General features: G+C 36.6%; 6 protein-coding genes across 7 annotated transcripts; 2 read left to right on the top strand and 4 right to left on the bottom strand.

Moving 5' to 3' along the window:
* Window positions 1–3,658: 3,658 nt before the first annotated feature.
* On the bottom strand, window positions 3,659–5,459 carry kctd12.1 (potassium channel tetramerisation domain containing 12.1). Its single transcript, XM_079882398.1, has 2 exons — window positions 4,377–5,459; window positions 3,659–4,085 (listed from the first exon to the last, which is right to left on the bottom strand). Exon 1 carries the CDS (start codon window positions 5,264–5,266, stop codon window positions 4,400–4,402), a length of 867 nt encoding a protein of 288 aa, XP_079738524.1. The 5' UTR covers window positions 5,267–5,459; the 3' UTR covers window positions 3,659–4,085; window positions 4,377–4,399.
* Window positions 5,460–15,914: 10,455 nt separating this feature from the next.
* acod1 (aconitate decarboxylase 1) lies at window positions 15,915–18,883 on the top strand. The gene is made up of 5 exons (XM_079881531.1): window positions 15,915–15,944; window positions 16,087–16,248; window positions 16,342–16,431; window positions 16,592–16,791; window positions 17,375–18,883. Exons 1-5 carry the CDS (start codon window positions 15,933–15,935, stop codon window positions 18,342–18,344), a joined length of 1,434 nt encoding a protein of 477 aa, XP_079737657.1. The 5' UTR covers window positions 15,915–15,932; the 3' UTR covers window positions 18,345–18,883.
* A 155-nt stretch (window positions 18,884–19,038) lies between these two features.
* On the bottom strand, window positions 19,039–27,215 carry LOC307164558 (glutamine amidotransferase-like class 1 domain-containing protein 3, mitochondrial). Its single transcript, XM_079881532.1, has 4 exons — window positions 26,919–27,215; window positions 20,774–20,945; window positions 20,477–20,675; window positions 19,039–19,557 (listed from the first exon to the last, which is right to left on the bottom strand). The coding sequence occupies exons 1-4, from the start codon at window positions 27,024–27,026 to the stop codon at window positions 19,362–19,364; spliced, it is 675 nt and encodes a 224-aa protein (XP_079737658.1). The 5' UTR covers window positions 27,027–27,215; the 3' UTR covers window positions 19,039–19,361.
* A 725-nt stretch (window positions 27,216–27,940) lies between these two features.
* mrpl30 (mitochondrial ribosomal protein L30) lies at window positions 27,941–29,725 on the top strand. Its single transcript, XM_079880834.1, has 5 exons — window positions 27,941–28,261; window positions 28,381–28,440; window positions 28,751–28,897; window positions 28,991–29,064; window positions 29,161–29,725. Exons 1-5 carry the CDS (start codon window positions 28,211–28,213, stop codon window positions 29,291–29,293), a joined length of 465 nt encoding a protein of 154 aa, XP_079736960.1. The 5' UTR covers window positions 27,941–28,210; the 3' UTR covers window positions 29,294–29,725.
* Window positions 29,726–32,735: 3,010 nt separating this feature from the next.
* txndc9 (thioredoxin domain containing 9) lies at window positions 32,736–36,521 on the bottom strand. Of its 2 annotated transcripts, XM_079880832.1 has the most exons (6): window positions 36,443–36,508; window positions 36,123–36,160; window positions 35,586–35,774; window positions 35,282–35,400; window positions 34,924–35,178; window positions 32,736–33,541 (listed from the first exon to the last, which is right to left on the bottom strand). In XM_079880832.1, exons 2-6 carry the CDS (start codon window positions 36,141–36,143, stop codon window positions 33,421–33,423), a joined length of 705 nt encoding a protein of 234 aa, XP_079736958.1. In that variant the 5' UTR covers window positions 36,144–36,160; window positions 36,443–36,508; the 3' UTR covers window positions 32,736–33,420. The 2 variants fall into 2 exon arrangements, with proteins under 2 accessions (XP_079736958.1, XP_079736959.1); XM_079880833.1 differs by lacking the exon at window positions 36,123–36,160 and having other exon boundaries at window positions 36,443–36,521.
* Window positions 36,522–37,208: 687 nt separating this feature from the next.
* rev1 (REV1 DNA directed polymerase) lies at window positions 37,209–58,025 on the bottom strand. Its single transcript, XM_079881742.1, has 22 exons — window positions 57,738–58,025; window positions 55,833–55,899; window positions 54,527–54,659; window positions 51,994–52,162; window positions 51,652–51,915; window positions 50,363–51,060; window positions 50,141–50,245; window positions 49,921–50,037; window positions 49,678–49,804; window positions 48,733–48,861; window positions 48,475–48,629; window positions 47,755–47,874; window positions 44,606–44,826; window positions 44,321–44,493; window positions 43,304–43,545; window positions 42,855–43,051; window positions 42,221–42,451; window positions 42,012–42,111; window positions 41,492–41,685; window positions 41,176–41,326; window positions 40,985–41,087; window positions 37,209–38,838 (listed from the first exon to the last, which is right to left on the bottom strand). The coding sequence occupies exons 2-22, from the start codon at window positions 55,887–55,889 to the stop codon at window positions 38,727–38,729; spliced, it is 3,798 nt and encodes a 1,265-aa protein (XP_079737868.1). The 5' UTR covers window positions 55,890–55,899; window positions 57,738–58,025; the 3' UTR covers window positions 37,209–38,726.
* Window positions 58,026–58,283: the final 258 nt, after the last annotated feature.

Consider the following 58,283-nt stretch of genomic DNA (forward strand, 5'->3'; position numbering starts at 1 on the left):
TTTTGAAAATAAATAATATAACATCAGGCCTTCACCAATAAAATATTTGGTCTATAATAAGCATATGTTTTCCCATCCCAGCCACATCATCTCTTATTTATCCATACACCAGGATTATACCTGTCAATCACTTATTTTAATGATTTTCCTCTCATGTGCCAAAACAATAAGCTTTCCAATTTTTAAGAACATTTTAAGCCTGCATAATTTCTGTTTATTGAAAAGATTTTGTCATTCTGTCAAGACTACAATAAATCCTAGAATTGAAATCCATAATGTTGGATCTTTTAAAAAGTTGGATATTCCACAGCTCATTGTAGTGACATTGCTGAAAAGAAATTGTGTGAAATATCAATAACGTCATGCACTCTGTATGCAATTTCTACATTACACATCGTTCAAAACATGAATCCCTCTCAATCCTAATCTCAGTCAAAGCTGAATAATGCAGAAGTATATTATCATTTAAACACTGGATCACTAATTAAGATCACTAACTATGTTGTGTTCTATTCATGTGGATTTTAGGATATTTTCAACAGTATATTGTGTTACACTAAATATATGATCAATAAGTTATGACAAGATACATTACTTTAACTCATCAAAATAAGTTAAGCAATTTTCAACTTTTTTTATTTATTTATACAAGATTCAACTAATTTTTTTTAAGTCAGTTTGATGAATTCAAGTTGTAATGAATTAAACATCCAAGTTGATTGAACTTCAAAAAATTAAGGACACAACAAAAAAAAAATTACAGTGTAGAATATTTTTAACAATAAATAAAATTAGGTTACTGCTCAACAACTGAATTTACTGAGAAAGCACTAAAATCTACTAAAATAACTATATCATAAACCGGTTTTCATGCGTCATGAGGTTGCTGAGTGATCAAGGCTACGAACTGCTAAACCGTTAATGTCTGTTCCCATGGGACTGCATTCCATAGTTGTTATGTAATGGAGTTGTCAGAGGTTTATTTCAAAATGCTTTCTAAGATGTCAAAAATCCACTGTCTTCCCTCCCAGACTAATGAGTCTACATAATACATCACCCTGCATTTAGCTGTCACTAAATTTCTCTGGTTGCAGATTATACATCGAACCGTTAATGATGGGATAATCCATTCCAAAAAGAAGAAAAAAATGCATGGCACATCATGCAAGTACTGCTCAACCATGCCTGCAAATAGTGATGCTGATAAAAAATGCAGTTTTTGTAGATTTAGAACGCCTATCTTAATTTGTTCAGTTATTTTAAAGAACAATATGAGTCTAGGTTTTTAAATGTATAGAATTTCAGCTGTAAGAAATTATGCCACAGCATTTCCACAGGTAAAATATAAATGCCTCGTTGGGAGACTGTTAGCACCAGCTCAGGGAATGTTGAACATACTCTCAAATGAAATTATTTTGAGTCAATGAGTGGCAAGTAATGATAACCTCATTAGCCCTTTTATGTACACACATCGATTGGAAAACAGTTTATGAATGCAACTAAGATTGAGTGTGTGCACGCAATGGTTGATAAGGATGTTGCACGTAAATTCTACCTTGATTAATATGGAATCTTATCAAAGTATAGGCTACCATTTTTTGGAGATTGAAACTTCAAAATGTATGAAATTTGCACTTCACTTAATACTCTCCTTGAGAAAGAACTGAGTTGTGCAATTAGTGCATAGACCATTAATAAATTTCTCAGCTGAGAGTATTGGTTATTTTTAGCTAAGAATTGAACTGGAATGATCACTTTAAAAAAAAAAAAAAAAGTCAGTCTTGTGGAATGTTTTGTTACGCAATGCTTTTGATCTGATTTTCTCAGAAAATAAAGGTTTTCTAGGAGAACAGAGAGTATGCTGGAAGCTGAAACAGAGAGATTTTCAAATATTCAGAAATTGTCATCTGTCTGATGCAATGATTTGATCTGATTCTGAGTTGATATTAACTGAATAAAAAATAATAATAATTCTAGCTATTCCACTTATCATCATCCAAAGCTTCTCAGATCTTTAAGGTTTTATGCAACTTCATGTACCTCTCTGCTACCTTTTAGATGGTGAACCACCATATTCTCCCCTGACCTGAGCTTCACAACAACTGCAATTTGCTAGTTTGAGTCTTACCTCACAGGCAAGGCAACATTAACTTTCCCCATAGAAACGGGTGTCCAAATCACATCAAATAACCAATGGTGTGCCTCATGGTCCGGTTCTTGGTCCCCTTCTTTTTATATACATGACTTAATTTGCCTTAAGTATGATGGCACTTCAATGAGCTTTTACAGTCACTGCAATTCAGACAATATGCTGCTTGATATTGCAAACTGGTATTTGTTATATTACATTTTTTCATAAACATAAACACTCTGGTCTGTAGCACATAGTTTAACACGCACTTTCTTATTCTTATTTGCAGGGCTAATGAATCATAAGTCTTGCACATTCACAGCCTAATTCTGCATTGACATATAAGGTGAATACTTATATCCAGAAGTGTAATGATTATAATGTGTCCACCCCACACTTTTCAGATCATTCTTACTCCCACTTATATGTAATGAACTGAAAACGTTTAGTATATTTTGTAGAATGCAAATAGAACTGAGGACTTTCATTGCATGCTAACAGAGAGACCCGTCCTGTAACCCTAACCTTGCAGCTGGATCCTTTCATTATTTACACTCGAAATGATAATGCCACCTATATTTGTGCACAGCTGCGCCATCTGCATTTCAAGAACATTTGTGTCACAAAAAAACGGAAAGGGAACTATTGTACATTGGTACAATTAATGTATTCATTAGAACTGGCAATGATCCATGATTAGGCCACTGAAATATTCTGGCTGACCCCCAAACCTCTTGGGAGCACAGTTAATAATACTCCATCCAAAAAGCAAACTAAAGGACTGATTTCTTAATCCCAGTTATTCCCAAGTAATTCGTTTTCTCCCTGAATCTCTATCACTGCTTGAAGAGTTTATAAAGTTCTGCAAAAATGAATGATTAATGTTGTGTGTTATTGCGAAAAGAATTTTAACATTCCATTTCAAATATGATTTTTTCCCCAGTGATTCCACTTCTATATCCATGCCACAAAAAGGTATTTTAAAAATAGAATGCACTTAAAGCATGGGATGCATTTGCACCAAACAGAAGAGTGGGTTGTTCAGCAGCTGGTTAGACATGTTCTCGTTTAGCCCTCCAGCCTTTAGAGCTGCACAAGACACAATGGAAACAGACAAAAATCTGACTAAGGCTGAAAGATTATGACAGATTATAATTTATTGAATGATTGACTCTTTGAACAGACTACAGATAGAGGGTGTTTACAATGTTGGAATAAAAGGAAACACTCTGTCGTAATATGACATAGAAACCTTAAACTTTAGACACACACAAACCCCCGAACTATTCCCACTCTTCGCCCAAACAAAAAAGTTGTACAAAATTTAATACAATCCAGTTGTATGCTATACAATTTTAAGCCTCACTTTTAAGAAAATGTTGTAATTTATTTGTTTCATTGAATTTATTACAAATTTCATTTTCTTCTTTTTATTTTAAGAGGTTCCACTCTATTTCCTTAATACTTAATGAAATTCAAACTGGTCAAAAAAAGTGCAAAATATCACTGCAGGCAACTTTGGCACCACTTTAATTTTACTAAAATAAAAAAAAATTAAAAATAAGGCAGCAATTCAACTTACACTTTCCGTTTTAGTGGATTATTTATTTACAGTGAAAAGATAAAGCTAAACTTATTAAGGGAAAGTGTCACTGAGATCTACCTCATCTGATGAACACAAAGTAATCTGTCTGAGTTGTTCCAGATTGTTGCCTAATGATTGAGTAGCCTAATCGACTTTTCCTGAAAGTGGAACTGTCCGTTAAATCATTGATCCATGGAAGTATAATAGGCCTACCATTATGAACATTCATCAAAATCTTATAACTTACAAATGTGGTCTCTGACTGTGCCATGTTGAATGAAGCAATATTTTACGTGTTTATTTAAAATACATGCATAAAGAATAGCAAGTAGCCTACTATACACATCTGGGACTTTTTACAAATAGGCCCTCAAATCTGGATGAAAGAAAAAACGACTTTATCTGCAAACCAAATTAAACTACAAAGGGAAGTGTAATGATAGCTAGGCCTAGTTATTCTGCGTTCGTTAGTTCTTATTTACATATGTAATATGCTTTAAAATACTCAAAGTAAACAGCCGATATACAATGATGATGCAAAAAACGAGACAATTGCCTGGTGTGAATGAGGCAAACTCCTATAGGCTACTAGTTTGCACCTCTAAAAAAGACGGATGAAACTTTACTCTTGTAGTGGAATGCCTATACACACACACACACAATTAAATGCAACACATTTTGGCTCATTCGCGACAGAAAACATACTCTGTGTAGCTTGTCCAGATTTTGTCCTCGTTTGGGTCACTGCTGGAATAAGCGCACGTGCCAGTGGAGCTGCACGCGACCATGTGGAAGCCAAACTCTGACAGTTTGTCAAACGCCTGCTCGAGAAAATTATATTTCAGATAATAGCGTGATGTGTACCTCTCCAGAGGTCGATCCGGGTCTCTGCTTTCGTTCAAAGTGTCTCCGAACACCTCCTTAGCCAGAGAAGTTTTGCCGCACACCGTGATCCTCGCGACCCGCCTGAATTTGGCGTCTGTTTGTATGTCTCTTCCGATTGTATAGGAGCCCCGGTAACCGACTGTGATGTAGCCCGACTTTTTGGACTCCATGGAAGGAGAATGAGCGGTGCTGGCGACGGACAGCGTGCGAGAGGTGTCGGGTCCGATCAACGGAGTCGCGCTTGCGCTCGGCTCCTCCGAGTCACTCTGGCAGATCTCATCGGTGATGGAGTTGTCTTTACTCATTTTGGGACACAAGAGCTTGGACAGGTCCCGCAGCTGAAAAAACTCAGCTTCTCGCTGTAATCTGCTCTTTTCTGGAAAATAGTCAGGCATAACCAGATGTAGATCCCGTAGATAGTCTAAAATGTAGCGGAAAAGAAAGCCGTCCCTGTCCAGAAAAAAACGACCTTTGCTGTCCCGTGCCAGTTCTGTCGGTGTCTTCTTACTAAACATGTTCCACAGGAGAGAATCCTGTACGGCTATTAAAGTCGTATGCCGTGTCACATACACTTGTCCTCCAACATTTAGTTCAATAATGTCAGAAAACGGGGACCTGGAATCCGCGCCGTTTGATATTCCACACTCGGGATCTGCCAAAGCCATAACGTCTCTTCTACTGAAGATGACAGTTATTCGCGATTGTGTGCTACGGGTTTCCCAAAGACTCAAGATAAGGGCAGATGCTTGTTTAAATAGGTTGTGGGAGGGGAGAGAACACGGCTGATGTTAACGCTTCATTGGCAAAATGTCGTGCCTCCTGCTGTCAGTGAGATGCTACACTGACTCTAAGTTGATGTCTCTTATCAAAAGGAAACAAAATGTTTAAGTCAAATAACTTACACTTAAATGTAAATAATAAAATTAGGAAAAGCAAAGGAATATGGCGAAACGAATCTTCTCACACACATAACGGTCTTATAATGAATTAAATTGCATTTTCGTCCATGCCCTTCAAGACAAAGGAGTGGTAGTGGCATCTAGTGGTAGAAAGTCTCAATTATGGTACTCACTCTTCTCCACAAGCACTCAGTTGACACTAAACTAGAAGAAAATTGGCAGATAAAATGTGAAGTCAGTCATTATGTTTCCACTGGTTTGTCAAAACTATTCAATCTGTCTGATCCATCACAGTGTCACATGGAGCCCGGAGTATCACACTGCACAACCTACAGTAAATATTCTAGACTATATACTGTATTTAGAGTAATGTAGAGTTTATAGAGTAATTTTATATTTTGTAGAGTAAGTTTTATTTTGTACAGTAAGTTTATAGTTTGTATGTTTTGGTGATTGTCAGTGCGTTGATATGAGGTTCCATAGCATTTTTAGCGCTTTACATGGATGTCAGGTTATTTTGGGTGTTTTATTTCCTGTGCATTGACATGCATTTGCCAAGGTTTTCTGTGTGGTTGTTAACCTTTTTTATGTGGTCACTGGACTCTTCTGAGTGGGTTTTCATGTTTTGCTCACATGGTTGTTATGATGTTTTGAGGTCTTGGTTGATATTGCTTTTGACCAGTTAGGAGGTTAGGGTAGGTTAGGGTCCCTCACACAGTTTGCAGCTTGACGTGCTGTGAGGGCTTGTGTGCATCGATGATGCTGAGAGCTGCCCCACTGGTACTGAGATGCCATACGAAGACAAACCACCTAATGGATGCAATTAGGTGAAAATAGATGAAGATGAAAATATGAGGAAGTCACTGATGGATTGATCAACCGTTCAAACAGAACAAAAGTAACACAGAATGGTTTAATATTATAAGGTGTACAACAAGGCTGCTTTCTTTCTTCCGCCTGTAATAACGTTCAACCAATCAAATTTTATATTATATTATATTATATTATATTATATTATATTATATTATATTTAGTGCTGTCAATCGATTAAAAACTTTAACTAGATTAATCACACATTTTTTCTGTGATTAATCGCAATTAATCGCAATAAAAAAGAAATGTTTTTGTACATTTTTAATATATTTTATAATGTAATAATTTCACAGTTAATCAAATTAATGTAGAAACAACATAAAGACAGTGTATTTTAAATAATTGTTTAATGGCATCTTTTTATGAATGAAGGCCAGTATTACTGATATTAATACAGCTACTGATTTTTTTTTTTTTTTTTTTTACATTTATTAGGCTTCAAAAATATAACAGTTTTTAATTTAAGTGAACTTAAAACAATGCTAACATAAACCCATAATAAATGTCATATTTATTCGTGCCCTTCCTGTCTTAACAGTTAGGAAATATACAGAAATTTAATAAAGTTATCAAAGTTATATGCAGTCTGCACTGCATAAACTATAAATTAAATAGTTAATCCTTATTAAAGCTACAAAAGTTATTTAGTCAACAGCAGTGAGTCATTTTCTCTGTTCCCTTTGTTCTTTAACTTTACTGACAGGAAGCTTTATTGGCTGCTGTCCCTTTAAGAGCAGACACACACACACACACACACGCGCGCGGATCTCACCGTTTATATACTGTCTGGATCTCACACGCGCCTCATTCTCTCGCAACTCTTTGTTCATTTTAGACTTTATATAAATCATTTAAGACTGCTCTTATGAGGATAATCGACAAAACGGACATTTTGGGATTGTTATTGTTATTGTTAGTTCAAGCGCGAAAGAGAACTGGATTCTGGCGCCCTGTCTATGTGTGTGTGTGTGTGTGTGTGTGTCACATAAGGACATTAACAGACAGCGCATTCTCTTTTGTCTTGCCGCGCTTGAAATGTTTAAAAGCATTTAAATGAATAAGAGCGTGATCATATAATGTAAAGCTAGCCAACGGATGGCAGAAAAGACGGATGCTGCGTTAATTGCGTTAAATATTTTAACACGTTAAACCAGACAAAAATTAATCGCATCCCAGATAGCAGACCAACATTGAATCTACATTGAATCAATGTTAATGCATTAACCAAAAGATCATTGAATCAATGTTGAAATTTAACATTGATTTTTCATCAGGTTTGCACCCTGAAATAATGTTATATCAACGATGAAAAATCAATCAGTATGGTCATAAAATCAATATTATTTCAACCATAATTAAATCACTTATTTAACATTGAATCAACATAAAATCAATCTTACTTCATGTACAGCAAGATTCTATGCTAGTTTATCATGCTTGTACTGTGCATTTTTAAATGACTCCTTTCAGACAGAAACCATGTAGGTGTTATGGAGTAACAGTTGGGTTGCAATTAAATATGTTTTTTAATCAAAATGTCATTCAAAGTAAACTACATCCTTCAGTTTACAAGCAAATGTATTTATTTATGCCCCCAAAACTGAACATGAAATTTCACATTCAGAAAAAAAATGCATTTTGTGGTGACAAAGACAGTGCAGTAAGTTATACGGTAAGAAAGAATGAAACATTACTCTGATAAATATTTCAAGTTCAATTTTATTTATGTATCACATTTAGAACAGACCAAAGTACTTTACAGAAGAACAACATTAAACAATATAGCATGCATTCTATATAAAAAAAAGATATAACATGCATTATAAAATAAAACAAAAATAAGAGCAACATAGCTGAGTAACCATAAAAAAGAACTAGAACAGAAATCAGAACTCAGATATAAATTAATAACACCAACCAAAGAAAATAATCAATATACTAAATAAAATAGGTAGGTTTTAAAACAATTAAAACGTAGGCAGAGAAGGGGCTGCTCTAATAGGCAAATGCACACTTACCTCTAACGTTACTTGGGTAAAATACCATACTGTAATTCTAATGAACTCAGGGGTTTCCACCACGAGCAACACCCCCAAGCTGTTCAGGGGCGTAACGGAGCCATCTTTGTACCGAAACAGACAAAAATAAACTCTGAGGCTCTGAGGCCTCCTTTTTCCTCTGCCGCCTGCTGTTGTAAGGCATCTAAACAAAACAAAACACAATTAGAAAATATTTGGAAATATGACTAATTATAAATGACAAATGTAACGTTACTACAAAATTAAGTGAAACTTGAAATTTTGAAAAATACCCTGAATTCAAAATCATTTGAATTTATTTTACTATTTACTTAATTTTAGTATAGACCCTATTACAGCTGTTATTTCTATATTTTTTACCCATTTTTGGAAGTTCTGGAAACGCTATATCATCATGGATAAAAATAAATAAATAGCTAGCTATTATTGGAATACAAAAATTATATTAGCTGTCGTGCCCGTCATCTCCCATTTGCGTGCCCAACTAACGTTATGAACTCACGCTTCTTTGCGCCTTTTTTGACTTAAGGGTTAGTTCACACAAGAATGAAAATTAACAATTTACCCACTGTTAGTTTTACCCACGATGACGTTTGGTAAAAGACAAATTGAAATTCAATATGGGAAAATCCCGGCAGTTGGTTTGTTCATGTTATTAATAAATTTAACATAGCAGTTCATTCCGACTCACCCAGGAAAAGCAAATAAGTTGTAAGAAATATAGATACATAAAAATGAGAAATGAAAGATTAGAGATTTAAGATTAACTTACCTCTAAAAATCACTCTGTCGTTGCCCGAATGCTTCGTCTGTCTGTTTCGCGCTTGAAATCTGTTAGCCGCGTTTGAATTCTGTTGACTGTTATCCACGCTTCGATCTGATTGGCGGTTGGCAACCAATGTTAGGATTGTCTAGGCAACCAGTGGAGAAATTTAAGCTGACCAAAAATCAACATTGATTCAATGTTTGTCTTTTCAACACTGAAAAACATTGAATTATCAACATTGATTCAATGTTTGTCTTTTCAACACCGAAAAACATTGAATTATCAACATTGATTCAATATTATTTTAACATTGAATTTTCAACATTGTTCCAATATTATTTTAGCATTGATTTTTCAACATTGATCCAATATTATTTAGCATTGTATTTTCAACCTCAACCAAAATGATGATTCTGATGGAATTTCAACATTTAATCAATGTCACCTTGCTATCTGGGATGCGTTAACGCGTTAACGTTGACAGCACTAATTATATTATATTATATTATATTATATTATATTATATTATATTATATTATATTATATTATATTATAACCATTTTTAGTGTTTGGTAAACATGAAAAAATATATTCTAAAATTGCAAGGCACATGATCACATAAATAGTCAATTAAAACATTGAAAATTATTTAAATACAGTAGTCAACATTTGAAGTGGATCAAAAAAGTTAATCAACAAGAACAGCTATTGTTCAAAATTCATGTATAACTTTGATGAAAGGTTTTGATCCACTTCAAATGTTGACTGTACAACAATTTCAATTTAAACAGTAAAATACTATCACAATAATCTGGACTTCATAAACCGGAGCTTATTTACAGATGCTCTGTAATGTGCTTATTTGTGCATCAGTTATCAAAACTTGCATAATAAACAAAAATGAGTGCTGTCAATCTATTTACCGTAAATCCTCAAATATAGGCCCGGGCCTTTATTTTACTCAAGCGCATCGCGGCCCAGGCCTTTATTGGAAGGAGGCCATAATTAGAGACAGGCCTTTATTTGTATTTGAGCAAAACGGACTACCAGTAGAATGAATAAAAACGAGATTTTGTGTCTATTTTAACCTATAAAATACTAGGTTAATTTATTGAAAACGTACAGTTAGTTACCATATAACATTATGGTATGCATACAGAACATTAACAACAAATAAATATAATATAAATAATATTTTTTGTGAAAAGCAATGATTCATTTTGAAACAGTATTTGTTCCAGCAGTAGTAACGTTAGCTCCACAACAGCACGCATCTGTGCATTCATTGATTTCATTCATTCATTCACACACTAGAAACGCGTGTCTTTTTGCGTGTAACTTACAGACACTATTGCGATTAGAACAAAGCAAATAGAACTGACCTATTTCTCAGCTGGATCCGTTGGTCCTCGAAATAATACTTCCAAGCACTTCTGAGGTAAATTTTCCAGGATTATTATTACTTAGATAGATGTGTGTTATCCAGCTGATTGTGGGTGTTCAGGTTTGCGTGGATCGCCTCAGATTATTTGCGTTTGAATAACGCGCGCTCTCCGTAATTAAGAGATCAAAGTCAACAGAGTATTTTGAAACTCTTTTGCACTTAAGAAAAAAAGCGAGCCTATCGCGCCAGTGCGATTGTCGATCCCAGGGGGTTAAAAAATAGATTTTCGCCAAAAATCCTCTTTGGCTCCGCAGCTGCCATGGTAAACAACATTAGCCTACCGGTGACTGAATTCTCACGTGCGAGTCAAGAGCGAAGTGATTGACATGACCAGGCTACCATAGCTATGGCTTGGATTCATTAGCAAACATTGCCCCCCTGTGGTATTTGCATGTTACTATCACAAGCATAATGTTGTGGCCTGCCCAGAAAAACGTTGGTTCTAATAATAGCCCCGGCCACTATTAGAGACCGGCCTTTATTTACCTCCGCCAACAGCGAGACCGGCCAATGTTAGAGACCCGGCCACTAATGGAATACAGGCCACTATTAGAGGATTTACGGTAAAATATTTAATCATGAAAAATCACAGATTTTGAAAGTTCTGAAATCCGACCATTTCTTTTCCATTCAGTTCCTTCTTAATGGATGAACACAGAATATGTAACAATGTTTTATTAACATTTTTCAAACAAAGCTTTTCTAAAATTAAAATTGAAACAAACTGTACTGAAAATCTAAAATTATAAAACACTAAACAAAACACATCTACAAAACATCAGAAGCTTTGTGTTGTGGGTTACCACAGCGTTGGTTTGTGGTTGCATTAGGTGAGAAAATAATAAAAATATACACTAAGTTGTCCTTTTTTTCTGAGTTGTATATTTCTAATGTCTGATTGTGTTTTAATATGGGCCTATCTTTATGCATTAAGACAAAAGGCAAGACATTGTTCTGTTTGCCCTTAAAGGGATCGTTCACCCAGCACAAAAAAAAAAAGAAGACATTTTGAAAGAAAAAAAAAATCTGTTTATATTAAGTCAGTGAGGTCTAATCTTGTTTTGGACCCCATTGACTATCATTGCATGTTCTACAGTTAAAACATTCTTTAAAATATCTTCTTTTGTGTTCAGCATAATAAATAAATTTATATAGGTTTGGAATGACATGAGGGGGAGTACATTTCTGAGTTAACAATCCATTTAATGCCTTTGATCTTGATTTCCAGAAGGCCAGTTTAAGACTGGATTCAGCACTCAGTTTTGAACGATATCGACCTGCAACCCATTTTCAGGGTCGGGACCTACCAGAGTGTTAAATGAGTAGGGTGTCAAAGAATTTAGAAGAGCAAACCCGTTTTTGTGTGCAGACTCTTTTATGCAAAGCAACTTACAATACAGGAATATAAGCAATTCATTACAACAATATTCACTATAAGGCCAGGTTTAGAAAGCAAGATTAGGAAACAGGCTAGATGTGAAATCATCCACAGTTGTAATCGAAATTATTCAACCCCCATTGCAAATCAGGTTTATTGGCAAAATTTACAATGAACACACTAAACAAAAGTAATTGAAATAGCTCAACACAACAGATGTTTCAAGTGGTTTCCCCAAATTCAACTGAAAATGCAACTTTTAATGACTTCTGCAGTCTCAGAATTATTTAACCCCCTGAATAAGAATCCCTCACAACAGCACAAATCTGCAAAACAGGAGTTGAAAACCCTTGAGTGACTCCAAAAGACCTGCAGCAAGACTTGGTGGCAAAAGGCACTGAGGTTTCAGTTCGCATTGTAAACGCATGCGGTTTCCATGCCAGAACTCCAAGACGTGCACCACTACTGACCCAAAAGCACAAGAAAAGTGGAAATCCTATAGGAGATAACATCATGCCGTCAATGAGGAAGCTGAAGCTTGGGCGTCATTGGACCTTCCGACAGGACAATGATCCCAAACATACCACAAATTCCAGAGAAAGGAAAAGTCCTGGAAGGCCTGGAAGATACAGTGGCCATCAGTCACCTGACTTGAACCCCATAGAAAATCTCTGGTGTGGTTTGAAGAAGGCGGTTGCAGCACGCAAACCCAAGAATATTACTGAAATGGAGACCATTGCTCATGAAGTATGGGCTAAGATTCCTCAGAAACACTGCCAGAAGCTGGTGTCATACATAACAAAATACATCTTGTTTGCAGCAGGTCAACAGCAACTACTAAGGACTTAAAGGAGAAGTTCACTTTTAAAATGAAAATTCTGTCATCATATACTCACCCTCATGTTGTTTCAAACCTGTAAGAATTTCTTTCTTCTGCTGAACAGAAAAGAAGATATTTAGAAGATTATCAGTAACCAGACATTTTTTGGGTCCCATTGACTTCCATAGTATATTTTTTTCCTACTATGGAAGTCAATGGGACCCAAAAACTGTCTGGTTACTGATAATCTTCTAAATATCTTCTTTTCTGTTCAGCAGAAGAAAGAAATTCTTACAGGTTTGAAACAACATGAGGGTGAGTATATGATGACAGAATTTTCATTTTAAAAGTGAACTTCTCCTTTAAGATACTTGCCTTGAATAATTTCGAGACTGCATACGTCATTAAAAGTTGCATTTTCAGTTGAATTTGGGGAAACCACTTGAAACTAGGGATGAGCATTTCAAGCAAAAAAATGTATATTCGAAGATCGCTGGGTATTATTCAATTATTATTCATAATTCGCACCCCTCCCCCACATGCACGCAAATGCATGTATACACCAGAGCAGGTGAGCAGAGCAGGTGAGCAAAGCAGAGCGGTGTGACGCTTAGATATAACTTTAAAAAAAACTAAACATACATTACATATTTATGTTTAAAATAATGTTGTTATTTTTTTTTATTTCATCAATGTTGATTATATGAATGTTGTACATGGTGTTAAATGCGGATGATATCTGATATAGTGTACAGCACCTTGGTCAACAATTGTTGTTTTTAGTGGTGCTATAGCCTAAATAAAGTTGAGTTGAGTTTAAGACTGTAGGGACGGTGCCGACCACTGCGTGTCTTCATCATGGGCTCCGCCACAGAACGGTAGATGTCCTGGTAGGCCTGTACGCTGTAGTCGTGGATGGAGACGGGCTCTTCCTGCTGACGCACTTCCACTGAAGAGACTGAGGATGCTGGACGGATGTCGGGAAGGACAGCAGCGTTCTTCAGGTAGCGCTCTTCCAAACCTGTGGGTCTTTGAGCTCTGGCAGAGATAAAGCTGTAACTGATCTAACCTGACTAACACTATAGCTGCCAGCTGTGAAAGCTCACAGGGGTCTGGAAGAGACGCCCTCCACCAAGAATTCCCTTAGGTGTGTGGGAAGAGCCCTGGTTCTTCTCAGGCGATGCTGCTCCATGATTATGAATCAGGAATAACTTTCCAAATTGGACACATTGATGAAACTTAGCAAAATGGTAGAATTGTGAAGATCAGGCTTCAATGCTTCAGAAACAGTAGTGTTGATTTCAAATATCAACTCAAGCTGCTGGAATATATATTTTCTTTAAAAATATAACAAATATATTTATATATTTTCTAGCAGATTATGTAAGGAAATGCAGACATATATATTGATTTGCAAGTTAACAAACATAAAACAGTCAACATGCTTTAAAATAAATACAAATTAAGTTCTTCCAAACTGGCATAGGAGAATGTACCAAAATGTCTGACTTCCACAACAATCTATAGGACTTATATTATTCATTTCTGCCATCACCCTCACTGTTTCTATCCTCCTTGATCTTCAACTTATTCACTTCTTACTACGTTTTTGTATTCTAGTGCACTGCCGTCAGTCATCAATACTTTCTGGAAAAGGTAGGCTACAGCTTTTCTTCTCTGTCTTATATAAACGTACTAACATCAACCTAAAACACAGGCAAAAAGGCTATTATACTGCCAGTACTGAACAATAGTGCAGCTACACAGAAAATATGAATCCCCTAAAAGGTCTTTGTCATTTAACACACAGATTTGTTTGCTCTTTGAGTTATTTATTTTACAAAATGTGCATTAAAAATGACCCAAAACTTAAGAATAAACATTTGGATGTACAATTATATTATTTAAAAATTGAATTTATATGTATTTCCCAATCTAAAATGAACTCTCAATGGAGCTTTGACAGCATGTGACCTAACATGTGCTAATGTCTCCTTCACTTCCTTGTTGCCAAAAATGTCAAGCACATGGCACATGCTTTTTATTTTAAAGCATGTTTACTGTATTTCCTTAGATAATCTGCTAGAAAAATAAATAAATTTGTTATATTTTTATAGAAAATATATATTTCAATTCTTGCTCCAAATATTGAAGGCTTTTAAAGCCAAAATAAAGAGCGTATTTACAGGTTTCAGTGATTCTCCAACCCAGAGCACCAACTGCACATTTTGCACAGGTCCTTTATTTGACACCCAGTTCAGCTCACAGTACTTTAGTAATGAGCTAATAAGCTCAATTCATGCATAACAATGGGAAATAAGCATTTACTGAACCCAAATGATGTTAAAGCAACAAGACTGGCTTTAAACTGTCCTATAAAACATTCGAAAGACATTTAAAGAATAAATCCAAAACTTAAATCTTTTCATTGAAAACTGTCCTGTTAATATTGATGACATTAACCGCTGGAAAGCCTAATAATTTAATACTGTCTATGAAAATACATTAGCCAATATGATAAGCTATATTTCTTTCACTTTACAGTGGTCGCACTCATGTGACACTTTGAGGAACCAGTGACAGACAGAACACTGTCTCTGACACTATACACAATTGCATATAGAAATTCCGGATTTCACACATGCTGGAGATACACACTTACTGTGGATGCAAAAGATGATGAAATAGTGTCATATCATGTGATTTCATGATTGTCTTTTGTCAATTTCATTCCATGAAAGCACTCTGATTTGATGAAACGATTTTAATTTCAACCTGTAAAAAGACAGTATTTTTCTAATGTGTGGGCACATCTAATCACTGTTAATATGTAGACAATTTCTTTTAACCTCCACACAGTATTATGTATAATTTGATCATTTTTTTATTAATAAAATATGATTGAAAATGATACAGTATAGTAATGTTTTTGTACAAAGTTTGAACTGATTTAATACCAAGGTAGTCACAAATTGTGAAACAATGCACTTCTCATGTGGTTAAGTAACCTTGGAAAGTTGGTGGTTGGTGAACCAGATTTGCATATAGGAACATTGGTATATAAGGCAAACGTTACCACGCTGAACTCACAGTAGGATTCATTCCTCGCACAATGATCAGAAAGGTACTGACTTTTAATCATTTATGTTAGATAATTCATCCAGCGTTATTATTTTTCACTTCTTTTGCTACAGTTAAAATTCAAATGCATCAAAATGTATTCATGCTGTTGATGGGCTAATAGGTTTTATCTTTTCTTTTTCCAGGGTGTTACTGAGAGTTTTGGGGCAGCAGTCTCCTGTCTGAACACATCTCATCTGACAGATGAAGTGATTAGAAGGAGTAAGCGAATGATACTGGACACGCTGGGAGTGGGACTGCTTGGAACCAGCACTCCAGTCTTTAACATAGTCCTTCAGAGCAGCCAAGTAAGGATGCTGTTTCAATAGAGGGATATTGTTAAGTTAACATCCTGTTATGTCTGCCTCTTATGCTCATTTCTTTGATCATTTATAAATTAGAGGCAGCAAGGACTGGAAAACAGCAAGGTCTGGGGAAGACCAGGAGTATCTCTTCCACCTCAGTATGCTGCCTTTGTTAATGGTGTTGCGGTAGGTCATTTTAAATACTCCCCTTCAGATACTCTGGTATGAACTTGTGATAAAATCAATCATTACTGCATAATCAAGATGGTCCTGCTAGAGCATGTATGTATTCTCTCAGATGGGTCAGATGGGTGCTTGATAATGGGATGTGTTCCTGTGCTATTAGGTGCACTCTATGGACTTTGATGACACCTGGCATCCAGCCACTCACCCCTCTGGCGCTGTGTTACCGGCTCTCCTGGCACTGGCTGAAACACTGCCTACTAAACCCTCTGGCCTGGAGCTGTTGCTGGCTTTCAATGTAGGCATGGAGGTTCAGGGGAGACTCATGAGGTTTTCTAAAGAGGCTCATAACATTCCCAAAAGGTAAAATATTTTGTACAATTATGTACTTTTTAAATGAAATCTCAAATTAGATCAAATAAATTCTGGCCCCCATTTTATAACTTCTTTTTTTTTCTTCTCTCAAATAGACTAATCATTTTAAATTTGACTAAATGGCTGAAACTTTGATATTTATGGAATATCAAAGTAATTAGAAGTACTGAATGTAGCATGCAAGTGGCAATCTATATAACCTATACAAAAAACAACAAAATTGCAAATGATCAAAAAAATGTTCTTATTATCAATGTTGAAAACAGTTGTGCTTAATATTTTTGTGGAAACTGATAGATTTTTCCCCCCAGAATCTTTCAAAAAGTACTTAATTACATCATTTGAAATAAAAATGATGACTTTTGACTAATATAATGCATCCTCGCTCATAATTTCCAATTATTTGAATGTGCGTCAACTAATTATCAATTAGGTATATTTAATGAAAAAAGAAAATACTTAAATTGGATTTATTCATAAAATGCAAGCAGAACTATATGACTGTCCACACCTTTTATTTTTTAAAAATGTGTTTATTAGATATTTATTCTGATTCATGTGTCCCTCTCAGATTTCACCCACCTGCAGTTGTTGGGGTTATGGGCAGCGCGGCTGCTTCGGCTAAACTTCTGGGTCTCCCAGCAGCCCAGAGCGTAGCAGCTCTAGCGATAGCCTGCTCATCTGCTGGAGCTCCCATGGCAAACGCTGCTACTCAAACCAAACCTCTGCACATGGGCAATGCTGCCCGCGGGGGTCTGGAGGCCTCGCAGCTCGCTCTCCTCGGCCTTGAGGGTAATACACAGATTCTGGATCTGGCATCAGGCTTCGGGGCCTTCTATCCAGATTATGTCCCTCGCCCACTGGCTGAGGTCACCCCTACTTCTCAGTACAGGTGGGTGTTAGAAGACCAGAACATTGCACAGAAGCGCTTTCCCGCACACCTCGGCATGCACTGGGTGGCGGATGCAGCAATAGAAGCAAGGGCGACATTTTTGAATAAATACCCAAATGCAGATCTCAGTCAAATTAAGAAGATCACACTCAGAGTGCCCTCGTCCAGATATGTAGACTGCCCTTTTCCAGTTAGCGAACACCAGGCCAGACACTCCTTCCAGTTCAACTGCTGTACCGCACTGCTTGATGGTCAGGTCACAGTTGAATCTTTTAGCAAAAGCCAGATGAACAGGAGTGCCCTTAAGGAGATGCTTCTGAAAGTAGAGTTGGAAAATCCACAAGACAATCATTCAAGCTTTGAAAAGATGTATTGCGAAATCGCCGTGGAGACAACACAAGGGGAAATGTTCAACGCACGCTGCAACACTTTTTACGGTCACTGGAGGAAACCACTGAGTCATGAGGATCTGGTGAAGAAGTTCAGGGCTAATGCTTCAACTGTGCTGACCCCTGATGTCGTGGATGGTATTATTTACACCGTAGACCGTCTGGACACAAACCAAGACTGCTCAATGCTTTGGTCATACATGCACTTTAATAAGCACATGATGCACAGGCATGAGCGTCGCTACTCAGCTTTGGCTTGAATTATTGTGTAATGTCACTTGCATTATTCAGGCTAAAAGTATCTTGTTAAACCACTTGTCTTATTGAAACCTGTTGACTGTCATGACTCTAGCAAACATTTGATGGTAAATATGATAAATCTGTCAATTCTGATGAGGTAAAAGTTAAAAGCATGAGAACCACTGTACTATTGTGATTGAAATTTTGCATTTTGTATTCCAACCAAATTGTTACAAGTTATTTACTCACCAAAATAAATTTTTACTTTAATGTAGAGTACAGCAAGTGTTCATTTTGAACCTTGTCTATAACTTTCATATGCATTTTGAGGGTATTGTGGCTAGCCTATTTCTGCAATGTCAGATTTTTTATTGTAAATACACAGAATTAAGTAACAGTGCTCTTTTGTCAGATGTAGTTTTTCCCAGAATGCAGAAAGTCAAAATGAAAGTAACAAGAGAGAACAGAACAGCTCCTTTCATTTTTACACTTTGTGAATGAAAGGTTTCACATCAATTTCTTCTTTGGATTTAATGTCACCGTGTTTTCTGTTCTGCATGTGTATTTTTTATTTTCTGTTTTAATATACAATTTTACAATCATTTATCAAGCTGAATTTTCAGCATAATTTCTCCAGTCTTCAGTCACATGATCCTTCAGAAATCATTCTAATATGCTGATTTGCTGCTCAATAAACATTTATTATTATCCGTGTTGACAATGGTAGTGCTTCTTGATATTTTTGTGGAAACCGTGATACATTTTTCAGGATTCTTTCATGAATAAAAAGTTAAGTAAAATAAAGGCATTTATTTAAAATAGGGTTTTTTTTGTAACAATGTAAAAGTTTTGTTTCTCACTTTTCAATTTAATGCATTGTTGCTGCATAAAATTATGAATATCTTTCCCTCCAAAATGACTGATCCCAAACTTTTGCCAGTATGACTTTTATATGCTTATGTTTATTCAGACACTTGTACATGGAATCGCTATATAACATTAAAAAGACGATGTCAATCCACTCATTTTGCAAGAATTCAGGCAAGTTTCAGCACCTCTTGTACCATCACTCCAATTCCATCAAATATTTCATGTAGTGGAGCTTTGCACATGAAAGCAGAAGTGGTGACGATCTTATTTTTCTCATCAACATGAGCCTCATTCACATGCTTACAGATGTGCTTGCAGCCAAGCTGAGAAATAGCTTCCGCAGTGTCTGGAACATCTGGATACCTGAAAGCCAAATAATCAGACAGTATGCCTCAAATCTTTTTTTATACCAATATCAACATTTTTGTGAACACTATGGCAACAGTAAAAGATAATTGTGTATAAAAAAATACATGGTTTTGTATAACCAGAGCTCAGCCTTTTCTGTGGTTTGTTCCATCACATTTGCATCCTATTTTGCTAAATGAGGACAAATTATTTCAATGCTAATTAATGATACAATACCATTCAAAAGTATGGAGTCGGTAAGATTTTTAAAATGTTTTTGAAAGCAGTCTCTTATACTGCATTCTTACACTGCCTCAAAAATAATTTCTTTATAATAATCTTTCTTATTATTATGAATGTTGAAAACAGTTGTGCTGCTTTTTATTTGTGCTGAAACCATGTTACATTTATTAGGATCATTTGATGAATAGAAAGTTCAGAACAAGGTTTTTATAGTTAACTAAATCTGAAAACCATTAAAAAAAAACATTTTTATTACTTGAAATAATATAAATGTTAACTGAAATAAAATCAAATGTAAAACAGCTTAGCTTTTTAACTTGATGTACTTAACTAAAACTGAAATAAAAATGTATAAACTATATAGACAATAAAAAAAACAAATAAAAATGATCATTTAAATTTACTTTAATTAAAATGAAAAATATAAAACTAATCCAAAATATTAAAACTATAATATTATCTCAATGATAGTAATGCACTGGTTCAAAAGAACAGCATGGAATCACAAATGGAAATATTTATCTTTTAAAACATTATAAATGTCTTTAGCATCCTTGCTGAATAAAAATATTTATTTCTTTAAAAAAAGAATCTTTCTGACCCCAAATTTTAGAACAGTAATGTACATGCAAACTGAAGCCTTTCATTTTTCTTAAAAATATTGTAAGTCACATGATTTCAACTTGTTTACCTATCATCTTTGTCATGGCCAACAGTAACTTCACAGCCAGGGAAAACCTTCGCTGCCAGCACAGGTGAGATGCAGCACAAGCCAATGGGCTTCTTCTCGGCATGGAAGGCCAGCAGCACTGTTTTGACCTGCTCATCGACCAAGCAGTCTTTGCCCTGGACAGCCCAGCTACACAGGTTCTTGGCCGCTCCAAAGCCACCTGCAAAATCAGTTCAAAATAATAGCAAATGAAGTGTTGAGCTGAAGAGTGCATGGGAATTCTTCCAAAAGTGGCCTCAATAAAGGCAGTGTGCTAACCAGGGAAGATGATGGCATCCAGATCCTTTACACTGAGCTCCGAGAGGTCTTGGATATCACCCCGGGCAAGTCTGGCACTCTCCACGAGCACATTTCTCTTTTCCTCTGTTGGAGAGCCTTTCAAGTGATCGACAACATGCATCTGATCAGTGTTGGGTGCGAATATCTTGACCTGTGGGAAGGTTAATCCTGTTACCAAAGTCCAAGACAACATGAACGATCAATGCATTACATGATATTATTTAAAATGTAGGCTGAGAATTATTTGAAACCAGTAACACGGATGTTATAAATAAACTTATATTTAATAGTTTAGATGGACTACTTCATTGTCGACAGTAAAGACATTGCAGTGTTGCAACTTGCCACTAGGCATGTGCCGATAAACAGGATTACAATACACAACACTATTTAAATGTTTCAAACAGCCCTTCAGCAGCACCAAATAATACTTAGTAGGTTAAGCTATTTATTTTTCAACTTAAACTTTTTTAACTTTAACTTAAACAGTTTTACGTTTTAATCTGGACTCAAACATGCACTAGATATTGATTGAAAATGTTCTAATTCTTTATAATTTTTCAGTAACACTTCACAATAAGGCTCCATTAGTCAATTCATTATTTAGCATAAAATGAAAATGAAAAATACTTCTACAGCATTTATTAATTTACTACATTACTAAAATTAAAAGTTGTACATTTTATGTAGGCTACCTAAGCTAACATGATCAAACAATGATCAGTTGTATTTTGTAACTAATGTTAACAACGAATAACTAATGTAACAAATGTAGCTATTGCTCATTATGAATATAAGTTAAACTAATGTTAACTAATGAGACTTTATTGAGTGTTACCTATTGTTCTTTATAATTCTTTAGCACTTATCTGTTTGAAACATTTGTTTACTCTATATATTTTTTTTTATTTGGACTGTTATGTTTTTATTGTATTAAATGTTCTTTTTTATTTAAGAAAAAAAGTTACTAAACATGTTATAGGATGACATCACTTTGCAAATTATTTCAATATCTTGATAATACTGTATACCATGATCAAAACTTCAGCAATGGACTATTTGCACAACTATTTTCTATTTTTGGGGAGTTTAGAGCTCTCAGCGCACCTACATACACGAGAATGCAGAGTATCACTACGTTTAATGGATGCCAATTGATTAAAACAATGAATAATGATCTCTGTATTAATTATCTTGAGCCTGCTGAAATGTTCCTATAAATAGATTTTCTTTCTAAGTGTGCATTCTGAATAATAAATAGGCTAAATCATTTATCCACAAACCTGCAGCATATGCTCGTCTTCTCAGTGTTTTTCTCTTACTTATATTTTATACCTGTTGAGTTTAAATAGTTTAACGAATTTGACTAATAAAAATGATTGCTATTTTAATAAAAAATAGTTGAATGAAACTATGCTCGCGAGGTGACTAATGATGTTAAATAGGCTAAAAGATATTGAATTAATCTTAAACAGTAACGCACACACCGTAGAGGAGAATGACAGTCAAATACTTTGAATATTAAGCATTTGGGCATAAACATGTAAATAGTAAAACGATTAACACTGAAAAATGACACAGAATGATTAAACTATTTAATCCAAATAAATAAATGTTCGTACTGATGTTATTCATCTGTTCTCATACACTTCAGCGTCGCGGTCACTAGTTTAGACGAACACTGACACCCTGTGGTGAAATAATGGCGTTTTTTTTAACAGCCGCTGCTTTCTCAGAGCGGCTTGGTTTGGATTAAAACGTCATGTTCCGATGAGTTTGGAAAATTCTGCACACAGTAAACATCAGAATCCCTTCTCCTGTCAATAAAATTTCCAAATTTTTAAATCTTATTGCGGAGACTCATTTTAGGTGGCGTTTGTTCAACTCATTGCGCACAGTAGCAGGGTTCTCAAGTCTCACGCATTGGCCGTGAGACACACGCAATTCAACCAGTTCACACGCTCACACGCCACACACCGTGTATTTCTCACGCTGAAAAGGCAATGCCAACCAAGCATGTCATGTCATGCAAGCTTTATATATAACGTTGTATACGAGGCGCGGGCACACAAAGTGAAGTTTCCTGCCGCCAGCGCGTATCTTGGCCAGATTGCGTTCGTTAATAGGCAACACAGATGCGCGAACACACGGAAGTTGACGGAACATTCTCGGCCACCGTACGTTCGTTACTAGGTAACCAACAACATCGCGCGAACACACGTCGTGATGATGAAGGTAAGTTGGAAGAAAGCTCGTCTAACATTTTTAGGCTAGAACATTTAATATATAGCCCATCATATACATTATTATTGATGCAGTCAAAAACTCTACAACTACTTTGCAACCAGGCCAGAAGCTTTGGCTCAGTTTGGCTAGCTTACGTTATCTGAAACTAAGGGAAATGTTAGTGGGTATATGGGAAGGAATGAAGATGTATCTCTTCATTTTATTTTAAATAAATTTAAATTTATTTATTTTATTTTAAATTATATATTATACTGTATTAATAGTATTTCTAGTTACATTAAGGCTACATACGTATTAAAGCAGAGTGCTCTGGGTAATATATATCCTGTCAAAACATACATTAATCATTGCCATTGCATTTGTATTTTTCAAACACTTACAACACAAAACACATTTCATAAGGTGGAGTGTGTACTCTTGTGTACACACACACACACACACACACACACACACACACACCTTAATAATACTCTAATTATGTCATTTGTTCACAATGTCCCACCACACAATAAATCATTATACCGTTTCGACTAGACATATTCAAAATGCAAAAATATTTGTTTTTCCAAACTGTTTGGAGCAATTCATTATATTTTTGTAATTTTTGTATAACTTATTTGTAATTTTGAAATATAACATTAAAGAGTATATTTGATGTGATGAATTGCTCTGTCATTTATTAGATTTACCAATTGTTATAATTTCAATTTGTGCGGGTTAAAGGAGAACTCCGGTCAATTTTAACATTGAGCTAATTTTTTTGTACATTTGGAGTGCTGTCAATACAGAGAACAACGACAAAAATCGGTGTTGCCTACACCGAGTTATTCTATTTTTAAAATTTGCACCCTGTTGACTTCAATAGGGCAAGTAGTAAGCCTGCTTTTTAGCCTCTTAACATCCTTTAAGTGTCATTACAAGTGCACAGAAAATGTGAGTGATTCCTTCCGAGTGAACACGGGTGGATCTGACTGCAGTAGATGTTAGAGATATTAATAAAAACGAAGTTAATTCAGCCAGCGCTCATACCTTTGTTTACATCCTGTTTTCGGTGGAAGGCCATAGTAATCGATTGTCGAGTTCACGCGCATAGGTTTAGTTACCAATGATCACGCGCGTGAACTCGACAATCGATTACTATGGCCTTCCACCGAAAACAGGATGTAAACAAAGGTATGAGCGCTGGCTGAATTAACTTCGTTTTTATTAATATCTCTAACATCTACTGCAGTCAGATCCACCCGTGTTCACTCGGAAGGAATCACTCACATTTTCTGTGCACTTGTAATGACACTTAAAGGATGTTAAGAGGCTAAAAAGCAGGCTTACTACTTGCCCTATTGAAGTCAACAGGGTGCAAATTTTAAAAATAGAATAACTCGGTGTAGGCAACACCGATTTTTGTCGTTGTTCTCTGTATTGACAGCACTCCAAATGTACAAAAAAATGAGCTCAATGTTAAAATTGACCGGAGTTCTCCTTTAACAATGGTTAAAATTGGGGGGCGGGGACAGGTGGGGGCGGGGCTCCATTAGGCTCCTCCCCCAACCACATGTGATCTCACTCCAAGCTTTTGATCAAACTTGAGAACCCTGCAGTAGCCTACATTGAAAGTAAACATAACCGGAAATAAATGAGCTGTACTATTTCCAAACGAAAGTGCATCACAAAGTTCAGTGCAAGTGGTCCATTATCGTGATATGAAATTGTGTTACTGTCTCATGCCTAATTACCACCAATAACAATGTAAGAAAAAGATAACTCGTCTATTCACATCCATTCATATGGTTGTGTGATTTTGCGTGTTAAAGTAACGTTAAAGGTACAATATGTAAGAATTTTGTAATAAAATATCCAAAAATCACTTGCACAGTGTGATATATTTCCTGTAGTTGTGTTCTTACAATATCCCAAAAGTTCCCAAAGATTTTTAATTTCAGAGAAATTCCAATTTTAAATAATGGCTCGTCCATGTTCACTTGTCGCCTGTCAATGACATAATATCCGCGTTATCCCTGGTTTCTGCTTGTACTGCCATAGTAACCATGGCAACAGACGTGGACAACTGCTTACGTCTAGTGACACGCTCACATTGTTGTTGTTTCGTTCAAACATTATGGACCATGGCAAGCAGACTTTGGGACAAAAGGAGAAAAAACGAGGATCAATATAAGCGATGCCATCATTTTCGAGATGCCGAGATCTCCACGTCCGTGACAAACTTCGACTTGACAGAGACACCTCTCTTGCATGTACTTTATTAGACAGGTGAGCAAATGTACATAAAACTAATCAATGTTATATAGCTCAACATGATGAAATGTTAGAATATGATCTGTATGTTATTCTAATGTTGATCTAGCTTACTGCTATTCTCATACAGCCAACAAACTAACACATAGAATAGCATTATATCTTTCAACACACTCAGATGCAGTTTAGTGTGATAGTGTAGACAAAGTGAAACAGCGCTGCGTTACCTCATAAGTTTCATTCAAACTGACCTGTGTGAGTAGTAATTCAGTACGGGCAAGTTAGTTAGGTAGAATTAAATGTCCTCATTCCTTTAAGTTATATCCGCGGGAGTCGCGTGTGGCGCTGATATCTGTCTCTCATTAGCAATCGCGACCTGCTTCATACCACAGTCATGTTAAAAACATCAATGTATTCACTCATCCATAAACACTATTAGATCCTTCGGCATGATGACAAGTTCCATAATTCTGCTAAGCGTCATCAACCTACGCAACTGTTATTGTAAGAGGTTAGCGACCCCTAGCGGCGAAAACTTACATATTACCAGAGCCCGTCTATGGAGAGCCTGCCCACTCCCTATTAAGTCCTATTGTACAGAATTTTGGTTGTAGTTCCACCAGAGTCCCACTGGGGGCGATCGCCCATGAGTGCAAAATGAATGGGAGTCTATGGGGCTAGACGGCTAAATTTGTCTCTTTCACCCGATTGCCGTTGAGAAATCTCAGATTTGATTGTAGGTTTTGCAAGTTCAACATGGGTTATTGGTCGAAAGTTGAATGAACGAGTACTTATGTCCTTTCGATTTCTTGCATGTTGAGTTGTTGTTGCCCATAACACGCTAGCATTCTGCTAATGAACGCTGATTGGTGAAGGACTGATTACGACCAGAGATACCGCTTGATGGCATCCGAAGCGGGACCAGAAACAAACGAAACAAAAACTCTTCTAGCACGTGTATTTACCTGTGTCAGCTGTGTTGTCGATGCCTCGAGAGAAAAAAAAGTGCAGAGCGTGAAAGCACCAAAGTGACTGAAGGATTGCCGTAAAGCAGTATCTCTGGTCGTATGATGTGAATGACGTCATTGACACTTTAAAAGACTTTTTAAAGCAAATAAGTGACTCTAAAAAAAATCTAACACCCAGCAATGTGTAATTTATTCGCATATCCTTTTGAATACAATATTCAAATTGCTAGACAAAAAATTATATCCTGAGAAAAGTGGATTTTGATGGGTGTATAGCGCCATAGACCTCATTCTGCACTCGCCTGCGAGCGGAACTGCAACCATTTCAGAAGCCGGAAGTGTACTGAGAGTGAAAGTTGAACTTCTCGCCTTATTAGACATTCTCTGATATTAGAGATACAATACAGAGAGAAAACTGCAAAGTTCTCGAAGTAGTGTGTGACTGCATGGCACGCAGCAAGCAGCAAGGCACGCAGTAATGACGGCGCTGCTTTACGTCCGTGTTTCGCCGGAAGTGATCTGATAAAATTAGCACCAACTTGACAAGCCATTTATTGATTTAGACAAACTATTTATTGCATTTAATGTCTGCGTTATTGGCATTATATGCAGTGGAGAACATTAGAATTGATAGTTGAAGGTTCACATAAACTTACAGTAGCTTGCTGACGGCTCAAATGAACCAAAACCGCAGACGCCTCGTGGATTTCACTACCATCGAACACACCGCACCCTGCCAACACTACAGCAACACGCTTTCCCATGTTTATAAACGAAACAAAGTGGCTAATTCAGTGAAGATAGCAATTAACTTGAAAGGTTACGAATGCCCGTGGTTCGTGAATGAAGAGTGTATGTTACAGCGTCTCTGCCCACTGCCGATCCTTAAACGAAACGAAAAGTTCTTCTTCTTCTTCTTCTTCTTCTTCTTCTTCTTGTAGAATTCCGGCAGTGTAGACGCTGCTGGGCGTATTACTGCCCTCCACAGGTCAAAGTTTGAACTAAATTCTTACATACAGTCCTGTATCATGCAAGAACTGAAGAACTGCCTTGGAGATCAGTTTATGCTCATCACTGTGACCAAACAAAGATAAAAGAGAAAAAGCCTTAACTCCAAGTCCTGCCAGTTTAATAAATAATATATTTCTTTCTGCCCTATACTTTCTGCATTCTAGGAAAACAGACTCAAGACTCCCACATACACACAATCCATAAACATGCTTTCCTACAATGCACAAAGAAGAATTTAACATTTTAACTGAGTCCCTGCGGGGCAAAATGATACATGAACATCTTTTCCTAACTTTAGGTTGTATGGAAAAGTAGTGTCTACCCCTAATTTCCTTTTCCCATCCTCTCTGCCATTCATTTATTAAGCCCTCTTTAATATGTTCCCTCAGTAAAACGAAAAGTTCTGTTGAGGCGAATATTTTCAATGAATCTATTGAACAGTAGGGAGTCCATTCGTTCTGAGTAAACAACTCACTGAGTTACCGTTTTTGTGCTTATGTGTTTAAGGAAAAGCTTTGGAAAGCTTAAGAGAACGTGATAGGTAACAGAATCGCTGAGTGCATTTTAACAGGCTCTTTATAACGAACTGTTATAGAGAACCGATTAGTGAGTCAGACCACTCATCACTACAAAAGAAAGGACCTTGGGGAACTTTTATTTTGAAATTACTCTAAAACGAGTCGTTTCCGTTTCTGGTCAACTCAGTTGACATACATGCATGAAATCCAGCATAGTTAGTTGTGGTAGGTTTATCCATTAACATATCTAGATATCGTGGGTGTTTGAGTAAATAACATTACATTCCTTGATGCGATTACGTTCATTATAGTCCACTTACTGAGTACTGTACTGGGCACGATTAATTAATGCTAGCTAGCTTGCTAGCTAATAACCTTTCTAGGTAGCGCCCACCTCAACACAAGCCAGTCGTCTGATAATGGCAGGATTGTATCGAGCTCTTCTAACATCTGCCTCCACTGTCACAAAGGTGAGATTATTTCACATCAGCCTCGTTGAATAAGCCGTGATCATTTTGATAATTGCAACAAAAAAACAACAACAAAAAAAAAAACGTATAATATAAACGTTTTACAAATTTAATTGCAGAATCTGACACAAGCCACATCATGTCGCACTAAATTCACTAAGAGTCGCATCCCTCCACAGGTACGTGACAGTTCAAAATGTACATGCATCGTTTTATTTCTTAACCCACATTAAAACATATCTTTTTGCTACTTGTTTCCCTGACTCTATGATCTGATTTTTATGTGTATGTACCTCTATCTATTATGTTATCCATCTCAGTTTATTTGTATTGTTTCTATGTTGTGTTTATTTGTACTTTATTGTAAAGCGACCTTGAGTTTTCTGAAAGGCGCTATATAAAATAAACGTATTATTATTATTATTATTATTATTAATCTGATTCAGTTTATTTAATGTAGTGACACCACACCATCTTCTCGTCCTTAAGGTATTTGAGGAACGAGCAAAAGAACATGACAAGTACGGTGGTGATCCAGAACATCCACATAAATTACACATAGTGACACGGGTTAAAAGCACAATGAGGCGTCCATATTGGGAAAAGAAAGTGATAAAGAGCTTGGGGCTAATGAAGGTGGGATGTGGTCTCAAATTTTTTTTAAATAACTTTATGAAATAGTATCACACTCAACTACAATGTTATAGTTAAATACATCTTTTTCTCCAGGCGCATGAACCCCGTGTCCACAAGAACACCCCTTCAGTGAACAATCTACTGAAAACCATTAAGCATCTGGTTAGGTATGTTGGAATTTTGCATTTCATAACATTTTCAAATCAGTTGATGATTGCTGACCACTACAATAAACGTACCTATTCAAATATTCTTATCTGCAGGATTGAGCCGCTCAAGCTTCCGTATGGACTACCTGCTGAGGAGGACATGGCCAACACATATCTGAACAGCAAAGGGGAGCTAGTAGTGAAACGTCTCCTGCAACCACTTGAGCAGAAGGCCATTGAGTCATAGAATTTTTCTTGCCTACCATGTGTTGTGTATTTGCCATTTGTTAAATAAAGGTTTGAATAAATTGATCTTCTCTTAATTACAAAAGCATGCATTTCAAACCTCAAATCACTCTGGTGATGTAACCTTAAAATCACTGGTATGTTCAGGGAGACAGTTTTTTCCATTGACGAACAGAACAGGCATATCTTTTTTTTTTTCTTTTTTTTTTAAATGACAGGGTTCCTAAACATTTTCCATTTCAAAATTCCATACTTTTCCAGACTCAAATTTCCAAACCTCTCTGTAGATTTTCAGACCATATTTAAAGTGCCCCATTATGCTTTTTTCGAATTTTCCTTTTCATGCAATGTGTAATGCAGCTTTCTGCAAAGTTCTGAAGACGAAACAGCACGCGATAAATAAAGTTGTTGTTTCTCAAAAGAATCGACTCTGAACCGCCTGAACGAGTCGTCAGGAATTCGAATCTTACTTCTGTGACGGCTACACGTCACTGGGTAACACAATGCCTAATGCCCACCTATGTTTTATGTTGTCCGCCACAACTTGACCCACCCTCAAACGTTATAGCTGGTTCGTGTTGTCTAGAAGACGCAGTTTTCTGCTCAGCAAAAGCAAATTCTCTTTGTAAACCCTTTCAAAGGATGAGGATGTGAAGAGTCTGGTTAAAATTACCACAGCGATACAACAGTACAACCTTTTGACGAATGCTTCTAAAATCTCTGTGAGGTCTAAATGAGGTTTACAAAACGCTTATCCATTAAAGACGGACAGTATCCACTTTATAAGCAAGTATGATTACATTTTGATGTATACATTTGGCTAACCGGCAAACTCACGTTAATGTTACATCAGTCATTCGGCTAACGTACGCACTATTATTAATACAGTTAATGATACAGTTCCCACATGTGCACCACAATAAATTAGAAATATAATGGGTTTGTTGATGGACATGCACTTGTTAATGCTGATGGTGAGGAATTACAGCAGCAACATCTCATAATGTACCTCAAACTGAGTAGTGGATCACTGAGAAACACTGAGTCGTGCTCGAGTCATCCTTGCGAAGGAGGTTTGGGTTGAATAACTAGTTCTTCCAATGTTTCATCATTGGACTCGCGCTCGGACTGATATGGTAAAAATCAACGTCATATGGTACGTTCAAGTCCTCCTGGGAAGTTCGTACTTATGAGGTGGGAAGTCGTTTACGACGGCAGGTGCGTTCAAGTCACTTTTTTCGGAGTCAGATGGCGGTGTACTTTCTCTTAATCAATTACACAAAAATACAGCAAGGTTAGCATTTTTCAAATATTAACAGTGGGTGGAGTCAGGCTCTGACCAGGGGTTTAGTTACCCTTTAAACTCTAGTTCTAGAAAATGAAGAACTAAGATTTGTAAATGGTGTGCTTTGCTTTTTTATGTTTTTAGTTAATTTATGAAGCCACTGCAAACTTTATCGTTACATATTACATTGCTATTTTATAATGCTATCATATTCTGAGCAGGCAATTAGCTTACTGCGCTGTAAATAGAAAAGCCTGACAATATCACAATATCAAAACCTTTATGTATTGTGGTATTCCGCCATGTTTCTCACTGACACGCCCCCAACTCGTAAAGATCGGGGCTTAAAGAAAATCCCGAGCTCCCCACTCGTGTTTACGACATTGTGGTGGCGTTCATGTGCGTTCAACTCGTAAATACGATCTATACAAATGACTTGAACGCACCAATAGTAACTGTCTTTACAGTGTGTAATCGCTGAGCTTTAGGACGCCTCCGGAGCTGAAGTTCAGTTATGGTAATGTGTGTTTAGCTTCCGACAGGCGCTGTAAGCGGTCGACCAATCACAACAGTTTAGGCCATCTGGCCAATCAGAGCAGAGCACGCAGCAGAAAGGAGAGATTTAAAGAGACTGAATCATCAGACGATTCGTTTGAGAATCATTGAAAAAGGTGGTGATGTACAATGTATATTATGAGAAAATTAAAGTGTTTGTTGTAGGAGATCTCCAAAGCAAACTTAGTATTTTCACCCCCCAAAAATGTTTTTAAGACAGTTATTTATATCCTTTGCTGTAGTGTCAGTAGGAAATATCAGTTTACATTTCCAAACTTTTATTTTGCCATTGTAATAATCCAGTGAGATTTTTATATGCATAAGCAGTCTGACAATAGCCGGTGCTCCACACAGAGATCTGATTTCACCTTCATCGAGTCCATCTGGGATTACATGAAGAAACAGAAAAAACTACTAAATCCAGAAGTGCAAGTGTACCTGGACAACAGCTGTTTTAAACGCAAAGGGTGGTCACACCAAATATTGATTTGATTCAGTTAATAGACGCTAATTGATAAAATCTATTTATGACATTATTTTGGAAAGCGTCCTCACTTTACAGCATTTTTACAAGTGCCTAAAACGTCTCACAGTACTGTAGCTTTGCAGGAATGTTTCTTCAAGCATCTTGGAGACATTGCTGCAGTTCTTCTGGATTTAGTCTGTCTCAGTTTTTTCTGTTTCTTCATGTAATCACAGACAGAATCAATGATGGTGAGATCTGATCATACCGGCTCTTGTCACTCCTTGTGCATACAAAAATCTCACTGGATTATTACAATTAATGGCAAAATGAATGTTTGGAAATGTAAGCTGACACACTACAGCAAAATACAGTATATAAATAACTGGCTTAAAACTATTTTTTGGGGGGTGAAAATACTAAAGTCATGCTTTTTCTTCAGAATACTACATTTTTGTGCCCTCAAGAAACTATTCACATGCGCACAGTAATTTTTTGCATGCTTACAATTTACAATTTCTAGTTTTATATACTATAACCCATGTCCTTTGTGCCCTGCCAGCTTACTATGAAGAAAAAGAGCAAATATGCACATGAATTAATAAAAATCTAGGCCCATTTGCTCAAAATTTGGCTTTCCTTTGGACAGTACCTCTAAAATCAAGGCCTAATGTCCAATTTAATGTATCCTCTGTGGCGGCGGAGAAACCATGACACGAAATGGGCTGATGGCACAAATTGGTCTGTGTGCATTGTCCTATTTGCCAAGTACAAGGGTCTATAAAAAAATAAAGTGGTCAAAATTTGGCTTTCATTAGGCCAGTACATTGTATTTCAAGGCCTTAGGTCTGCTTTAACACACTCTATGGGGGGCCAAGAAACCACACCGTGACATGGGCTTATGGTGCAATAGGTGGCTCAGTGTGCATTGTCTATGCTAAGTTTAATGGTTTCTCATGCGCACACGAAAGTCTGCATATTTTTCATTTTTGCAAAGATCCTTTTAGTGGCTCTGTAATGCGGTGCTAAGAATATCACGAGAAGAAACCCAAAACGCTTATAACCTGCATTTTTGCATAATGAAAAAGTGCACCTTGAATTCAGTCGTGTTTGACAATCACTAAACAGCTGCCATGAAAACACACTTCTATGATAAATTTATGTTCATTCAATTTTTTTATTTTCTACTAAAGAAAACTAAATAGGGGCAATAGTCTGGAAATGCAAATATTTTTCCATACTCTGCTTTCTTTTTTTCATACTTTTCCAGACCTGGAAATTTCCAGACCTCAAATCAAATTCCATACTTTTCCAAACTGCGCAGGAACCCTGTAATGAGTCATGTACTGCTACAAAAGAAAAAAGCCCGCACTTCTTTCACATCAATGGGAGAAAGAGGTGACAATTCTTAGTGGAACACAGAAGCTTGCTTCCTTGGCACTTTATTGATGCTCACTGAACTGTGCTTCAGTCCATTAGAGGCAGAAATATTAATTTTGTTTTTTTGCACCATTGTTTAAACGTAAGCTCACGGTTGTTCCGTCTTGCAGAAACTCAATCTTCCTTAATTAATAAGAGCTAAAGAGAGTGAATCTTCACTAGTATGATGCTCCATACAAATGTTTCACTTCTAAAACATATGTAAAGGAATATGAATTAAATAGGTGGTATTTGGTTACCATAAAATGATCAAACATAAGACAAAGGTGAGAGACAAATTAAATAGACACGGCAAGAAAAACAAGTGATCACAAAGAGGTGTTACAAGACTTAGGACTATTATGTTGGAAGCCCTGAGAAAGACGGAGCTTGATGTTTTGGTCCTCTAATCCTCATCAGATTCAGAATCCGAGTCATACCCTTTGCCTCTGATGGTCTTTTTCTCCACCTTGGTGAACTTTGCCCCTGACTTCTGCCCAATTGTTGGTGGCTCCAAAATATTTCCACTAGATTGAGAAAAGATACAAATATAAAAGCAGTTTGTAAAAATGATAGTGTATAAATATACCATTTAAAGCAGTGGATCTCTCAACCTTTTTGTCTTCAAGGTCCCCTCATTGTCCACATTATTTGACCCCCCTCACAATTTCAACCTGATAAAATATTTTTACTAGAAAGTAAAAGTTTTACTTTAACTAGAAAGATGTATATTTTCTATAAAAATAACCAAAAAGAAGATCTTGATTTTTATGTTGTTTTAGCTTATTTTGTCTTTTAAACATTTTTAAGTCATCTTGAGGCCCCCTGGTTGAGAACCACTGATTCAGAGGTTTTGGGTTAGAACATTTTTTTTGTTAAAAGATAGTAATACTTTAATTAATCAAGGGTGCATTAAATTGATCAGAAGTGAAGACATTTACATTATTAAAAAAAGTTTAATAGTTTAAAGTTCTTATCAACTTTGTATTTAATAAAGAATCTTTGAAAAAATGATCAGTTTCAACACTGATAATAATAAATGTTTGATCAGCATTTTTGCAATCAGCATAATGATTTCTGATGTCACTAAAGACTAAAGTAATGATGCTAAAAAGTCAGCTTTGCCATCACAGTGATAAATTACATTTTAAAATATATTTAAATAGAAAAGAGTTTCCTATTTTAAAAATAAGAGATAAAATATGAGTCCTAGAAAATGTATATATTAGGACTGTCAACGTTAACACATCCAATTAATTCAAAATTAAAGTCCTTAACACATTAAAATTATTTAACACAAATGTGAAATTGTGTTATTTACTAAAAATGATATAGTCGGGAGTTTATCACACTGACCATCTACAATGGGACAAGCACCTGTAACCCCGGTAAGGCGGAAATTTCTATTCAAACTATTTAACCCGATTTCGCTTCTCTGTTTGCAATTAGATCATTTTAGGCTGCTAAACTCCAGGAACGTTTTCAGTCCAATTTTCTAGGAAGTGAATTCATTCAAACAATCAGTCCAAAACAGAGCTAATGTAAAGTTTGTTTGTTTATAATTTTAACATTATGCCAGCAACCCTGGCTATATTCAAGGCGAGAAAGAGATTAAAAAAAGAACAAGCGCCTAATGTAAAGAAAACCAGGCTGATTACATCAGTTTTTGGAGATTCATCCTTCAATCTGTTTATTTAGCTGGATATAGCAAATGATGACAAAATAAGCACATTAAACAAGATAAATCATGTATGCTTATTTCATGATAAGTATGCGTTTTAATCGCACCATACATATATCAGGGTTCCCACACCTTGGTTAAATTCAAATTCAAGGACTTTCCAGGTCCAATACCCTCAAATTCAAGTGGGTACTTAATGTGGGGACACACATACATACATACACACACCTGTAGTTGATGATACTTGAGCACCCCAGTCTCCACTCCAGCATTTCGGTTGGAAACTCATCTGTGTTGCCCAGATCGGTGAAGCCCACAATGTAATCCTTTGTCTTCCCATCCTTCACCAGAGCCAGTGTTGGAATGACTTTAATCTTCAGCCTCTCCGTTAGGAATGGAGCCTTCTCAACATTCAGCTTGATGAACTTTGTTTCCAGATGTTTCTTAGCCAAGACCGCTAGGTGCTTGTCCAAAATTTTGCATCTTTGAAAAAAACAAACAAACACTAAAAATAGCTGTATACACAATTGATTCATAACACAAGGATGAAGGGAAAACAAAAGAAAACAAATATATCCTCAAATACCTGAAGGTAGAGTCTCTGTAGAAATGGCAGACGACACTTTTGCTTTCCTTCACCTCAGCAAAAAAATCTCTCTCACTTGGGATCTCTCTGTATTCACCATGTCCTTTAGATATCCACTCCTGAGGACACACACATACCACAGTTTACAAAGTTTAAACGCATCAATAGGGGGAATCTGATCTGCTTCAATGCACTAATAAACACCTCATGTAGATAATTTATTTTGAAAAAGCATTTTAATAATAAACTTAAAACAAGCTCAGAATTTAGAGCTAGGTTCTTTAAAAATGTTTAGAACACCCACCTGCTTCTGTTTCTGAGCTTTCTTGAGGGCCTCGAGCCTTCTCTCCTTGAGCCGCTCCAGGTCATCTTCATCCATGGTCTGCAACTTCTCTAGTTCTGCATCCAGCTGCTCTTCCACCATCCGTGCCGACTGCAGCATCTGCTGCTCCACAGCTTTCGCAACAACCTCCATTGACTGACTGGCCATTTTCTGTTAGACATACAGCACAAACTGGATGCAATTACTTAAAAATAATCCACTTAAAAAATTGAATAGTGAATCTTGATCAAACAATGATTCAAGTAAAATTAAAACAAGCTACTTTTTGAACTAATTATTTTTTTACACTGCAAAATAACTATTGACCACTAAAGTGCATACAGCATGCAATTTATTTAGCAGAACAACAGTTGCAACATGTGTGAGAAGGTGTGGCACACGTTAATCAATAGTCGTCGGGGTTTTGATGGGCATTCTGTTGTTCGCACACAACAATGGAGGTGCTGGTGAGTTAGTCGGCCAGCGCTTGACTACAACAAGCATGCCAACTTGGCTTACCTTCTCCAGTTCCCATGTCATTGCCTCACCTACAATTGCTGATTTAAAAAGACAATAAGCTCTTGTAAATAATGACTGCTGATTTTAAAACGGATATGTGGGGCTATTTGCATCAAATCGTGCTAATGCTAGCGTATTGCTGTACGTTAGCTTTCAAACACCGTGGTAACGGCAGCTTTGATCGCCAACAAAGACTGTAGCGTAGTTAATCGGCAAGCCACACACTCTTCAGAAAGCAACAACAAGATAGGGATAATTTAACTGACATACAATTTAAAATGCAGAGTTTGTAGAAAAATATGTTACGGAACAACACTTACCAAGTCTGTATAATTTCTAGAAGGCGACACAGTGACTGACGCAGGGTTTACGTAGAGGCGTCGTCTGATTACGTCATGCAGTCGTAGCGCTCTCGACGCATTTCAGAAGGAATATAAAATAAAAATATCTATTGTATTGTTTTTTCATAAAATTTAATGCAGATGTAAGTCACAAAGTTTAATTCAATTGGCAAAAATCTCACATCATTTATTTTCTGGCTTACCCTTACAGACATTTACCATGGTAACCTTATAGTTACACTAACTTAGTTATAATAATTCATAACTGCAGTATTTTGCAACATTACACAAAAGCTACATTTTAGAAATACAATTTATAAGTAGGTGCAGGACAATCGAAACAGTAATATAATATATATGGGAAGTAGCTATAATATGCTCGAACTTTTTTTTAAATTTACATTTGATCAATCTATTTTTTTTTCTTTGTAAAATTATTTTTTAATTTATGTATTTGGTCATATTTAATCAATGATTATCTTCTATTTCAATTTTGCCTCTTCGTTTGCTCCATCAGAATATTGAATATTATTTAATTTAGCAGATTTCAGAGACAAATGCCTTTTGTCTTTATCCTTTCTTTAGGAATCTTATTTAATTAGTTTAAGATGTTTGTTGTTACACTACCATTGTTAGTGATATTATTTGTGGATCAATGTTAGCTTGATCCACAAATACATACACACACAAAAAAATAAAAAAATAAATAAATAAATTAAAAAAAAAAAAAAAAAACAAGACTATATCAATTTATCCAAATTTATTTGCAAATTTAGAAAACATACAAATTATGTCACAGCTTCTGGTCTTCAGGCACAGGTCATTCTGTCATTACAGATTTTTGACCAAATATGTTTTTTCAGGCCTTCATCTCTGTAATGCCATGATAATGTGAGATAATAACAGATGTACGTCTCATGAGCAGCTTCTTAAAACCAAGAAAGTATAAACGTAAAACATTTGAGGAGTCAAGTACATTCTGTTCATACATAAAGTCAAAACTACAGTGAAAAGGGATTGAGAGGACAATGCTTCATTGGGAATGTAAACTGAAGTATCCATCTTTGACCCATTATTCGGTTCACAACCATCTGATTGAAAAACCCTTCCTTTCCTCCAGCACCATATCCATATATTTAGAAAACAAGACAAAGAAGCATGACAGGACAATTGAAACTCAATTTAGTAAAATTAACCTGGCCATTTTTTTTTTATCTTTTTCTTTATAAATATTCATCTCTCTTTTAGCTCTTTCAGACATACGGACAAACATACATCATGATGATGAACAATCAATGAGCAGGAGTATCGTAATATATATATATATTTTAAATCTAGGAAAACAAATGTTAGCTTTACATAAAATGTTAGTATCCCCATGCTAAACTGCCAAAAAACTTTGATAGAATATACGGTTTTCCCTATTTCCACTCTCAACATCTCAGTCTGACCCATTAAAGGCAAATGACATGCCACTCCAATCTGCTTTGCTACAAAGTCTGTTATATATTTCTGAGGCCAGACATTCAAAATAAACACAGGTTCTGGTGTACAAGAGGACAAAATGCTGACAAGAAAGACAAGAAAGAAAAACAGATCCAAATAGGAAGCAAAGGCTTGCTTAGGACAGTGCATTCAAAACATTCAAAGAAGTTCTGGTGACATTTTACACTCAGGTTGTACACATTAATAGTTAACCAACTAAAAAAAATCAATGATGTTTTAATCAAGATTAATACGTGCTGTAAAATGTTAATTTCTACATTTACATACATTTAAATGTTACAAATGTATGTTAATATTAGTTAATGCATCATCAACTAAGAAGTAGAAAATAGAAAAAGAATATATTTGTGAATTAACATTAACCAAGATCAATAAATGCCGTCAAAAAGTATTCCTTGTTAGCTCATTATCCTTAATGCATTAACTTATGTTAACAAATACAACCTGACTGAAAAGTGTTACCAAAGTTCCTCCAGAGACATCAGTCTAGAGAATTGACATGATGAAAGAAATATTCAGTGTTCAGCTGCTTCTGAATAAAGCTGGTATGCTCATCTGTTCCTCGTCATCATTGGCTTGATCTTGTAATCCTCAGATGTCCTCTGTGTTCTCAGAGAAGCTCTATTGGGTGATTTCACAAAAAGGACAGCAATGCTACGATCGTCAGACTCGAGCGGTTTTGTTGTCTCTCTCACACATCATGATGAGGTGGCAGGACTGGGCTGACGTCACAGTGACTGAGGTTAGGACGGTCCTCCTATGTGATCTTCAGAGTGCTACCATAGGTTTGCTGTACCACCACCTGCACATTGTCAAGGATGAAGTCAAAGGCCATGCTCCATACTGACTCTGAGGACTGCTGCATAAGTCTGAAATGAACAGTTCAAATCATCAGAAAGTCCAATCGATCTACAACCCCATTTCCAGAATATTTGGGACATTTTGTAAAATGTAATCAAATCAAGAATCTGTGATTTGTTAATTCTCATTTAACTGACAAATGTACAAAGAAAATATTTTCCAATGTTTATTTTGTAAATATAAACAAATTTTGATTTTGATGGCTGCAACACACTCTAAAAAAGTTGGGACAGAGGCATGTTTACCACTGTGTCACATCACCTTCCCTTTTTTTTTTTTTTTTTTACACTTTTTAATCATTTGGGAATTGAGGATACTGTTTTGCAAGTGACATTTTTACCCAATCTCGCCTGATAAAAGACATCTGCTCAACAGTCCGTGGTCGTCGTTGTCTGATTCTCCTTTTCCTGATGGGTCACACATTTTCAATAAGAGACAGATCTGGACTGCAGGCAGGCACATCCCTTCTATGGTGCAAAGTGTCTAGAAACCACTCAGCTTTAGCATGTGCAGAATGAGGCCTGGCATTGTCTTGCTTCCCAGGAAAGATATCATCTTGGTGCCATTAAATGTCTCTGTACAATCCCAATATATGCCTCCACGTCAGTGGTACCTTCATACATATGCAAGTTACCCATGCTGTTTGCACTGATGCACCATAATACCAGGACAGATGTTTGCTTTTGAACCTGTCATTGATGAAAGTCTGGAAGGTCCCTTTCGTCTTTGGGACTGAGAATGTGATGTCCATTTTTTGCTGAAACATGGACTCATCACATCAGACCACAGCACACATTTCCACTGTATTTTAGACCATCTGAGATGAGCTCGGGCCCAGAGAACTCGCCGGCATCTCCTGAAGTATAGCTTTCTCCTTGCGTAACAGAGATTCAAGTGGCATTTCTTGATTCAGCGTCAGACTGTGTGAAGTGAAAAGGGTTTTCCAAAGTACTCTTGAGCACATGTGGCTGTATTTAACAGAGTAGCATGACGGTTTCTCATGCAATGCCATCTGAGGGCTCAAAGGTCACACACATTCAACTGAGGTCTCCTATCTTGCCCTACACAGACTGAGATTTCTCTGGATTCCCTGAGTCTTTTCACAATATTATGTATGGCAGATGATAAAAGAAAAATTCTTTGCAATCTTGTATTGAGAAATGTGATATTTGAATTGTTTGACAGTTCTCTCATGATATTTGGCACAAAATGGTGAGCCATGATGACCCATCTTTGCTTGCAAAGACTGAGAAGCTCTTTTACACCCAAACACGATTCCCTCACCTATTACCAATTCACCTGCTCATTGAGGACTGTTTCAAAAGAGTTGGATAATCTAACTTTGATAATCTTTTATTTTGCCTGTCCCAACTTTTTTGCAGCCAAAATTTGTTTATATTTACAAAATACAATTATGCTGTTCAGTGAAAACATTGGAAGACTTTCTTTGTAATTTTGTCAGTTAAAAAAAGGTTCAAGTGAATTAACAAATACCAGAGTCTTGATTTTATTGCATTTTACAAAATGTCCCAACTTTTCTGGAAATGGGGTTGTACACTAACTGTTCAAAAGTTTGGGGTTGGTAAGATGTTTTATGTTTTTGAAAGAAGTTTCTTATGCTCACCAAGGCTGTATTTATTAAATCAAAAATACAGCAAAAATAGAAATAATATTACAATAATAATAATAGTATTATAATTTAAAATAACTTCTATTTTAGTATATTTTTTAATATGTAATATGTGATGGCAAAGCTGAATTTTCAGCATCATTACTCCAGTCTTCAGTGTTTTACATGATACTTCATTTTAATATGCTGATTTGCAACTCAAGAAATAGTTCTTATTATTATCAGTGCTGAAAAAAGTTGTGCTGCTTAATATTTGTGTGGAAACTGTGATATGTCTTTTTCAGGATTCCTAGATGAATAGAGAGTTCAGCATTTATTTGAAACAGGCATTTTTCTGGTAAAAATAATAGATATCTTTACGGTCACTTTTGATCAATTTAATGCATCAATGTTTAAGAAAAATATACATTTCTTTAAAAAAATCTTTCTGAACCCAAACGTTTGACCGGTAGTGTATATTACTGCTTGTGAGATTTATGATGTATTTATTGCAGGAATCAGTGACGGAGAATTCAGAACAATACCTCTTCATGTATTTGATGACAAGGTCGAGTTTCTCCAGGTCTTTATCATCCACGAGTTGTGTGCAGTACTTCACCACCTGCAGAATGTCCTCTTCCATTGGTTCTGTGAAGATGCAGCACCGCACAATTAAACCAGGTGCACAATGCAAATATATACTAGCATTTAAAAAAGTTTTGCTGTTCTGCCGTACCTGAGATGGTAGTGACCCATTCACGAAGCAGAGTTCTGATGTCACTGAATTCATAAGCTCCAGCTAGGGTCGGGACTGGGCGGGGATTTAATTTGGGCAGCGTCTCTGGGACATCTGTGCTCGGAGAGGACGGGCACTGTACATTTTCAGTCTACCAAAGAAAAACATCTAAGATAAATCCTTCTTCCCCCCCAGAATTGTCAAAACCTTGAACAAACGCATTTAATGTCAAATGGCTTAAGCGTCAATAAACTACAGTATAAACAGAAAAATATTATAAATAAAAAGAAGAATATTGTAACTGGATTAGGCTTACTTTGAGGCCTTGTTGTTTGAGTGGCAGAGGAATAAATTTGGAGGGGCTGGATTTGGCAGGGCTGTTTCCAGGAAATTGTTTTTTTAGTGGACTTGGACCCTTTTTGGCAGGACTAGCATTTTTCTTTTTGTAGCGGCGCTTTAATTTCCCCACTGCCGGCTGCTTTAGTTGAGGAAATGTTTTTTTTTGTTCCACTACAGAAACAAGAAGGCAAGATTAGAGACACTGTATGGTGTGTGGTAGCGGTTGATTACTTAATTCTAGGGGAGACACAGATATCAAAACTCTTGATAAGATGATAATTATTGTCATGTTAAGTTATAGCTACATTGTTAATAAAAAGTCAATTATAACACACAAGGACTAAATTTGGGAATCATATTGTAATGTACAGTATAAAAGATGAAATCTGTTAAAGAAAAAAGTTAGAATAAGAAAAAGATAAGTGCTCATAATAATAGAGAAATGACATCTGGGATGTTGTTTAGATTGTTGCACATCCCAACTTATTTTTACTCACCAGTGGTACCTTGAGCTTGAGCGTTTCCCTTGTTTCGATAAGCAGAGCACAGTTCTTCCTGAAGCTCTCTGGGAAGTGCTGCAAACACATCTGGGTCAACCTGTTAAAAGTTCAGTTTTAGGATCTCTAAAATACTAGTTTCTGATGGTCAGTGTTAACACCATTTCACCAAGTTTCCCCTTTGTAGTTGGCATGTTAATAGCATGTACCTGAGAGAAGTCAGGGAGCTCTAGTATAATGCCTGTTGTACATGGTTGACCTGGCTGGTTTGGGAGCTGCAGTACAAGGGTGCCAAGTGATGGGGCTGGAGGTGGAGAGGAGGTTCGAGGCGGGGTTGAGAGATGAGATGAGGTGCTTGGCTGCTCCTCTCGGTGTCTCCAGGCCTGCTCCACCTGTTTCCTTATGTCTACAGGTAAAGCTTCTAAAACAGACAGGTCCACCTAATATGAGAGGGGAAACAGGGGCTTACATTTGAAATGTCACCATTCAAAAGGTTGGGTTCAGCAAGATTTTCTTTTTTTTTAATTAAGGCTGCTTTTATTTTAGAAATCCTGTGAAATATTTTAAATAACTGTTTTCTTTTGTAATTTATTTTAATGTATTAAGTATTAATAAATATAATTTATTCCAGTGATGCAAAGCTGAATTTTCAGCATCATTACTCCAGTCTTCAGTGTCACACAATCCTTCAGAAATCATTCTAATATGCTGATTTGCTGCTCAAGAAACATTTCTTACTATCATCAATGCAGCTTAATATTTTAGTGGAAACCATGATACATTTTCATGATAAAACCCAGAACGTTTTTTTTTTAGATCCTGAGGTGCACTCAAGAACCTAACCTGAGAGGGAGATGGCACCTCAATGCTGATGTTTAGGCATGCCCTAGCATGGTTGGGGGTGCGTGGATGGTGAAATTCTCCTTTACTCGTTCCAGGCATTGGATCTGAGCTGGTGGAGGGTAGTGGTGATGATGGAGCAGTAACTCTCTCCTGATTGGAGGAGAAAGCTCTGGATGAGGAAGGGCTGGTTAAACCATCTAAAATACAAGCAACAAGGAATGTTTGTTAAGAGTCAGATACCAACATCAATCCTATACATCATATCCTAAATCAAGGTTTTTCAAATCCGGCCCTGGAGGGTCACTTTCCTGCAGAGTTTAGCTCAAACCCTAATCAAACACACATGAGTGAGCAAAAAACAATTAGATGAGTTTGTTCAGGGTTATATCTAAACTTTGCAGGACAGTGGCTGGATTTGAAGAACCCTATCCAAATCAAACTGCTCTGACCTTGTGCTAGAGGCTCTTTCCTGGGGCTGTGGGCAGGCTGTCTGGCCTGCAACAGGTCTTTGATCGAGCGACTACGAGAGGCCCCTTGTCCTGATGGGTCTGCATGTGGTCCCTCCAACTGCTGCACCTGCAGCCCCACTCCCCTCATGTCCTTCACATGCAACTTCATGGCATGGAATAACTTAATGGCCTCTGCTGCAATCAGCTGACCATTGTCTGTGGGCTGAGCTAGTAAAACAGACCTGCAATGTGACAGTAATGAGAAACTCTCAAATGTATATCAAATCAGAGCTCAGTTATCAGTCAATATTAGAGATTCTTCGAATTAATTAAATCAGTTTCGGTTGATATTGGATATTTAATCCAATGCTAATCTCCCCTCTTTTTACATTTAAATGACCTTTGCCATCTTCTAAAGCTCGTATAAAGTATACATTTTTAAAAACACTAATAGTTTCATTTCTTAAGCAAAATGCAATTTTTTTTTTTTTTTAAATTTCATACTTTACATTACATGTTGTGATGCCTAAATTTACTTGCAGCCTTTACAATGACTGATTTAAGTTTTTAGTGCTTTTTTATTCAGACAAAATTGTATATGATTTTAATATATCCCACAGCATGAAAATAATTATGATCAGCTTATTTCAGCAGGAATGTTTTTTTATTTATCAGAGAAATTCTCCCCATTTTCTAAATGCATGGTACTGTGAATGAATCATCCATGCATATAATGTTTTCTGATCTCATTATTCTTTATCAAAACATCATAACTTGAATCTCTAATAATTTAGTCTGCTTAAACCCACCTTTTTTTTTACAATCAAGTTTTTTAATTAAACCAAATACCTGCCCTACATTTTTCACTCAAATTTTACGTCACAAAACAGAGGAAAAGATTTGTTGCTACTCCTGTTTCAACACAACTTTAAATGTCAGAGTATCACTCCCCATAACCAAATGGCAGTGGTTATTTGAGAAGACTAGAAGTGGCAAATTTATCCTGGTGCAAGTCACCTGGCAAAGTTGTCGCATATCCCATGACCACCATATTTGGCTGGCTCTATCGGAGCCCCTGCTTTTCGCACCATGACCTTAAGTGTAACCCGGCGACCTCTAAGCCCCGCCCCCTCCAACCTCTTCTGCACCTCCATAGACAAGTTAGTGAGGAAAGACTCCACCTCTTCAACCTAGCAGAACATTAGAGGTGATGGAAAACTAATGAGGGAGGTCAACAGATTTAGGACAATGACAGGTATAGGACGATTCGCAATGATTGCTGTAACTTGTATACTTCAAAACCTGTGTGAACCGAATGTTGTAGTTCATCTCTGCAGACACAGACTTTCTCTCCTTCTCACTGCGCACAGGCCTGTCATCCAGTCCCCTGCAAAAACGAAAGAGCGTCTGTCCCGTCCGTGGCCCAAACTCCTTTTGCAGTCGAGACATGGACAACTGCTGCAGGTCACTGCAGGTACTCACTCCCAAGGAGGTCAGCTTGGAGTTCATTGAGCGACCCACACCTGCACACAAGCATGCAGAAGCACAGGTCCACATGCACACAAACAGCAATAAATTCTACTGTGAAACTCTATTTTCAGCTTTAAATACAATGCCATTCAAAAGTTTGGGAATCCAGAAGAAAAAGTTTCACCGTTTCAACTAAAATATATTGCAGCAAAACTGTTTTCAACATTGATAATAATAAGAAATGTTTCTTGACCACCAAATCATCATATTAGAATGCTTTCTGAAGGATCATGTGACACTGAAGGCTGGAGTAATGGCTGCTGAAAATTCAGCTTTACAATCACAGGAATAAATTAAATTTTAAAATGTATTAAATTTAAATCTTATTTTAAATTGTAATAATATTTTTGAGCAAATAAATGCAGCCCTGGTGAGCATAAGAGACTTTACAAATTTTACAAACACTAAACAGACCCTCTTTTGGACCCTTTGAATGGTAGTGTATGTGTAGGATGCAGGGTTATTATAGTTTTGCATTTTTCATTAGTTTTTATTTTTATTTCGTTTTGACTTTTTGTTTTCAAATTCAGTTTAGTTTTAATTAGTTTTTAAAGTGGGTTTGCTAGTTTAGTTTAGTTTTTATTTTTTGAAAATGCTTAGTTTTAGTTTAGTTTTTATTAGTTTTAGTGTTAGTTTTAGTCTTTTTTTGTAATTTGGGTTATTTGTCAGGGGCAAGATTCAAAAAAGTCGGAAAAAGTATTGTGTAATAATAAAAACATAATACAATTTTAGAAAAAAATTCACACCCCATTGAAATTCCTTTACCTCTTACAAAATCCACACGCTGTACCAAAAATCTACACATCTTCTATACAGAATTCACACCCTATACAAATACCACAGCTGTACAATTTTCACACCCTATACTAAATTTACCCTATGGGGAGAGTGGGGTGATTTGTGCCAGGGGGGAAGTAGTTCCACCCCTTGTTTCTGGAAAACCATAGAAGAAATTGGTCATGTGACCACATAATTTTGAAAAGCAATCACTTTTACTCATCCTCCAAAGAAGAGCGACACATGGCATGAGAGTTAAGCACATTTTAGTGCAAAAAACTGTTTTTTCCCTTTCAAAGTAAAATTTCTATGATTAAGGTTTTTTGATTGTAGTGTCTGAACAATTATAGACAAGTTTGAAAACATTTCACACATGTCTTAGTGCTTTAGTAGGCTACACAATGAGTCTATACAGTTAGCATGATGTTAGCTCTTAACTGCTGGATCATGCTAGTTTTTCAAACTTGTGGGTCTGGGGTGATTTGTGCCAAAGGGCATGGGTTAAGTTGTGCCAGATCCAGACCACCTAGACCTACATTCTCACAGGGGATAATCTTGAGAAGTGAGGAGATGGGCATGCCTCATCATTGTTTGACTTAGGCCTGCCTGCTATTTGTTTAATTTAGCCAACACTGATTTCAGTTTTGAGTTTGCACTGAATGTTATTAAAGAGAAGTTTTATTCCGTTTTTAAGTGGCCTATGTCACAGTAGTAAATTAGCCTAGTCACTTTATTCTTATATGTTACATAATTGACAGACAGCGCTATGTCAACAGGCATCTATTGCCAAAGCCTTTTTGCCTGAAATGAGTCACAAATATCATATATTGTGTTGCTATGGTGCTCTAAATGGTTGCTAGGGCGTAGCTTGATAGCTTCACAATGATCCTGAGAGACTGATTGGTCGTCTGAGTAAAATGAGCCCGCCCCCTTGTCTCTATGACACTGTGATCCAGAGCAATACAAAATCCCAATGCAATTGACCATAGTAGGAAAAACGCATGCTATGGTATTCCAGGGTGACAATATCTAAATAAACCTTAAATGAGTAATTTTGTATTGAATTTGTCTTGCTTTCATATAGCATTACAGTTCATAACATTAAAATGTTCTGTTTTACTTCAGAAATCACTGGCACAATTTATCCCAATGTATTCCCCTAAAGGCACAACTTCCCCCGCACCAGGGGCAAGTTGTGCCATGAGACCACTTTTTCCCCAAAAGCTATATTTCTGAAACAATTTATTTCAGATCCAAAGTTATTGTTCTCAGGGATGCACCACATCCTGAAATATATGTACATCGTTAAGTTGAAGGAATTACTGCCATGGCCTCACTTTAAAGTCACTTTGAGTAAAAACTGGCACAACTCACCCCACTTTCCCTACAGTCAATAGCCTACTCATCTGGATTGAAGCAGCAAACATTAAGTGTAAAAGTAAAAAAAATGACATAACATTATTTAATATTTGAATCAAAGCTTATATAGTGTTTTGACATCGACAACCACAACCAAAAAGTGCATTTTACCTCAAACTTGCGACAAGTTAACTTTCTAAAAAAGGCACAATCGCTTCTCGGGTCGACATTAACACACTGACAAAATTATATTCAGAATTTAAAATATTTTGATACCACTTTTCAATGTGTGATTGTGTAAAAGGTGTTCACGAGATAGAGATACTAACCTTTAGCGAACTTGCTTTCAACGTCGAACGAACACTCGTTCTCATGGAGACGCGGTGTGCACGGAGGGGAGGGGCTGTGTGTGTGTGTGTGTGTGTGTGTGTGTGTGTGTGTGTGTGTGTGTGTGTGTGTGTGTGTGTGTGCGCGCGCATGTAAGAGACGGAGGGAGAGCAGGGAAAGGAAATACAGCTGAACGAATACGCTGCGTGTTTTAAATAGCGTTAAAAAATGAAAGACCTTGACAAAGACGAAAACTAAGGACATTTACTCTATAATTTTATTTTATTTTAGTTAGTTTTGCCAAACACACATTACAGTTTTAGTTAGTTATCGTTTTTTTGTAATGCCTCGTTTTTATTTTTATTTCAGTTAACGACAATGTTTTTTCCCATCTAGTTTTCGTTTTTTCGTTAGTTTTCGTTAACGATTATAACCTTGGTAGGATGCTCTGTTCTCACCAGGCAAACTGGAGACGGGTTGATCCCTGATAAAATCATCCACTTCCTCTGACCTGAGGAAGTACTGTCCATTTGGTTTGGCCTTACGGGTCGCCATCCGAGCAAGAAGGATGTTGGAACCTGATGACAAGTATAAGGGAAGTTACAAAAGCCTTCAGAGATAAAACAGCACCAACAACTACATTACAATATGACACATGGTCATTAAACTTATTCATGGGATAGTTCACCCAAAAATGAAAATTGTGTCATCATTTGCTGACCCTCATGTCATTCCAAACCTATATTACTTCTGTAGAAGGAGATCTTTAAAGAATATCCTGGCCACTCTCTTTGGTATGAAGCAAGTAAATGAGGACTGGAGCTCTTAAGCTTCAAAACATTTCTTGAGTTTACTGAAGCAATAGAATAGCTTAGTGTGAGTAACAAACCAAAGTTCTTGACATCAGCTGTTTGGCATGTTCACATGAGTACATTAGAAAGCACAGTGCTATTGTATGGCTTGAGCAGACTTGTGGAATATAGCTCAAAAGTTTTATAATACTTTTACATCAAATTTCACATTCATTGTAAATGCATTGAAAAAGAGCAACCAGCACATTCTTCAAAAAATTTCCTTTTGTGCTCCATGAAAGAAAGAAAGTCATACAGGTTTGGAACATCATAAGGATGAGTAAATAATGACAGAATTTTCATTTTTTCATTTATAAAGTCTCTTACTCATTCCAACTGAGGCAGAGCAACCAGTCTTCTCCTTTATATCTTCACGGATGGCCTGTGCCAGATCATCAGGAGTAACCCCCAGCTCAACCAGAAGAGCCGTGGCGTCCACCAGGGCCTCATCACAGCTTAGTGCCTCAATGTTATGAGTGTAACTATAAAACAAGCAACCATGAAGCAAGAGAAAATGTTTGTCTACTGGGTTTAGGAATAACATAGCAATCCAAAGAAAGTTGTAGCAAACATTGTATCTGTTACCTGGCCAGGGTCTCATACAAAGTCAGTGCCACTTCTTTATACGCCTGGAAGTCATACGGGACAGACTGCAGATCAGGACAGAGCTGCTTAGCCCGGCCAAAGAACATGCCGTTTCGCACACCAGCCTGCCTGTAAGAGTAACAGGAGTAACAGGTACTGCTAGAGGTCAAACTGTATTATGAAAAATTGCCATGGACTTTTAAATATATTGTAATCTACAGTTGTTGAGAATGGAGGGCCTTGGGGTCAAAAATGTTAAGAACCACAGGTGAGTTTCGAGTTTCCTGGTTTACCATATTTTATGCACTCTTTTGTAATGAATCACTCAAAAGTAATTTATTAAATGTTTATTGTTATCTGCCGTCGGAATGTGCCAAAACGAGTTGCTATGGCTTGCTTGACTTATAGACTAGCATTCTAACATCATAATCTTGCTTTCTAACCTTATCTCCACAATTTCTTTCTTCTTGTTGCAATTATTCTTCTTATTGTACATATAAAAATCAAAAAGTTTAAATCAGTAGTCCCATATCCATAATTGTTACTGTTACAAAGTAATTGATATATTGGAATTACTCCCCTATATTGCATTTGCCCCCTGCCCCTAAGGAACTATCTGTACGTCCCTATATACGTTGTATTGCTTTTATAACTTTACTGTACTTGAAGTATGCACCTAGCACTAGGAAAATACCTGTATCAGATCAGGACTCTGTATCAGCAGATACTCAATATCAAATGACTCAGATCGGCGGCACAAAGAAATTGATCGGGACATCCCTAATCTATGTGCTAATTTACTCCTAAATTTTCAAAATGAATAGCAGATACATACATTTAAAATGTAAAAATCTTTAAACCTATTTTTTGGGGGGGGAAATAGACCAAACTAATCAAGGACTCATGTTGCAAAAGAAAGTAGCCTGGCAGGTTTACAACAAATACCTGGCCTCATAACTGCAAGAGGCAATCTCTGCCATTGAGAGGGCGGCCAGGTCCAGATCCACTCCATTACTGGGACCTTCATCACACTGTGGAGATGGGGTCATCTCAAGATCATTATCTGTCTTCTCTAAAGCAGAAAGAACAATGGTCACCTAAATACAAACTTCAAAATAATCTTTAATAAATTAATTGTGATTTCAAGCTAAATTTAACCAACATCTTTCTTCTAAAATCTGGGTTTACCTTTTCTGTACTGATTCTGTTTCCTCTGGTAGTACTGAAACTCAAGCTGAGGATTTGCACCAGGTCGCTGTGCAACACGGCCAGGGCCGCGGTTACTTGTCACTGCAACCGGTTTCCCTGGAGTACAGATTGATCATCAATAAAGCTCAGTTTATCAGTTGCTATCAAATAAGCTGCAATAAGAAACTTGAGCACTTCCCTCTAACTGACTGAAACGTACCTGTGAGATCTGGTCGGTGTCTGATCCCAACAGATACAAAGAAGCAGTCCATATCCACATGAAGAATACAGGACTGACGCACCTGAGGAGCAGCCATTAAGGAACCTGTGCCAAAGAGAAATACAGAAACTTTTTTTTGCAAAAGTCTGCATCACAAATACACATTTCTCAATAACAAAAAAAAAAAAAAATACACAAACATAAACCACAAAGACAAGCTACCTGAACTGCAATTAGCTTTGAGCTTCTTTAGTTTCTCTTTTCCAGAGAAAACAGCTCCTCCTGCTACTCGCCGCCTGCTCTGCAGGGAGTTCACATACTCAGAAAACTCATTACGCCATGTAGAAATATGATGCAGCCTTGAGTGAGAAAAGAACTCTGATATTATTCCAGCCTCTGCTCTCTGCGCAGTTGAACTTCCTGACTGGTTACTAGAGTTTGCATGGATGAAGGAGTTAGGGGTCATGTGATAACTCCCATTTAGTCGAACTCTTGTCTGATTGCCCTTCTGAGGGGCAGCTGAAGTTCCTGGATTAGATGTTGGTTCTGGATGGAGTTCTTTTTGCATATTGTGAGGATCAGGCTTCTTTGCAGGGCTGGCTGTGGATATCAAGGACGTCTGATGGGAATTTGCTTTTGATCCAGCAGAAGAGCAGCTGGGCTCCTCCCTGTCCCAGCATCCAGCCTGTGGGAGGTGGGACTGAAGGGACCCTGTGTCAACAACATGAGGGCGATGTTCTGCAAAAGAAACTAAGTCCTGAGGCTTTAAGGCACCATTCACAGGGTGTACATAACCGTTAGTTAACGAAGTGTCTTGTGAGCCTCTTGGCAAAAGGGCACAGGCGTTGTCATAATCATCTCCATCATGAATCCCATTAACTCTGGGCCTCTCTGCATCCTCCTCAGAGGTGATGCCATTTCTGCCAGACAAAAGGAGAGAGAACAAGAAGATACAATATTAAATAATTATCCAAATGTGTTTTTTTTATGAGGGGTGTAAAAACATGGCCCATGGTCGTGAAGCAGTTTTAACTGACCCGCAGGCCAATACAATACACCGATAACAAATGGGCGAAATCAAAATTCTATACTATGTAGTCTAAATAAATGTGGAAAAAATAAATAAACACTAAATTCAATTTTTTTTAAATGCTTCAAGTTAATTTAGAAACGAACATAATGTACAGTGTGAAAACCTGATACATTTTTTTTAGATTAGATTATATTTAACATTATTACATTTCAGTATTTATACACCTAAAGACTTTAAATGAGTGTTACATGATAAAGTAATCTAAATGTACAAATTGGGTGAATGAAGACATTAAATTAAATATCCAATATATTTCCAAACACAAACAAAATGAAAAATGAATCAAATAATTTGTTGTGTTGCATGCTATTTATTGGATCTTATAGTAGCAGAATTTGTTTTTTTGTTTGTTTTTTTTAAACTAAGTGCATTTGACACTCACGTGTGCCAGTGGATCCCTGGTATATAGCATACTCACAGTTTGATGTCTAACTGGTGATTAGTTCGATCAGTGAAGTTAGCCGTGTGGTTAGCGTGAGTGGATTTGAGAACTTCTTTAGAGAGGGTTTGAGTGTGGCTGGGCTTGAGACTGTCTGACTGAGGGTGGCTTGGACTGGGTTTGGATGGTCCATGGCTAAATGACGGATCCTGCCCTCGTGCACAAACACTGGCAAAGCTCAAGCCTTTCTGCTTCGTATAGAGCTGATACTGGATGTATGAAAGTTGGAAGCCTGCCTTTATACTGCAAAAAAAATATATATATATTAGTATTGCTATAATATTGTGCTTCAATTGCTTGCAAAGTGCACTAAAGACACACCTGTCTGTGATCCACTCTGGCCGCACTACTTTCTCTCCTTTGAGCTCTTGTATTTTGCTGTTGGGGAGGTTGGTGGCAATGATATGTGTGGTTTTGGAGCGAGTGTAATAGAGATGGAACTGCCCGCCATGCAGCATCATCAGTCTGCGCAGCTCATCCGCACTGGGAACTGCAAACAAAAAAAACACACAATACAAGGTTCTCAAAACGGTAGAGCTATGTTCAGCTATGGTGCTCAATTGGGAAACATAAGTTTGAGTCCAGCCTGCAAAGTTTCCCAGAAACTATTTCACTTCATATTCCCAAATAATTTTGCACATTATTCTATATAAACAAATCTACAGTTGTGCTCAAAAGTTTACATACTCTTTGCAGAATCTGCGAAAATGTAATTTTTTTATTTAGTGCTGTCCTGAATAAGATTTTTACATAAAAGATGTTTACATATAGTTTACCATAGTTTATAAAAATGACCCTGTTCAAAAGTTTACATACTCTTGATTCTTAATCCTGTATGTCGTTACCTGGATGATCAACAACTTTTTTTGTTTTTGTTTTGTGATGCTGCTTCTTGAGTCCCTTGTTTGTCCTGAGCAGTTAAAATGCCCAATGTTCTTCATAAAATCCTTCGGGTTCTGCAAATTCAGCAATTTTCCAGCATCTTTTGCATATTTGAAGATCTGAGATTTGAGATCCATCTTTTTACACTAAGGACAACTGAGGGACTCAAACATTCACTGATGCTCCAGAAGAAAACGATGCATGAAGAGCCGGGGGGGGGGGTGAAAACTTTTGAACAGGACGAAGATGCCCAAATTTTTCTTATTTTGTTAAAAACATTTTTTTTTATTTTTTTATTTAGTACTGCCCTTCGAAACAGAAGATACTTACATGTTTCCTGGAAGACAAATTAAGTGCAATTTACCTTGATCTTCAAATTCAAAAAGTTTTCACCCCCCGGCTATTAATGCATCGTGTTTCTTTCAGGAGCATCAGTGAAAGTTTGAACCTTTTTTGAACCTTCCCTCTATTTTCCTCAGAGTGAAAAGATGGATCTCAAAATCATATAGTCACTGCTGGAAAAGGTTTAAATATGCAAAGGATGCTGGAAAACTGAATAATTTGCTGGATTTTATGAAGAACATAAGGCAGTTTAACTGCTCAGGACAAACAAGGGACTCAAGAACAACCATCACAAAACAAAACAAAACCAGCCGTGAATCATCCAGGAAACGACACACAGGATTAAGAATCAAGGGTATGTAAACTTTTGAACGGGGTCATTTTTATAAATTCAGCTATTTTTTGTCTTGTGGACTATCCGTACACATTTATGTAAAATATCTTTTTCAAGACAGCACTAAATAAAAATTAACATGCCATTATAATGATCCCTCTTATTTTGTTAAAATTATTGATTATCAGATTCTGCAACGGGTATGTAAACTTTTGAGCACAACTGTATAATATAATATAATATAATATAATATAATATAATATAATATAATATAATATAATATAATATAATATAATTTAATTTAATTTAATATGTCAAGTGACAAGTCACCTTTATTTATATAACACTTTATACCAGTGTTTCTTAACCGGTGGGTCGCAAGACCATTTTGAGTGGGTTGTAGAGTGTGTAGTCAAAGAAAGAAAAACAACAAAACATAATTCTAAATGTTTTTTCTGGTGCGAGGCATTAATTTTGTTGACTCTTCAGTCAGACAGAGTTTAAGTAGAGAGTGCCTGAGAAAAACGCACTGTCCTGATTCAGTATCTGCATGTCAGTATCATATATATATATATATCATATATATATATGTTCTTCAATAAAATCCTTCGGGTTCTGCAAATTCTTCAGTTTTCCAGCATCTTTTGCATAATTGAACCCTTCAGGAGTGACTGTATAATTATATATATATAAATATAAATATATATAAATATTAGGGCTGTCAAAAGATTAATCGCGATTAATCGCATCCAAAATAAAAGTTTGTTTTTAATAATATATGTGTGTGTACTGTGTATAATTAAATTTGTATATATAAATACACACACATGCATGTATATATTTAAGAAAAATGTGTTATTTATATATAAAATAATTATATTCATATATAATATAAACTATATAAATATATATACAGTATATGTATGCAAATATTTCTTAAATATATACAAGCATGTGTGTGTATTTATATATAGAAAATAATTATACACAGTACACACACATATATTATGTAAACACAAACTTTTATTTTGGATGCGATTAATCGCGATTAATCTTTTGACAGCCCTAATAAATATATCAGATCTAAATAATAAAAAGTATATACTGTATAAAGAAAATACTGTTATTAATTATTAGTATTATTAATACTGATTACAAAAACAAAGTATTTATAATCTTTTTTTTTTTTTTTTTTAAGTATTTCAAAATAATTAATAATAATAATAATGTTTTTTTTAAATGTGATTGCTTTCATTTTGACATTTGTTATCACAGCGCATGTGGGAGAAGTCTGACCTGTATATCCATTGACATAGATGGCCACACCGCTGAAGATACAGGAGGACATTCCATCTTTCTGCTTCTCTCTTGGGGCATCCTTCCGAAACTGCTCCTCAAGCTTACAGATCTTTGCAGCCATATAACCACCCTAAGAAAGAATTTAACAAACACAACTGTAATCTTAATTTGATTTTAAAAAATCCCATTTACAAGATCAAGTAATGCAAAGGCAAAGCACACAGCACTCACTGACCACACACATTTAAACAGTAAAAAAACAAAAACATTTCTAACCACTGGAAAAAAATGAACAGACTGCAATATAGAAACACACACAAAGAAAAATGTGCAGCGTCTGGCTGACAAGCGTTTGATTACGCCTCAGACATTCAATGAGACTGGAGGTGCAAGTCTGCCCTGCTGGCACGGCGACTCTCTGTCTCCATGGCAACGGATGGAACGCTGGGATTCAGGAGTTGAGCCTGAACCAATAAGCAGACTCACACACACACAAAAATACTCCACAATACTCACTCATTCGCTCCACCTGTACTGACAGGAAATTCCCCTGAACCTAATTAATATAACCTGAGATATGAAAACACACAAGGCATGAAGGTAACAACTGTTCTGTGCTTAAAAACTTAAAATCCTGTAAGAAAACAATTGTGATCCTGTACATGCACTGGCAAGATTCACTTTTACAAGCAAACATGGGATCCGGGGTCTGCTATTGCGGCTGTAAATGACTAAATCACTAACTAAAAATCAACAGTTACACCCTTTTGGGTCTCAAATTTGGTGGCAAAACACTATGGTTGCCATCTTATTGGGACATATTGTGATTGTAATGTTAGCAGTGAAGACAGAAGCTCTTGGAGTTGTTTATCCTAGTGCGGTTCTGCTCATGCCTGAGGAACATCATGATGCTGAAGCCTATCAAATCTCTTGCAGGGCTCGGACTGTGGCGGCCGCGGCAGAGCAGAGGTGCTGGTCACCAGTGAGGAAAATTGAGATTACTCACTGGTGTAATACAAATGAAAACCTGTCTAGACTCCAGCAGGAACACACACATACACACAACAGCGCTCACATGAGAGGGAACGTCCGCCTGGTAGGAAGGCAGTCGACGGTTATGTGGAAATCAAAGAACAAGTTAAAATAACAGTAAAAATAATACTTTACAGTGTTTACAGGGGCAGCCAGGAAAAACAACACAATACATCAGAGGACAACTCAACTGTAAAAAAAAAAAAAAAAGCTGCTTGCCTTCTTGATATCAATAACACACATTAAATAACAAAGAACAACAGACTCTTACCATTCCTCCCCACCCATCATCTTCACTGGCTTTCTTTCTCCATCCATCTCGACTCATACTGAGGGACCTGAAACACAACGATTCAAGAATGAGTCAAAATCTAAAAGTGTGAGCGATGGAAAATGAACATATAAAAATGAGGACACAAGTATCATCACACTTGCATGTGTTTACAGAATCAAAGAAAGGGAACGAGCTACAGTAAATAAAAAAGTGCTACCTCTTTAATTAGCAGGCAGAAGAGTGACTTCTTTAATAAAGAAAATGAAATGCATCTGAAATGCTAAATCTTGAGCGCTGAATAAGACAAGTCAATTTTTATTTGTATAGCACTTTTAACAATACACACTAGAGCTGCTTTACAAAAAAATCATGTTTTTGTTTATAATCATATCTTCTTGCTTTATAGTCACATTTAGCCAACTAGAGATTGGCAATAACATGGTTTACATTTGGCTACAATACAAACAATCAAGCAGTTGATATTTGCAAAGTGAAGTCTAAGTCTAAGCATATTCCTCTAAATTCCACCTCTTTTTGAAATAATTGTATGCATTCAGCAGACATCTTTATCCACAAGTGACTTACAGATTTCATTTAAGTTTGAATCCACTGTATTTAATGTACTGCATTGAATTCAGGTAAATTCTTATATTTTGTAGATGCATATATCTGAACTTTGAAAACAGTGAGGTCAAAGGTGAACGGAAAACACATGATCAGCATTTTTCTCCAAGTACTGCACACCTTACCAGAGCAGAGGTCATCTGTACATCTGTTCCAGTCATTTACTTTTATTCTTGACAAATTAATATATAAGACCAGCAATTCACTGTCTCCTTTATCATTTTTGCCTCTGATACAATTTTTTTCATTAAATGTGGTAGTTGAAGAGTAACGGAAAACATCCTCAGTAAGATGAATGGGAATGCTAACAAAGTTTTTAATGTTATTTACAGCCACATGCTGGATTATTTGTTTATCTGGCATATTTAGTAGTTGTGATGTGACACATGACACATTTTAACCCACTACTAGGTGATTCTGGATTGAACTTAACTATGGCAGTTCAGACAATCGGACCAAAAACATTTACTTAACATCTGATTCATTTACCAAGAATGTTTTAGAAGCCATACAATTTACCAACAGTTAATGCCAATGAAAATAACAGTAAAAAAAATCATAAAATTATTACTGCTGAAAATTTTGATTAGGTCTTATCTGGTCTCACAGCCTTACCAACCTTGTGTTCAGTTGGTTAGCCAGCTGGTCTTACTGCCTGACTAGCTGAAAAGCTAAAACCAAACTAGTCGTTTAGTCGTTTTGTTTTTTTTCACCAGGGATGTGTATTGAAGGCTTAGAAATGGAAAATTACAAATGGAAAGATTCACGTTTAGTGAACTGTCAATCAACAAGCAACAATGTTTATTATATTATTTATCACAGCAGTATGCCTTTTTACTAAAAGACAGTTACAAAACCAAAAGTGATAGCTCCCTAACACGAGTTATACTCCATCGCGGGTTTGTTTGTAGCTTTAGTTGAACACATCAGCCATCACATGGGACATGCCTGGCCATGTGAAAGACCACTGAAGTGTCTCGCGCTGGAAGGAAAAAACTTTGCAGTACATTTGGGAAAGAGAAATACGATACAGAAGATAAGTTAGTGGGACAGCTGATAGAGACAGTGATCAGACACGTAGGAGAATAAAAAGGCAAGTGACATTTCGTGCATAATAAACTGGATTGCCATCAGCGTTTTGAACAATGTAGCAGAAGTGCAACAGACATCAGATCGATTAGCTCAATACAGAACAACACAACTGTAGCGTCACTCTGCGTGTGATATTTGCGTTTTCTTTTGAAAAAGAAACCTCTGAAAACTGAAATTGTTGCTCACCAATTATCCCCCTTCTTTACAGATGTATTTTGTTCAAACCAAAGCGCCTTTGTTTCCGCTCTTGGGTTGCGTCCACCCCCTTTGCGTCAATTGTGAAAGATTACTAACAGAGACTTCGCGCATGCTGGACTCTGTCCATATCAACATGCTCCCGTGACTGCACGATTCACCCCTTTTACCATTCACTCGTATCTCTCCATTGCTAGCCGCTTGCTCTGCCAGATTCTCTGCCTGTTTTCGCTTAAGACCCTCCTCCTCCTCCTTCTTCTCCTCCTCCTCCTCCTCCTCTCAGACGGGGTCGCACAGTGACAGCGTTAGCCCTTGTCTGTATCTCACAGCACCATCAAGCGGTCCGTTTGTCACCCTACACTTGACGCAGAGTTCAGCTTTTGAATTTTAATCACGTTCTGCTGACGTCGCTCCGAAATGCTCCAATTACTAAGCTTGGCTCATGTATATTAATTAGGCCATGACGTTGTCGCCAGCAATAGGCCTGGCTCTTGAATATTAAGAAGAGAGCCTTCGCTTTTAGCAGGATTTATGATT

This window comes from Squalius cephalus, assembly GCF_949319135.1.
Source record: "Squalius cephalus genome assembly, chromosome: 9".
NCBI classification, from domain to species: Eukaryota; Metazoa; Chordata; class Actinopteri; order Cypriniformes; family Leuciscidae; genus Squalius; species Squalius cephalus.

Excerpts from the sequence above, each read along its gene's own strand:
- kctd12.1 (XM_079882398.1), bottom strand. The coding sequence starts at position 5,266 with ATGGCTTTGGCAGATCCCGAGTGTGGAATATCAAACGGCGCGGATTCC.
- acod1 (XM_079881531.1), top strand. Across the intron at positions 16,249-16,341 it reads TAGTCCTTCAGAGCAGCCAA|AGGCAGCAAGGACTGGAAAA; the intron begins GTAAGGATGCTG and ends TTTATAAATTAG. Across the intron at positions 16,432-16,591 it reads CCTTTGTTAATGGTGTTGCG|GTGCACTCTATGGACTTTGA; the intron begins GTAGGTCATTTT and ends CTGTGCTATTAG.
- LOC307164558 (XM_079881532.1), bottom strand. The coding sequence starts at position 27,026 with ATGGGAAAGCGTGTTGCTGTAGTGTTGGCAGGGTGCGGTGTGTTCGAT. Across the intron at positions 20,946-26,918 it reads TGAGCCGTCAGCAAGCTACT|GTCAAGATATTCGCACCCAA; the intron begins GTAAGTTTATGT and ends ACCTTCCCACAG. Across the intron at positions 20,676-20,773 it reads GGATGCCATCATCTTCCCTG|GTGGCTTTGGAGCGGCCAAG; the intron begins GTTAGCACACTG and ends CTGATTTTGCAG.
- mrpl30 (XM_079880834.1), top strand. The coding sequence starts at position 28,211 with ATGGCAGGATTGTATCGAGCTCTTCTAACATCTGCCTCCACTGTCACA. Across the intron at positions 28,262-28,380 it reads CTGCCTCCACTGTCACAAAG|AATCTGACACAAGCCACATC; the intron begins GTGAGATTATTT and ends ATTTAATTGCAG. Across the intron at positions 28,441-28,750 it reads AGAGTCGCATCCCTCCACAG|GTATTTGAGGAACGAGCAAA; the intron begins GTACGTGACAGT and ends CTCGTCCTTAAG.
- txndc9 (XM_079880832.1), bottom strand. The coding sequence starts at position 36,143 with ATGACATGGGAACTGGAGAAG. Across the intron at positions 35,401-35,585 it reads AAGCTCAGAAACAGAAGCAG|GAGTGGATATCTAAAGGACA; the intron begins GTGGGTGTTCTA and ends GTGTGTCCTCAG. Across the intron at positions 33,542-34,923 it reads TCAAGTATCATCAACTACAG|TGGAAATATTTTGGAGCCAC; the intron begins GTGTGTGTATGT and ends TTCTCAATCTAG.
- rev1 (XM_079881742.1), bottom strand. The coding sequence starts at position 55,889 with ATGAGTCGAGATGGATGGAGAAAGAAAGCCAGTGAAGATGATGGGTGG. Across the intron at positions 50,038-50,140 it reads ACACCGACCAGATCTCACAG|GGAAACCGGTTGCAGTGACA; the intron begins GTACGTTTCAGT and ends TCTGTACTCCAG. Across the intron at positions 41,327-41,491 it reads TCAAACAACAAGGCCTCAAA|ACTGAAAATGTACAGTGCCC; the intron begins GTAAGCCTAATC and ends TTTCTTTGGTAG.